Source organism: Cupressus sempervirens, chromosome 10, assembly GCF_028749045.1.
Source record: "Cupressus sempervirens isolate cs-2001-9-10 chromosome 10, ASM2874904v1, whole genome shotgun sequence".
Lineage (NCBI taxonomy): Eukaryota > Viridiplantae > Streptophyta > Pinopsida > Cupressales > Cupressaceae > Cupressus > Cupressus sempervirens.
In genome coordinates this window covers 387,563,351-387,635,439 of record NC_143127.1, presented here as the reverse complement: position 1 = coordinate 387,635,439, position 72,089 = coordinate 387,563,351, and the positions used below count along the sequence as shown (strand labels likewise).

Genomic DNA, 72,089 nt, shown 5'->3' with positions numbered 1-72,089 from the left:
CAATCAGATCCATGCTCAAGTCATACCTCAAAATTTGTCAATTGTTTAGTTAAGAAAGGGCTTGGCTGAAAGGTCAAAAGAGGAGAGTAAGTTAGAAAAATTATGCATGCCCAACAAAATAATTCAATTGATTTAATCATTGAAGATGATATGGTGATTACTTGGCTATCAAATTTATATTAGATTACCAATTTCTTTATTATTTCTAACACAATTATGAAGGTGATCAATAAAAAAGGGGAAATGGGAACAATAATTTGTAGGCATGAATAGCTTTAGTTATATAGATCTTGAATGGAAAGCTTTGGTCATCCTCGTGAAATTTAACACCATTTCTTCTATATGCAAGGAGACACACTTGCTTCCTTGTAAATATATGTTAGATTGAGCAAGTAAAGAGGAAGAGTTTAGTTCTAGAAAGAGGGAATACATCAAAAGATTTTTTCTAGTTATGCACAAAATGTAGAGTTTGCGAGCTCTGACTTTTTAATCAAAAAAATAAGGAGAGTTTCAATCTGTGCATTTAATTGTAAGCTTTCCATATTTGTGAATTCACAATCTTGCTTTGGTGATTTTGTTATCTAGCTATCATTATATCTATTATGGAATTTGTGAATTCCAAATATATTTATTTAGAAGGTATCATTGTTCATTCTCTTGATTATCATTTATAGGTATGTAGCGAATGATCTGTGGCATCTATTTTTGCTCCCTTAGTCTAATTTTATAATCAAATTTTTGTAATGACCATTCATAAATGTTAGTTTTTTTTGGTCAAAATTTATGATTACATTTGTGTCATGACTATGCACAAATGTTAGCTTTTCCTTTTGTGCTCTCTGGTCATTAGCATGTACCCACATAACTAAACTATGCTAGTGGATCTACACCTCTCAAATGCAATGAAGTGGTGATATCCACAACTTTCGATGGCATTGGTCTTTATCAATTAGGCTAGTAGAGTTAAAAATCAACTATTTTTAATAAAGGAAAATCTGCTTACCAAGTGGATCCATAAAATACCCTTGCATTTTCTTGTTCATGCTTTTAGTATTTCACAGAATTTCATTTTTGTTTAAAACAAGCTTTCATCCATCTTTGTGTCCTGTATTGAAAATTAGTACCATATCTCCTAGCAAAACTTTGTGCTTCGACCCACATCAAGGACCTTGACCCACATTTTTGGGCAACTTTTGGGGAAAGTTTGCCAATAAATTGAACTTGAAACAAGCTTGGATCCATTGGTATACAAAGTCAAAATTATATATTTTCCATCCAGCGCAATAGAAAATGATTTTAAATATTTTAACTTCTTTTACCACTTTTAATTGAATTTGATTTGGAAATGTGTCATTGTTACATACTCAAATATCTTTGTTCCACCATTGTAACCAATAAACCAGGATGTCATATCAATCAATTGCATTCATTACCACTAAATTCACTAAGGAATCAATCCAACCTTATCATAATTTAGGCAATCCCCAAATCCACATTCTTTCAAAGAAAAAAAAAACTAGCATTGCCATGGAAAGAAGCATAATGGTAGTCATTCTCAATTGGAAAGCTAATTGTGGCAAAAATATTGGGAAAAGAACCACGTGTGGTAAATTTTTCCCTTTAGGTTCAATTGTGAATTTTATTGTGAAATATCACTTAATAGTCAATGAAAAATATGTAAAGAAGAACATCATGAATATTACTTAATCATCTCAAACCTCCTAATGGAATTTCTAGATTTATTTCCATGTACTGACCAATTTGTTTAGTCTAAATGGTCTTCTAGGATACCCTTTGCTCTTGTGTGTAAACTTGAATCATTATAGCTCTTTTTTCTTGTCCTTGTGTTTTGGTTGATTTTCATACTTCTTGGAGAAGAGAAGAATGAAAGTGCTTTTTCATTTAGTTCATTTTACATGAATTTCAAATTTATGACCCTTTAGGGAATATATTTGATATTTGGGTTCTTAAAATAGAATTTAAGATTTATTTTAGGGAAGTAAAACATACTTCAAGCATCTTGGTATTCTTTTCAGATCCTTCTTAGCCCTTTCGGATTTTATTTATATTAAATGGGATTTTGAGTTGATCTTTGGTCAAGGTTGGCTTAAATCTAGTTTATTGTTGAGTTGAAATTTCATTCCTCACATAAAGGGGACTCATAATGTTATTTGATTATTCTATTTGGGGAATAGATGAGAGATATTTAAAGCTATAGAAGAGCTCTAATGAAGTTCGAGAGCTTGGAGAAGCTTGGGAGTTTATTGTAACATCCCAATCTTTGTGAGCATCAGTTTTCAGTGGTTTATCCTATCAGTAGGTTCTCATATGCTAATAATGATGTTTAGAGGGCCCTATTTTGGAGATATATCTAGTATCACAATTGGTAGTTTTAATCCCTAATTCCTTGGAATATATTGAGACATTGTTATTTAGGGTATTCTGGCACCATTTTAATATATTTATCATTTGTAGTAAGTGTTTTCAAAAGGGCCAACCTTACTATTTATAGTAGACACCCTAGTTAGCAAAAAATGTAGTAGGCTACCTCCTAATTAAGTTAGAAATGATTTACGATGATTAATGATGGAGTTGAAATATTATTATTATTATTGAAGTTAGAATTTAATAATAAGGTATTATTAAGTGTGTATCATTAATAAATTCAGTGGAATTTATTTTAAATGGGGGATTCCCATGTCCATAGTGATTAATTATTAAGTTCATATCATAAATGAATTAATTCTATATGTCCATTATTATATTTCATGTCTATCTATTGTGATATTAGCTTGGTTGCAAGCTCAAGATTAAGATATTGATTCATTGATTAAACAATATGCATTCACATTCATCAACTTAACCCCAGTTGAGGAGATTTTAGAAAATTGAGTAAGGTTCCCATAAGGGAGATTAGAAATGGTATCAAAGCACCATTCCTATCATCTTGTTACTAAGTTTAAGTAAGGAAAAAATAAATCAAACTTCAAAGTCTATAATATCATAAGGAATGATAGGTTTACACATTTTTTTTTAAGAATAAGAGTCAGACCACATTTACGATAGCTACTGGCATACATTATGAGAATAGATTGTATGTGGTCTTTTATATTGTAAACCTACAACATAGGGAACTCATCAAACACACTAGATAAGCTTTTAATGGCAAGTGTCATGCTGGTCTACATCATTTACAACTCTAAGATACTAACATAAGCACATCTAGATAAATGATTTTCTAATTAATAACATACCATTATAATCATATATATTTCCAAACATTTTTTTGAATTAATAGTAGCCAAAATAAGGGGCTTGGCCCATAACAGAAGACTGGTCAACTACTAGTGGATTACCATCAAAACAAAACTAACCCCTATTGCTGCTAGAAACAAAAACAAGATTTGCTACCATAATTAGGAGAGTATCAAAAGGCTTAAAAAAGATGCCTATAATCAAACATAAGAGTCTAAAGAAAAATATTAACAAAGGCCTAACAACCTTGCAAACTAGTAAGTCTAGTAACCAGTAGATTAACAACATTAAAAAGAAAAAAAAAGGGGTGGAGCCCTTAATATTTCTTGGCCTCTTTCCTCCCCAGGAGGATGTTTGCCTAGTCTTCCACTAGGAAGTCAAATAACATCTTAGAATCCTCCTTAGGCAGGTCCCCATCAACATCCTTGAGTAGGCATAGAGTGGTAGCCGCTGCATTGTGTCACTTTAACCATGAACTTAGTTAGTAGGCACATTCACTCTTCCAGTGCAAGAATTCTCTCCCACATCTCATTGCCAGCCTTATGTTGAGTACCCAGATGGCCTCTAGTAGCAGTCTTTGTGGTATCATGCACAAATAGGGGTTAGTAGCATTATTAGAAACAACCTTAATAGGGGAGGAGATCATTATGGGAGAAGGCATCTTGTCCACCATATTAAGGAACTAATCCTTTGTTAGGTCCACAGACCCCAGCTCAACCATTGCTAAGACATGAGACACATCCTTATTCTCCTTACCCTCATGTTAATCTAACCTAGAGGAGTCTGAATGCTCCTCCTCCACCTCCTCTACACCTCCCAACCCAAATTTCACCACTTTTTCTTACATCCTTCATTTGGGGCAGCCCAACTCCTCCAAATTAGACTCCTCCTACGAGGCTTTCTCCTTCAACTTCCTCTTAGCATGGGATTTTTCTAACCTCCCTGATCTCCTCCTACCCCCTCTCCCCTCCCCCTCTGACTCCACCACTACCTTTTCCTTCCCTTTATCCTACCTCCCTCTCTTCCCCAAGTGGGAGGGATTCATTGGGGACCCACTAGGTGAAGATTGTGGGGTAGGGGCTCTAGGACCCATAAACCTAAGGGGAACAATTTGGGGTCAAGGGTTTGGATGGACAAGAAGGTCAATTTCCACAATCTTGGGGGGGATAGGGTGAGGTGAAAATAGTACAAAATAAAAATTAAAGCTTGGTGTAGAATGGTGAAATTAACCCCCTTTTTCATTTTTTCTTTCACATCAACAATAGAATCCTCGAAATCATGGAGCAAGAAGAAATGAAGTGAAATGAAATCACAGTGGCAAAAATGATTAAGGAGAGGAAAATGATAGTAGTAGAAGACTCCATACCTTCCTTCTAGGGTAAGATATTTCATCAAAACTAGATAAACCTCATTCCATGGGTTAGGAAGCTTCTCGTGCATAAAACCACCTCTATGCCAAATTGGTTCCCCACCCTCCATGTAGAAATGTTGTAGGCTCACATCATCAGTCACCCTTGTCACCTTATGCCATTTCCTACTCCTCATGGGCAAGCCTGTCACCTAAGAAATCATGTCTTCCGAAATATAAAATGAGATACCATTTATGGTAACTCAAAGCTTCTCCCAGGAGTTAATGAATTGCATAGAGAAATTCTCATCATTCCCATTAAATGCTTCCATAAATGAGACAAAACCACCCACCTTCATAATATACTATACTAGGGGCTTCCTCATGTTTTCATCGATCATGATCAATTCAATACACATTACATCACCACCCATCTCTAAAATTTTAACCTCTCCTCGCTTTCCCTTCAGATCCTAGACACAATTTCTAAGAAGGACTTCACTCTTAAGTAGAAAAACCCACAAGTAGAGATGATAATCAAAATCAATAATAATAATGAAAATAGCTAACTTGGTAAGAAAGATCATGTGTCGGCCACCATGATCTATCTCCCAATTGTTTCTATCATTCCCAACACATATCAAATATTTTAAAAAATATTTCCTTTCTCTACATGACATACAATGACTCATTTAGGGAAATAAATAAAAAATCCCCCATTTCAAACTTCCAATTTTTGGGCCATGCATAATTAATACTACTTGTACTTAATTCTTTACACCTTGCCACTTGTACTTCAAGGACATGTCCTCATTGCTAGCTCAACAACATTATACAAAATATCTAGCTAGGTCTCATCATTTCTCACTTCATGGCTCACTAACTCCCTTACCAACTTTGGTAATGTGTTCAAATCCCTCCAACATCTAAGCCCCTTCGCCTTTAATCTGATCGTCACCATTTCATTGGCCACACTATTTTTCTCCTAAAATATGTGATTCAAATCAAACCTATTAAGAGTAGTTAATAGGTAATTGATATCATTAGTCACACATTTTATGGCCCATCCCTCCCTCATATTACCCTTGATAATCTCAATAATTATTTTAGAATCTCCTTCAATTTGCACATCTCTCCAACCCACACTTATGACAAATTTCAATCCCCAATACAGAGCCATCACCTCCACTGTATTATTATAAACTTTCCCTAACTCACCAATATATGACAACATTATCCTTCCCTTGTTGTCTCTAACTATCCCTCCCCCTATTGAGCCCTCCTTTCTAGCTACACCATCAAAATTGAGTTTGACCCAATTTGTAGATGGGGATTTCCACTGGGTTCTTTTTCTAGCTAAAAGATTAGAATTATCGATTTTCATTATCCCTTCCACCATTGACCATCACTTCGCCACCCTAACCTCAAGGGTAAAGGGGGAAATGCTAGTTTTCTCCACTTGGTGCAACTAATATTCTTGACTATCAATTTATAGATCCTTTCCACCATGAGAGCCTCTTCTCTCTCCTCATTTCTGAACACCCTATTATTATGCTCTTTCCAAATACCCCAACAAACATGGGGGGGAATGATCTTTCACAGAAAGGTAAGGAGAGGGTCAGTGAAGGGGTCCTGCCAATTCATTATCTATTGCCCCAAGTCCACATTAAACACCTAGCTCACCTCTAGCATCTGAAGATTTTTCTCCCACATCTTTGATGCATACCTGCAATGCAAGAATAAGTGGTTGATGTTTTATTCCTCCATCTTACACATATGACATATATTTGGTAATTAAAATCCCCACTTCATCAAGTTGTCTATAGTGAGAATTTTCCCATGAATGTTGGTCCACCAAAAAATATTGATCTTCAGGATTAAGTAATTAAACTAAACATTCCTCTAGTCATTACCTTCAAGGGTTTTGTCGACAAAAAATTTCTAGGAAGATTTAACCAAAAAATCCCTTGTCGAGGTAGCCTTCCAAATGAATTCATCAATCCTGTCTCTTCTCAAGATTCTATACTTCTCTAGGAAGGAATTAAGCTCATCGATTAGCTCTCTTCCAGCCACTACATTCTCTTGTAACTTTGCCTTTTTCCACCTTCTTCCCTGACAAATAAAATCAGCTACCATTCCACCCCCTTAGTCTTGTAGGTGATATTGGAGAGATCCAAACTTAGTTTTTGTTAAAGGTTTATCTATAAACCATGGATCCTCCCAAAAATTAATCTAGTTACCATTCCCCACAAGCCATCTAACACCCTCTTTCAAAAGGGTTCTATTCCACACAATATTTCCCTAGATTTTGGAGCCCATAAGAAGATTGTTTCTCTAGGTGTAGTGAGAGAACATTAGATTTCCAAGGTACTTTGCTCTCATAATATTGCACCAATTAGCTTCTCCTTTCATTAAATTTGACCCCATCTTTATGAGAAGCACATTGTTTAGATCAGTTATCTTCCTTACCCCTAGAGCACCTTTCTATTTTGGTTTACAAAACATTTCCCAACTGACCAAACTTATTCTAATATTCTCTTTCCCTCTGGACCAAAGGAAGCTACATTGAATTTTATCTAGTTTATTCACCATACACTGAGTAATTTTAAATTAGGATAGGAAGTACACTGATAATCCTTGGAGGGATGAAATCGATAGTTGTAACTTGCCTGAACTACTTAGAGTTTCACCTTTTCATCCAATCAAGTTTTTCTCCATTCTTTCTAGAATCCCATTCCAAAATTTGTTACTTACATCTTTCATGGTTAATGGGAGACCCAGGTAAATATCTAGTAACTCAAAAATGTTGTAGTCTAAAATATTAACAATCTTCCACTATAGGTCAAGGGGGTATTAAAGAAGAACAACTTGTTTTTGTTGAAATTGATCTTTTGATGTACATTCATTGCATAAATCTCTTGAACCAACTTCCAAGCTCTAGCTTCACTTACTGAGGAGTCCCCACTAAGAATGGTGTCATCTATAAATTTTTGAATCACTTCAAGAGGTAGGGTGGAGGTAGGTTTAATGCCTTTGATTATCTCCCCCTCCAAATTTCTCATAAACACTCTACCTAGGACTTCTGCAACCATGATAAATAGGTAGGGATAAATGGGACCACCTTGCATAAGTCCTCCCTCCCCACCAAAATTTCCCCATGATGACCCATTAACTATCATAGAATAGTTGTTAGTTTCTACCATTTACTTCACTAATCTAATAATCTTATGACTAAGGCCTATCCTTTCTATAGTTTTATACAAGAAGGTCCAATTAATCCTATCATAAACTTTAGAGATGTCAAGTTTCAAGGCCATGCCCGGATTACCACTTTTCTCCATAGAGTGCAAGACTTCATGCTTTGTTATAGTAGCATCTAGGATTTTTTTCCTTGGGACAAACATGCTCTATGTTTTTCCTATGAACTTATGTAATAACATCTTCAATCTGTTGACCAAGATTTTGGAGAATATCTTGTAAGTGGTGTTACATAGATTGATCAACCTGAAGTTAGAAAGGACCTTCAGGTCTTTCACCTTGGGAATCAATACAATGAAGGTCTTGTTGAGCCATTTAAGAAGTTTCCTAGTTCTGAAAAAAATCACAGGCCACCCAAAAGAGGTCCAACTTGATAACTTCCCAGAAGTGCTAAAAGAAGGCTAGCAAGAACCCATCGAGTCCCTAGGATTTGTAAGCTTTCATAGAGAAAACAACTCTATGGACTTCCTCCTCTATAATCATTTACATTAACTCCTCATTATCTTCATCTGATATCATAGAGGGAATTGAATCAATCAACCATTGCCTATCCTCCTCTCTAAAGTCCCTTTGCTCTTCCAAGTAAAAGTTTCTGAAGCAAGCCATCAAACAACTCCCTATCTCCTTAGGCTTACATAACTTTACATTAGTATCATCTTTGATGTTATCAATTGTATTTTTTTTTTATGAATTGAGGTAGATCTATGAAAAATTATAGTATTTCTGTCATCCACTTTGAGCCATAACACCTTGGATCTCTGCTTCTAGTAAGTCTCCTTTGTTATCATCATTTCCTTCCACACTTTTTTGTATTTATCGTCCTCTTGAATAATGTTATCCGTGGGTATACCTTGCCCCATAGCTTTCTAGATCTCAAGTAATTTCCCTTCTAGCTCAACCTTAGTCTTGAAGATATTGCCAAAATATTTTTTCTTCCAGGGCTTCACATTTTTTCTTACATTCTCCAGCTTAACAGAGAGTCTATACATTTTTGTTCCTTCAATTTTAATCCCCCGCCACTCAACCACCCTAGAGCTAAAGTCAGGATGGGATAGCCACATTATTTCATATCTAAAAGGTTTTGGGCCCCCAAGAAGAACTTCCTCCTAACTAAAAAGGATAGGGGTAAGAGAGGAGGAAGTTAATCCTTCCCATCCATTTGGGACCAAAAGTCTATCCAGTTTGACTTGAATGAGGTCAAAAATCTTCCTATTATTCAACCATGCAAACTTCACTCCATGCATCTCCATATTCAATAAATCATTATTATCTATAGAATCAGCCAGGTCTTTCATACTATCATTAAAATCTATCAAACCTCCAATTTTCTTGGAAGGGAAAAGAGGGGAGTTAAAATCTCCCATACAAGGTGTTCTTATTTTGGGAGAGGAAAATAGATAGCTCCTCCCATAAGTTATGTCTTCCACTTCTGGTATTAGGAGTGTACACATTAACAATAGTCAAAGTCATGTCTCCTTTCTTATGTTCAATTATAAGATAGAACTTAGAACTATAAATTAAAATTCCATTACTAGCATCCAGGTTCCAGAAGGTAGCCACTCCTCCTGATGCACCTTCCACTTCACTATAGAAAAAATTCGCTCCTCGCCAAACATAATTTACTGTATTCTTCAAACTAGTCATAGTCATCTTAACCTCCTAGATGAGTAGGATATTATTTCTCAGGTTTGCCAACTTTTGTTTGAGGGAAAACTACTTATGAAGGCTGTTTAACCCCCTCATGTTCCATAATAGAATAATCATGTTCTACCTTTTGACGGTGATTCCAAAGTGGTCTACCTACCACTTGCCACCTCTGTTGCCATTTGTTTCACTTTCTTACTTTGTTTTCCTAACTTCCCTACATCCAACTTCTATTACACAACCATCTTAGGATTCCTTGAAACTCTTGTCTATCATCTTTGAGTTTTCCACTTCCCTTCCAAATCATGTAGCTGGGCCAGAGAATCCACCATCTTGTTTGATTGTTCGTCCTCATTCCAACAAAGGACCCTAGTGACCTCATCCTTGTTCGAGTTGTTCTCTTCACTAACCCTCGAAGCTTTATCTATATTACCTCTGCAAACCTCCTCAATCACCAAGTTCCTTGAAGTGGTACTAAGGATCTCCTCAATTCCTTGAAGAAAGGGAAAAGAAATTTCTTCTTCCTCCAAAACTCCCAATTATCCTTCTTGTGTGCAAAGTGTTTCCGAATCCCAAACCAAATTAGACTTCCCCACCAATTCTTCCATCCTATCGCTTGCCATCTTTGTATGAGGGTTTACTTCTTGCTCCTTCCCAATAAGGGAAGTCAACGCCTTCTCCATTTTTCCTTGAGAGACCTTCACTTCAAGCTCTTTCCTAGGAGGGGGAGTCACCACCTTGCCATCACCAAGAGAGCTAGAACCTTCCACCCCTAGCTCCTGAGGAGGATCCCTCTTATCAATAACACCCTTAATGATCCCCTTAGCCAACCTATCGGGCTTCTTACAATCTACAATAAAATGCCCAAATGATGAGAATTTCTAGCAAAACAACCCTACATTCTCATAAATTATGGGTTGAATCTTCTTTCCCCACTTTGAGCTTAGTGTAATAGAATCAGGTAAGTTAGTTCCCACCACTACATTTACACTAAACCTTGCAAAGGCTAACCAGGAGCTCTACAAAGTTACCATATCCATAACTACAAAGTGCCCAAAGGAGTCCCCAATTGATTTCAGGACCCTCTCATCCCAAAACTCTAGTGCAAGGCCTTGTAACTTGACCCAGAGCCATCTTATTTAGCTCTTTTTCTAGGTCTAACATTGGATGACACTTTACTGCCACTAGGATATGCTTTCCATATGAATAAGAACCAACTATTACCATTTTCATATTTTTTTTTGCTTTAAATTTAAAGCAGAACAGGCCTCCTAACATGGCCAAAACCATCACACTCCCTTTCAACTTCTATTTTTGACTAACCCACTTCCTGACCATCTCAATCGAAGGGCAGAAGGAAGTAAATCTACCAATGAGGTAGAGCTTTATATTAGCTAACACACTATCAACCAAACTATCTAGTACCACTATTTCCACTCTCTCCTCACCATTCATCACTTTAGGGGCTTCCAATAGGGTATTAGCCACTTTCTATTCAAGAACAACTTCCTTCTAGCCTAGAGCCCTAGAATGACTCGCTTGAATCTCCTAGCCCACCAACTGAGCACTCTAATGGCTCATTTGAATCTCCTAGCACAGAAATAGGGCCATTGACTCTACCAACACCCCCCAATAGGATGGGCAACATCAACATTCCCTTGGGTAACCCCATTCACAGTCAGAACAACATGTAGGTTAGGGTAGGGATTTGAGACTAGGTCCAACCCCTTGGGAGCATCCACACTCATCCAAATTCAAAAAATAGTTGAGCGAGAAACAAAAGTTTCCCACTAATAATACTCTATATCTTTTGTGATTGATATTTTTGCATCAATAGAGAAAGTTAACTTTCTCACTTTAGAAGTTGTGCTTACTGTAATCTCTTAATGTAAAAGAAGACAATTTACTATAAAAGTTAAATGCATACATGTTAATGTATGAATCCATATATTTCTTCTACATCTATAGGGTGAAGTACCCAAAAAGATTACTTGTTAGGTGATGATCAATACAATTTGTGTCATAGTAACTAAGGGATTATGTAACTCTGCACATGCTTGTTACTGTGTGAAAAGAAAGTGTCCAAAAAAGTGCAAGACTAGATGAACTACTATTAACATACAAAGGCCAAAATGATTGGAAATGTGAGAAAAGAGGAGTCAAATTGTAATGCATTGATGCACAAGATTGTCATACATGTGTGATGGAATGACAATGTTTGTAAGTCAACTAGTGGGAATGATTAAACAAACCAACAATAAAAAAATAAAATATGAATCAATTAAAAAAATAATACTCAAAGTACATAGCTAAAGATATCTCCTATTACATTTTGAACTAGAAATATACAATAAATTGATCAAAATAGAGAGTGGAGAACTTTAAAACACTAGATACAAGATTATTCTGGGAAATCCCTCCAACCTGGGGGGATAAACCAAAACACATTGAAATAATAACTTCTATTAATGAAAGATCAGAGCAACTGATTTACAATATTACCAAACACTAGACTTAATTGAAAACAATAATTAGTCACCAATATGAATACCATCAAGACATATATATGCTTGTCTTGATCCTTCATCATCTTCCTAATGAAGGGTAAGGCAGTTGCAACAAAGAATGACCTTTCAAATTTACAAATGAAATATAGAGACATTCACAAATAGATAACTCTAGACACTATAACATCAAATCCACTAGATAGCCATTAAATGGAAAGTGTTATTGTGGGATACATCCTTCACAACTCTAATATATGACTAACATTAATGCATCTAGATAAATTATTTCTAATTAATAGCATACCATTTAATCATATATATTCCTAAACATGGTTACTAACAATACTTTGTATTTTTCTATGATTCATATGGATGCATCAGTGGAAAAAGCTCACTTTATCACTTCACAATTTTTGCTAATTATATTCTCTATAAAAAGTTACTATGTGATTTGAATGCATATATATTAAAATATGAATCCATATATTTCTTCTACAGCTATAGGATGGAGTACAAAAGAAATAACTTATAGGGCCATGATAGATGCAAGTTGTATCATAGTAAGTAAAGGAATATGAAACTCTACAAGTGCTTGTTGGTGTGGGAAAGAAAGTGTCCAAAAAAGTGTAGGATCAGGTGAACTACTATTCAAAATTAGAATCCAAAATGATTGGAAATGTGAAAAGAGGAACCATTGTAATGCATTGATGCATGAGGCTGCCATGCATATGTGATGGAAAAATTAATGTATATAAGTCACCAATTTGGGATGATTAAACACCCAGATATATATATATATATATATATATATATATATATATATATATATATATATATATATATATATATATATATATATATATATATATATATATATATATATATATATATATATATATATATATATATATGAATCAATTAAAAAAAAGTGCATAGCTAAAGATGCCTCCTATTTGATATGGATAAAGCTTGTAGGAAATTTATAGAAATGTTGTTCCACTACCTTGGTACCTCCTTGGCAAGATGTAAAAATCCATCCTTATTACATCTATAAGAGAGTGTGATGCTTGGGGATCTTAGATTAAGGCTCATGCAGATGTTTCAATCCTTATATAGACTTCAACTCTTGTAAATTTGCATGGTCTAGCTACAACACCATCCTAGAACCCATCACATCAACGGTGGATGTCATACAACTAAGCTACTAGCCTTTTACAAATATTGTCTCTAAATATTCTAGATTCCCACTATTAAAATCCCTCATTAGGAGTTCATTTATAGGTATTGTGTGTGGAATCTGGATACAAACACTTAAAGATACATACTTGGTCACTAGGTTTTTGAATTAGTCAAGTGATCTACATATGGCCAATCTAAAAAGTTAACCATTTTAGGCCAAACTATGACACCTGATGAAGAAGTTTTCAGTGCATAATTTAAAAAGCTTATTTATGTCCTTTTTGAGGTAGTCTAAAGAGCTTAGAAGTGTTCCTATTATGGAAGATGAGTAAGGGTCAGGGCCTTATAACTATAGGTTAAGTTCCTAGGAGCTTGGTGAACCCAAAGTGATGAAAAAGCATCCACATACCTAGGCAATCTTGCATACCCCAAAAATAGTGACCATTTAACTTTTCGTGTTTTTACTCTAATTTAGCATATGTTTTTAGGTTGTATTTTGTCAATTTCTAGTTTCTAGCTTACTGGTTGTGACAGTTTCCTTGTTATGGATCACATGCTGACTTGACCATTAGAATTCTTGTGGAAGTTCACTATACAACAATGGTACTTCATGTGTTAGATTGGGGCTATTTCCCTTCTCTGAATTTGTCATTTTTATCTTTAAACAATGTTGTCTTGTGTGGAACCACCACTAAGAATGTGATGTTTAGTTTGTTGTGTCCTTAGATATCCCTAAGGCCTACATCATGGATCTTTTGTTCATTACATGCTAAACTAGCTTACCCATTCACATGGAGATTTTAGACATTTTTATAATATTAGTTGGGGCCCACATGACTAGCCTTTCTTCTTTTTATATTGTGTATTTCAAGTGAGAAGCTGGGCTTTATTTTCTATGGGTCTAACTAGCAGTTACCCATGAAATATGTTTACTTTGTTTGCTATCCCTCGTGGGATTATGGGTGGCACCTTTGATGGCTATTAGTAGATTACTTTTTTTGGGTGGATGCCTGCTATAAAAATAAACATATTAAGATTGCAAGAGGTTAAGGGGGGTCAAGGGAGTAAAGGAACTCAAACACTTTATTGGATCAATTGTAATCTTTCTTGATCAATTAATTATAATTTAAATGTTATTTCCACATTTTATTTGTAGTCTATTTTCTAAGAAGTTGCTATGGTTGGCTGCCATGCACTAAAAAGGAGGAAAAAGGTGACACATGTTCACTATCCATAAGAAAAAGAGAAGGCTCTTTCTATAGGGTGTACCATTTTTTCACACTTTTTTGACATATCCTCAGAGAGATAATTGGCTATGTACTGATAAGGAACTAATTTCTATAGAAGGCATCTTCATACAAAAGTTCAATGATTTGGTCTAGTGAGGATCAACTAGTACGTCAATTATATTTGCATCTAAATACTTTGAAAAGACCTGATGCTTATTAGATTTTAGTTGATATATTTCTGGAACTATATAAATGCTTCATCTTTCTTATGCTCAATGAGACTAATCTTGACTGATACTTGCCAACAAAACTATCACTATTGTTTAATTGTGTCTTTTCTTGCTGAAGGCTCTTCTTATATGGCCAAGTCTCTAAATACACTCATCTTTTAATTCATGCCTTCTTGAGACCATCATGTCTTTTATAATTGATATTAGTCTTCAAGATATCCTTTGTGATAGATAGACCAATTAGATTAAGGGGCATATGATATCTCATAAAGTCTACCACGAGAATGCATACCCTCATCTCTACATGGTTGTTTATGTCCTTTCAACATATTAATTCTTTGTATATGTCAATGCCACATAAAAATTCCACATCTTTGTAGTGTTCAAATAGGACTATATAAAAAAGCTCCTTTTTGTGTAGTGATTTGAAGACGGGACGTTGATCTCGAACATGTCTTCACAAATGGAGTTTCTAAATTTGATGAAAATCTAGGCTCCATCAAGTTGGATTTACTAATTCTAGTTTTCAATACTGAAGTAATTAAACACATTACTTTTATACCTCTTGCCAGTTATTTATTGTGAATATGATTATTAAATGTTTCTAGCACCTACTCACCTTGACTTTCATATAATACATGTTTGAAGGCAACATTAGATCCTAAAGTCAAGAAAATGGTACAAGGAATTGTCACAACTTCTCTAGCATTGTGTGGATTGCACATCCAATTTTTGTGGCAAGACACTGAATTTTTAACTAGATTTTTTTTTAAGAGCATCCGCCCTATATTACACTATTCAAAGATGATTTAAGAAGTATGGAACTCATAACTGAGTACTATGATGTAAGGGGAATCTATCAATATAGGCCCATTAGCTTGAACTAGAATGAATTTCTTAGTTGCATGATTGTTGCCATTGGAAGGTCAGTGGTCAAAATATTTACTTCCAGTGCATACCACCTCTCTTGTTTACTTATCCTAAATAAATGACAACTATCTATTTATAAAAATAAAATTTTAAAAGTAAGCAGCTCAAAAAATTAGCTTATAAATATATTTTGTATGGATGAAATATTTTTCAATTTTTATACTAATGAAATATTTTCAATCTTGTAGATATGAATGAAATCTCATACATGTCACCAGCCCTACAAAGAGTGGGCCCTTCGTCTCAGTTCGCATTGTGACCACAAAAGTTACAGCTACATTGTTTTCTTTATAGCCAAATACATGTAAGAAAAGTTTATTTCTAGATTTCCCTCTGTTGTCATGTTGTTCCACTAATGTTTTTCACTCCATTTTACAGACTCTTATAATGAGTATGAGGCACAACAATTTACTATGTTATTCTCTACTATGACGGCCTTTCCCTCATTTAATGGTTTAAAACACGGGTTTTAAATTTGTTTATTTATTGCTTTCCAAAATGGAGGTAATTGCAACAACAAAATACATTTGGAATATTGTCTCTAGTTGGTGGCTACGTGATTTTCAAAAAATATAATATAGATCATTCTTTCTTGCAATAAGAGAGATACCATACAATAGAGGAAAATAATATAGATCATTCTTTCTTCTTCCAACTCTAGTAATTTTAAGATAACAAAGAGCGGAATTTAATTTTCCAACTTTATAATATCATCTAGTATAGCATAAAACATGAAGTTTTTCAAAAGATATATTTGAAAAATAAGACTAAAGGGATTTGGATTGGTCTTAGATCTTTCTACCATAGAGCTTCTACATAATTCAAGAATAAAACAAGCATCCATTGTTAAAATCAATGACAAGTATTTCCCATTCAAATTTATTGGTTCATCATAGCATTATCTAGTTTGAGGTTCTATCTTCTTAAACTTTGCAATCAAAGTGGGCACATCTATGGAAAGCCTAGATCAAACTCTATAGACTACTTCAAATTTATGTTGGTCCATCTTGGGCACATCTATGGCAAGCCTAGATGAAACTCTATGGACCGCTTCAAATTTATGTACATCCTTATTTTACAACTAAGGATTAATATTGTGATGATAAGGCCCAAGAGATACAACATTAGGCATGTAATCATCTAGTTTGGAAATCTTTATAGCTTTAGGCACTCTATAAATGCACAAATTTTCTGACACTCCATAGTTTTTCTAAGCCATTAATTGTCCTGCATACCTTTTTAAACCATGACTCAATTGATGCATCATATTGGCTTCCATGAGTACAAATGTCTTCTTGAGCCATCTATCCTATACATCAAACATATGGTGCATATGTTAGAGAAAGAAAAGTAAATTTGGCATTTCAATTTGAAACTCAATCAAAATCTAATGACAACAAGAAGGATTACAGAGTTGAAAGTATTATCTTAAAAATTGACTGTTATTTTTTATTGATTATATTAAATTATGTTTTTCTCTTCACATTTCTAACAAGCGCATCCATGACCAATGTACCCATTTGATGGGGGAGATAATATAATTAGCAATTGCATGAACAATGTTTAATGACTTCATTGATACCAAGATATGCTTTGTGTAATATATTTGAGGGAAGATAAAAGTAGAAAGAAAGGAACACTACCCTTATATTTTGATAGATGTTTATTAATTGTTATTTGATTATTTAATCCAAGGAAAGGATGATTAGGAATTGGATTTATTGTTGATGGAAGATGCCTCTAATGTATTGTCAATGTTATGAAATGAAACTTGGATCAGATAGACCTAATAGATTGAAGCATTTTGGTAGACACTTTGCATCACATGCAGTATATGGTATTGATGGAATTGGACATTCTAGTGGAAAAAATATACAGTTTTAGAAATAAAAAAACTTAGTTAATGAACTATAAGACATATATGGGGATTTCCTTAAGTCTCTAGCCTTTAGAAGCTCAACTTGAACAATACACAAACGGATTTCAGCTAGAAATAAGAAAATATGTTTGATGATGATTGGAATGATCTTCAATCCACATTTAATATCATATGATAAGAATGGATGATCAAGGGCAATATCATGATCTTCATATTCATGAGGTTGAAGAATGTTTGTACTATACAATAGTATTGGTTCAATTTAGTCAAGGGCAATATCATGATCTTCATGTTCATGAGGTTGAAGAATGTTTGTACTATACAAAAGTACTAGTTCAATTTAATCTATACTTTTAATTACAAAAAATTGTCTAAAAGTATTTCTCTTGAGGTTGAAGAATGTCTGCACTATTCAACAAAATTGTCCATGGTAAGTTGTCCCATCCCAGAATACAATATTCAATAAAGTTGCGACTTAATAATGCAAATGATGAACTTATAATAGAAACAATAATTTTCACAAATATTAAAGCAAATGCAATTTAAAAAAAGAACCATACAACAAAGTTATCCCATCATCATAGAAAGTTAGGTATACTCTATTGACTGATACACCTCTATTCATTAGTTTTCTATTTCTTAAAATTTAAATCTTACAATGCATAAGAATTAGACTTTATCTAAATATGCTAATTAGTAGTTAAAAGTTCAATAATTACTATACTCAAGAGTGATTTAGGCTTCTATTACATGCTTAGTTTCTAGTATAAAGCTTTATCCCCACATTTGAGGTGGTGAGAGACCAAAAGAATTTTAGAACATTTATCTTGAACAATATTGTATACTCATTTTGGAACATTTTTTATTTGAAAAGAGATATATGGTCCCACATATATATTGCACATGATACCAACTTTTGTTTTTGCATATTCATGCCAAACAAAAAATATACAATGTATCATTCCCACACCTAAAGCTACATAAATCAAAAGATCAATAAAATAATAAGTGGGTGTATTTATCACTAGTAGTTGCAAAACAACCAATTGATTACTAAATCTGAATGTATGAGAAGCAAGCTCGATATATTTCTACTAAAGTAGAGCCAGCTAGATCCTTTTAAAAATGTAGAATTAAGAACAAGTACTTAATCTCTTACTTTTTCTCCCTTTCTCTGACTTTTTACTGTAAATTTATGTCCCTTCATTTCAGGTTTCACTCTTCGTTCCACATCAAATTTCACAACAAACTGGAGCCTCAAGTTACAACCTTCGTTGTAGAAAAAACCCCATTAAATAAGGCAATATGTATCATAGTTGATACTTCTTAGCCTTAAGGAGAGCTAACAAATACTGATGGATCAAGGATAGGATCAAGTATATCAACAACACACTTTAGACTAGGCCCAAAATTTTGCCATGGTAAGGTACAAGCAAGTGATTATATTTATATAGGAAAACATATAGCCTTGTTTCCATATTTTGAAAGATCAACAAAATGATGGTCTAGAAATCTCTACAATTGATTGTACTATAGTACTATTAGCGTGTTAGAGTTTGCAAAGCTAAAGATTCTTTTCAAGACATGTTCCATGCTCCTTAACATTTATCACCATAAACAAGAGTAGAGTGTGAGATTCAATTGCTTCCCAAATCTCCATAACTTCGGTTTATCTAGGGAATCACTTGTTGGTAGCAATGTAAGTGTAAAAAAAAAGCACCAATTCTTACAAAAAGAGGACATATGCACTAATACTTCCAAGCTCCTCAATGTTTGTCACCATAAATAGGGGTAGAGCATGAGATTAAATTGCTTCCCAAATCTCCATAACTTAGGTTTATCTAGGGAATCACTTGTTGGTAGCAATGTAAGTGTAAAAAAAATAACATGAGTTCTTACAAAAAGAGGACATGTGCACTAATACTTTACATATATCACCTGGTGCCATGGTATAGAGGATGGACAACTCTTGGGGAATGGGCATAGATTATAGAGTCTTGATCAAGATCACCATAAAAAATAGGGGTTCACTCCCACAAATGTATTTTTGAAATAATTTAAACATCCAAAAGTATTTTCTTAAGTTGGATCTCAAATCTAGGTATCATCACATTTATATGGAGGATACATGGAAGATGGTTTTTCGAACAAAAAAAAGTTTATAAGAACTTGGTGGTTGGAGACTAATAAGATCATTGAATCCAGATCATACTTTGGATAAGCTTAAGTATAGATTTTTCATTGGCACCATGCTTTGAACAATAAAGAAATTAATAAAGGAATAGTTGGATGTTTATCATGTTTAATATGTATGCAATAAACTATTCTTGTTGAATACCCTTACTGTCCAATAACATCTTCTATTTGGGTCTCAATATATCAAGATTATTTTCTTGAAGTCTTCAGCTTCTAATAATATAAATGGATAAGTACCATTTGGGAATATCTAATCACTTAGTCTCGTTATATCAAACAATTTCAAAACTTCATCTTGTTGTCGATGCTTTACTTGATGTAGGATAAGAAAATTGTGAACTGTGACTATTTCTTACTTATAATACAATGTACCTCCTATAGATACTCTTGTTGAAATGTTCAAAATGGGAAGAGTACTTCTGAGAGGTGCAGGGTGGGGGTGGTGAATTATAAGTATCACACTTTTAACCTATTTCAATCCTTTAAACATATAACTAAAAAGTAAACTGTATGCATGTATACATATAAATGAACATAAAGTAAACACATGCAAAAACACATAACACCAGATTTGGTAACCTAGAAACCCTCTAGGAATAAGAAGGTAAAATTAGGTTGGTGATGATACCCACAAAAATCACGGTAGCAGTAAATGTTTGACCACTTTTGATAGTCTGCCCTATGAAAGGCTTGCCCTATTAAATGCTTGACACTATGTTAATAGTGACCTGGTTAGAGGATTTATAAGCACTTTACATGAAGTGTACCCTATTAAAGGATTTAATTAGCTCTTCAAAGGATCTACAAAATAGCTATTAGGCTAACCTATCAACATAGGATTTCCCCTTATCTTAATATAATGTCTAGAAAGTATTATGAATCTTTGACTTGATTTCTTACAATCTTCAATTGCTGATTTCAGGCACTTGATTTGCTCATTTTGATCTTGATCCTCTGTGATATGATATCTAGTCATGTTTCTTATGCTATTCTAATCAACTAGATATGTAATTGTTGCTTAGTTCCTCTAAGTCCTTCACACTTCATACTGAATTTCATTATAGTCTCCCCATGCACTATTCTCATCCACACACACAATGAAGTTTTTGATCTCCTTTTAAATATTGTGAAAACTTAGGGTTAGGTATGGATCTACAATCCATATTGAATCTTAAGTTCCTTCTCATTCCTTGCATTTACCTCATTGGTTTCATGTCTTCTCCATTTTTCTAATTGGCTGCATGCTGATTGCATAGGAAATGTAAAAGATTCATCCTTATCCTTTTTCTCATTCGAAATCCTTGTATGTGAGCTCCAAAAATGGTTTACATCTGAGTTTGTGAGGGCAAAAAATCATATGTTTATTCTATGTTATTAAACACATATTGGACTACTAGTACATGGCACTTATACTATCCTAGTTTGCTTGACACCTATTACACTTAGTCTTTCTTGGCACATGTATAACTCCAGCTCACTCAACATATGAAACATTCTGACTTCCTCGAAATCAATTGTGACTCATCACCTATATATCACTCAACACTTAGATATTGCTTGGCACCTAAAGTCACCTGACACTTGTTGGAAATCTAACTTGGCACACACTGTGGCTCGACATACATAGTGTACTCGACTTCAATGTAGAAAGTGGTTAAGTGTATTGACACTCAAATGTCAAAACCATCTAAGACCAAAAATCTCCCCCTTTGACATGAGTGTCAAAAACACTTAACTAAACATCACTAATCTGTCCTTATGAGTACCTTATCCACAAAATTTCAAAAAAAATTCAAAAATTGTTCAAAATGCCTTATAACTCCTCCTAAGTTCATTGTGCCTTATTCATTCTTGAAACCAAAAATTTTGTCTTGAATGTGCTTGATACTCTTTTGCCTTTCCTTTGTGTTTGTAATCTATACCTGTGTTCTGAATGTGCCTAATACTCTTTTTCCTTTCCTTTGTGTTTGTAATCTATACTTGTGTTCTGATTTGATCTATCAGATCTCTGCATTTTTTATTAGATCTGGAATAGAGCTATCTTCCATATGTTTGTCAAAAAAAATTTTCTCCCCCCCCTTTTTTTGGCTTATTACTTATGTCCCCCCTATTTTGGCTATCTACAAACTTTCCCCTTTTTTTTTCTTTCTTATTCTCAAAACGAATGAAGAAATGTAAACAAAATTTATAGTATTCTCCCCATTTTTTATTATCTCCCCTAAAACATATATCTCCCCCTTTTTGACACTTATGTCAAATGGTTCTAAGGAGTAATAGCATACTTAGCCAAAAAATTACTATTTACATCCATTATTGCTTCAGAGCTGCATCCCAATTCTCCAAAGCACTCTCAAGTGACTTGTGCTAGATCGTAGTCTCTGCAACAAGGTGTACAAGTCCATCAAGTGTAGAAAGATTAGGATCTTTATTTAGAACTATTTCAGCATATACTTGCTCCTTGTGAAGGAATTCTAAATGTGGAGTGATGGAGGATTGGATTTGCATTAATTTAGCCTTTATATTGGCTTCCTCTGCTATTAGTATAGCTAACTCCCTTTGAGTGTGAAGCATTTGTGCAAAATGCTTCTCACTCTGAGTAGGATCTCTAGGTAGTTGCATGCTAGAAATTTTAAAGTTTCTTTCCAAGCTCATTATTCTATATTTTTTTCTTTTGTGAAATTGGAAAAATCACACAGCTTCCTATACAATGAGAAAATGTTCTCAAGTACAACTTTGACCTTATCTATTTTCTTGGCCAGCTCTGCTTGTTCAAGTGCTATTCCACTTGATATCTTCTCATTTAATTTTCCTTGAAATTTTCTCTCTCACAATTCCATGAGTTTAGCATTAGTATCCTGGTCTTCATTAGTCACTTGGTCAACTATATCTAATAGTTTCTCTATTATTGGCTTTGTTTCATCTGGTGACTGCAAGTTGAAGGCATCTATAAAGATGTCCTTAATCTCATGTAGTGCTTGCTTGTGTTTGAACTCTTTCCTTAGTATTTCATGCCTCATCCTTTTGTCTAATGCAATTTTCATTTCATTCATTTGTGCCATTGTGATGGTCTTGGAGTCATAGTAGGGTTTTACAACATCTTCATCTAATTCAGGGTCTCCATAGTGAAGTACCCTAGCCACTCTTGTTGAGCTCAAGCCTGGAGTTGAAAATTGCAAGGGAATGGCTTCAGTGCTCGACTTTTGAATGGTCTTTGTAGGAATGCTAGTCTTTGGTAGTTCTACCAATGTTTGTATGGCAACCTACTCCTTTTCTTTTGAGGTATCCCCTTTCTCATTTGATTTCCCTTCTATTGCACTTGACATCTGAATAGTATCACTTGTTGTACTTGGTGGAGGTGGTGGTGGAAGCATCAAAATCTTAGTGCAAGTAGTTGTATATGTGAAAGGTGGTTCCTTTGGATTCACCTTTTCTTGTTTTGGTTCTACTACTATTCTTTGTAGTTCATCTACACTCACCAATACAGGACCTGTGCATAACTATGCCTGTAAATTAGATTGATGAAGGATCTTGGAGAGATCCTCTATAGTAAAGGGATTGATGTTCTGAGCTAACTTGTTAGGCACATCCTTAATGATTACTGTGTCTATAGGTGTGATGGTTCTATGAGGAGGGCTAGGAGGTGGCATTTGTGGGTCTTGCACACTCTGTTCCTCTTCTTGTTATTGTTCAACTATTGCCATTTATTCTCCCTTAGCTAATTCCTCTTCTTCTTTTTCCTCATTCTCTTCTTCTCCTCTTTCTTTTCTTCTTCCTTCTTCTCTATTGCTTCCTTCACTTCCTCCTACTTTTCTTCCTCTCCTTTCTTCTCTTCTATTTTCTTTTCCTCTATCTTTTCTTTGGCACTAGTTTCTGCCTTATTTGCCTCTTCATCTTTGTCATCAGTTATCTTATAAATTTTTTCCCAAAATTGTTTGGATTTATTTACTACATCCTCTATCTTGTTTTGCAGGATGCTAAAGGCTCTATACTTAGGTGCAAATTTTCCACCATGTTTCTTGTTTGCCTTTGTTATTTAACCCTTTATCATGTTATGCTTTACTTGAGCCAAGGTGGATTTTCTAATCTCCTTTTCCATTTTAAGACAATAATGCCATTTATTCTCAATTATCTCATACAACTCCTTAGGCATGGTATTGTCAAGTTCTAGAGGTGTGTTTTTAAATTCTACCATCATGGCATACAAAAATTCCTATACTTTATTCTGCTCTTCTGTACTAAGCTTTTTGAAATTAAGAGACTTTAAATCATTCAAATCTGCATTTTTAATCTTATCACAAATTTTATCAATTGCATCCTTAGGAGGATGGCTTACCAATTTAAATTGGTTGATGTCCTCTGATTTTGTTCTTTCTTCATCATCAGTATCTGGCTATGCCACATACTTTCTTCTCTTCTTTGGCTCTTCAAAAGGCTATTCACTAACTTTCCTTTTCTCTTTTGTTTCCTCTTTGTCCTTTTGAGTGGATGCCCTTTTAGTGGTCCTTTTTGCTGGAGTTCACTTAGTTTGAGCTGGCTTAGTGACCTTCTTAGGCTTGGGCTGAGCTGTAGGCTATGTTTTTACCTTTCTTTTTTTTTTCTCGGCTGGTGTAGATGCTTCCTTGGCTTCTTCTTCCTTGGCACCTTCCTCCTTGTCTTCTCCTAAGCCTTTGGTCAACTCTATTGGACCTTTCCTTTTCTCTTCTTCTTCTTCTTCTTCACTTTCACCTTCTTCTTCTTCTACTACTTATTCTTCTTCTTCTTCACCTAATTCACCTTCAATGCTTGCTCCAAATTTCTTCTTTATCTTCTTTACCAACTTATATTTCTTCTTGATAATAGTGATTGTTTTTAATTCAGTCTCAACTTTGGATTTGACAACATCATATGTTCTAAAGTGAGGTGTTGCCTTATCTATTTCTTCTACTAGCAATGTTGTGATTGCTACTGAGGCTTCATCTATATCAATTTCATATCCTAATGGCCTTAGCCATCTTACTCTTGGTATTGCTAGCTAAATAAAGGTGTAGTCAATGTCAACCAAGAAGCATATGTCATTGACATGTTTCTCATGAAATTGGTATTCACATTCTCTGCTTCATGGATTTCTTGAAGTCTTCAAAATAACTTGTCATTTGTGCTTTAAAATTGTCACCCATTTGATCAATGAACTCGTTGATTTGTGTAATTGCAGTTTTGTTGGGGTTCCAATTTACCTTTTGTATAGAAGGAGATTCTTCCATAACATGGAAGAATATACACATAAGAACTGAGCCAAATTTATGTTGTGCACCTTTTGATCTCCTTATTGCTCCTAGGTTTTCATTAATTTTCTACAACATAAGTTATGACAGATCATATGTGTGATCTTTCTTCACCAGTTTGTAGGTTACATCAACTACTATACATGGCACACTATTTAATCTTTTGAATTGATATAATTTGTGAGATATTATTCTCACAACAAAATCTAGAAGAGGATCAATTATGGTGTCAATAGTCATACCCCTCTTATTCCATTTGGCACCAGTATTCTTCTCAGTGACCTCCCTTCTATCACTTTTCAAGGTCTTTGGCCAATCTAGGGTTGGGAATCCTATAACCCTATGCAATATCCTCTTTTTAATCTTAATTGGTCTTGTCTCCATCCATAAACACCCATCATGAATTCTACTTAAAACAATCTATATCCATTTAGCTTTGAATCCTATAGGGTAGACCAGGGCATTGGTCAAATCCTTTTCCTCAACTATCTCAAATTCATTTTTCAAAATCTTGTTCTCACATAGTTTTTCGTAAGCTTGGAATATTTCAAAATCACCTATGGCACCAATTTTGCAGTTGTAACATTTTCTTACATTTTGCACCATGACTGCTTTAGGTGGAATAATGGATAATGCACCAGATGGATCATTTCTATAGGCAACTTCTGGGATTGGCCTAAATTTTGGTTGTTTGACCTCGTTGCTAACTAATTGGACCTCATGACTCTCTTTTCCTTTGGGGTTTCTTGAGCTAGAAGCCATTATACCAAACTAGGGTTTAAATGCACTAAAATTTTTAACTCTGTGTAGCTTGGCACCTGATAAATACCTTTAACTCGACGAGTTCATGCTGAATTTATATTGGAATCGATGCAAATGGCTATTAGGTTTATACTTGATCACTTCTTTTCTCTTCTTTTCTTTGCTCCATGTTTGAATGGTGTGAAAATGAGCAAAATTCAACCTTATACCTGTCAAAACACAACTATCAACTTGGCACTTGAAGGTTTTACCATGACTCAACTTCTATTGTATTTCATTTACTCAGCTTCCACTAGTTCTCTACTTCACTTCGCTTCAACTATCAACTCGATCACTATTAGAAACTTGACATCCAAGGGTAACTCGATAGCTTCCTCAAAGTTTTGACTTGGCATCTTTGCTCATGCAGATTCTTCCTTGCAATACTCCTTTGTTCTTTGGAACTGATGTATGATATAACATTGTATATTAGTCCCATACACCTTTCTTTTGCTTAGTTGGATGAAGTGTGATCACTTGACCTCTTGAGTGAAGTGATCCCTCCATTTGATGTGCTACATTCATCTTTCTTTTTCCAAGTCTTGTTCATTTCCCCTCTTATTTGTTCAATATCAAGCTTCTCTTTTGTCTTGGGTGCTTTTGACTTTGTTGGATAGTTCCTGCTGATATGTCTAGTCTTAAAGAAACTAAAACATGTGGTTTGGTTTAGCCACCTACTGTAATTCCCTCTAAAATGTATCCTTATGTAATTTTTAGGAATGTATCCATACTCCTGACAATGGAGATAGCTATACTTGGTGTTGTAATCCTAGTTTTAGTGATGACCATGGTTGTTTCCTCTTGTAGGTTGATTAGGTGTCCAAATAGGCTTTGATCTACACTCAAATTCTCTATGTCCATTTTTTTTGCAGTTGTAGTAGTGACCTTCAAATCTTAGTGTCCTCATAGTCTTGGTTCTACATTCATGTGCTTGATGTCCGTGCTTTTTGCACTTGTGACAACAGCTTGCATTTGTAGGCTTATCATGCTGATGACTATTCTTGCTCCTACATACATTGGAGGTATGTCCCTTTTTACAACAGAAATGACAAGTAGGTTTAGTGTTCTTACCTTTCGTCTATAGTCTTGAAGTATCATTACTAGCCCTTGGTGATTTCAATAGTTGCTCAAAGCACTTGATAGAATCATTGGGTTTGTTGAATCTTTCTACTATCTCTTTCTCTCTTTTTAATTCATTCTGTAGTGGCTCATTTTGTATTTTCAAGGTGGAAATCTCAATGTCCTTCATGTTTAGCTCATGGTGAGCATTCATCATTTAACTCAAGGTGTCCAATTGCATGTTTTATATTCTTTCAAACTCAATTGTCTTCTCTTCCAATCTATTGGTAAGATTTCTCTTGTCTTCTTCTATCATGGCCTTGTCTTCAATGGCTTTCTTCATTCGTTCAGTCACTTCACGAAGCATTATGGCTTGTGATTCTTGTTCAAGCTTAAGTATTTTGATTTCTTTAGCTTGTGCCCTATTTTTCTCCATCAGTTCTACTATTACTGCATCAAATTCCTTGGAATCTCCATTGGAAAACACTTGTGTGGTATCAATCTCTTTGTAGTGTATGTCATTTTCAGCTATGGCTATATCCTTCCTTCTTTTTAAGGACTTTCTCAATTCTTCTCTAGCTTCTTCCAATTTGTGTACAACGAGGTGCACATCGATCACCTCATTGTCTATGATCTTCCCAAGTTTGACGACTTCCATCTTTAGATCTTTTCTCTAGGCTATTATGCTTCTCCTTGTGAGAACCTTAGGTCTGATACCAATTGTTGAAATGTTCAAAATGGGAAGAGTACTTTTGAGAGAGGGTGGGGGGGGGGGGGTGGTGAATCATAAGTATCACACTTTTTACCTTTTTCAATCCTTTAAACATATAATTGAAAAGTAAACTAAATGCATGTATACATATAAATGAACATAAAGTAAACACATGCAATAACACATAACACCAGATTTGCTAACCAGAAACCCTCCAGGAATAAGAAAGTAAAACTGGGGTGGGGATGATACCTACAAAAATCAATACAACACTAAATGTTTGACCACTTCTGATGGCTACCCTGTTAAAGGCTTTACATTGTGTCAATAGTGATCTAGTTAGAGGATTTACAAGAACTTTACATGAAGTGTTACCCTATTAAAAGATTTAATCACCTCTTCAAAGGATCTACAAAATAGCTATTAGGCTAACCTATCAATATAGGATTTTCACTTATCTTAATACAATGGCTAGAAAGTATTAGGAATCTTTGACCTGATTGCTTACAATCTTCAATTGCTAATTTCAAGCACTTGATCTACTCATTCTACTCTTGATCCTTTGTGATCTGATATCTGATTGTGTTCCTTATGCTAGTCTAATCAATTGGATATGTAATTGCTACTTAGTTCCTCTAAGTCATTCACACTTCATACTGAATTTCACTATAGTCTCCCCATGCACTATTCTCATCCACACACATAATGAAGTTTTCGATCTCCTTTTAAAGATTGTGAAGACTTAGGGTTAGGTATGGATCTACAATCCATATTGAATCTTAAGTTCCCAATCATTCCTTGCATTTACCTCATTGGTTGCATGCCTTCTCCATTTTTCTGATTGGCTACATGTTGATTGCATGGGAAATGTAAAAGATTCATCCTTATCCTTTTTCTCTTTCAAAATCCTTCTATGTCAGCTCCAAAAATAGTTTACATTTGAGTTTCTGAGGGCACAAACTCATATGATAATTCTGTGTTAGTCGACAGATATTGGACTATTGGTGCTCAACACTTATACTATCCTCATTTTCTTGGCACTTATTGCACTCTATCTTGCTCGACACATGTATAACTTTAGCTCACTCAACATATGAAACATTTTGACTTGCTCGGCATCAACTATGACTCGACACCTATGTATCACTTGACACTTATATACTGTTCAACACCTAAAATCATTCAACACCTATTGGAAATTTGACTCGGCACACATTGTGGCTTGGCATACATAGTATACTCAGCTTCAATGTAGAAAGTGGTTAAGTGTATTGACACTCAAATGTCAAAACCATCTAAGACCAACAACTCCTTTAGGCTTCTACACAAGGCTTGAATAATTCCAGTCAAAGAAAGCATACCTGTCTTCACCTACACATTTGTTTTCAAAGGTAATAAAATCATTTAAAAAAATAATACCTCATGTGTTGGTGTAAAGTTAAAACCAAGAATGTTATGTGCACTTGGCCATCAAGTATGATAAAATGATGTTAGTGCTTGAATCGCTAAATAACAAAAGATTTGAACTGTTGACATATGCATGACCATTGTATACACATATAGAAAAGGCATCTAATGCTTCCTTATGGAAAGGAAATGTAATTGAGGTCTACTACCTTTCCTATAGCTTCACCCAACATGACTAGCTTATATGGCATGCCAATGCCTACCCATTACGAAACGGTCGAAGTAAATTTCCTCTATCATTGAAAACTCAAATTGCAAGAGCCTTTAGCTTTCTAGACTTATATCAAATAAGCTAAAAAATATTGCATCAAGAAGGCATCATAGGGCTAACACTTCCTAACCAAGAAAAAAGAAGTATAACCATTCCACAAATAGTTGACCCATGGTCAAAATCCACTGTATACTTGAAAAAATTAGCTTAGCATTAATTTTATTGCAAAGGTTGTATAGGAAACTATGAAAAACCACATTTTCAAGGAATCAATTTTAAACCATCAAAAGTAAAGCCTACATGATAAAATATATTACAAAGTCATTGTCTCAGACTATTCACAAACTAAAAATTTGCAACATTAGTAAACACAAGCCCAAATCTATTCAAAATGTCAAAAAAGGGGAAACAGATATACCAACATGATAAAGGAAAAGATATGTATCTAAGAACAACATCCTTACCACATCTACTTCCATATCTAATAAAACATATTTTAGCTACTCAAAAAGAAAATTCTTTCACACTAGATGAAGATACATCAGATATATCAGCCCAATGAAGACACCTGACCTATGGATTCAGTGATCCAATGAGAGTTTGAATTTTGGTGATTGTCACAATAATGATTCCATTTATGCTGAAACCTTGCTATCATGGAAGATCTTCATGTGCATCCTCATGGTAGTTGATTTTTTAAAGGGCCTCCCTAAGAGTATCAAACTTGACACCCATAAAGTTTCATTGCTCTAAATGATTCATCTATGGTTGGTGATATGGTGCCAATAGCTATGCTCCGTCTAACTAGGTTTGCATAATAGAAGCTCCCCTACTCACTTGTACAAACATCCCAAGTGCTAGATGAAAGGTCTGCCCTTACCATCACTTTCTAGATCACTGCAATGACACACTGAAACAACAATCACTATTAAACCACACTCCCAAATTTGTTCTAATATAGTGAAAGAAAAGCATATTTGGGAAGCCACACATAGAAAATGGGTTGCTGCTTCATTCTACTCTTATAGATCTGATATCATTGATTTCATTTTGAGTTTGATACTACATTCATCCTTTGCTCATTCTTGGAAATGGCTCCCTCATCACTCGCGATAAGCAACACAATTACTAGATAATGGTTTGCCCTTCAGATTTCTTTCCAGGAAACCACAATGACAACCACTATCAAACCAAACATGCTATAGAATAGAAACCACTACCAAGCCTCTTTTGAAATTGTGCTAGTCCAAGAAGATGATCTAAGAGAGAGTCCATGGGTAGACATTTGTTGGGGGATTCACCTACTAAATTTTTTCTTAAAAAAATGATGTTTGGTTGAAATTTCCACAAATTCTTGAAAGTTTTTGACCAACCCATTGGTCATGACCATGGCATCCTAGTCAAGGGATGGGCCAAAATTAGTCAAAATTTCAACAAATTCTTCAAAGTTTTTAACCAAGAATTGGTGGAAATTTTGACCAATTCTTCATAGTTTTCTACCAAGAATTGATGGAAATTTTGACCAATTCTTGAAAGCTTTCAACCAAGAATTGGTGGAATTTTTGACCAATTCCTAAAAGTTTTCTAACAAGAATCAGTCAAAATTTTGACCAATTTTTGAAGGTTTTTGACCAAACATTGGTGGAAATTTTGACCAATTCTTGAAAGTTTTCCACCAACAATTGGTCGAAATTTTAACCATTTCTTGAAATTTTTTGACCAATATTTGGTCAAAATGTTGACCAACAATGACAAATCAGAGCTAGTAGAGAGAAAAACTCTTCAACAATTGTTTTCATTGAAAGTTTGACCAACTTGCAAGTTGGTCAAAATTTCAATGAGAAAAATAGTGACGAACTACTTGCTCAAAATTTTAACCAACGTGGATTAAAATTTTGACCAAAATTCATCGAAAATTGAGTCCAAATTTACTAGTGCATGATGATGAATATAAATAGGATTAGTAATATACAATCATGATTAGGGTTAGGTTAAGGTTTAGGTATTACATAATGGTTAGGATAAAGGTTAGGTTTGGTATATGACTAGGCTTGTAAGATAAATATTTTAAAGGTTAGGGTCAAATTATTGGTAGAGTTTATTTATGGCTAGGATTTAATTATAATCAATCTTTAATTAGGTTTAAGGATAATGTAGTGTTATGGTTAGGGCTAGGATTCATCTAGTTTAGGATTAGGGATATGATTTTGTAAGGTTTAGGCTTAGTGATAACAAGGTTTAGGCTTAGGGCTAACAAGGTTTATAAGAAATATTTGATTTATGAAAAATGATTTAGTATAAAGTATGGTGTTGATATTAATATTCTATAATAAAGTTAGGGTTTATGGTTAGGGTTAAGTTTGAATTATGATTAGGTTTAGAGTTAAATTTAGTTAAGATTAATAATATGGTTAGGATTAAAGGGCTAGTCTCAGGCTCATGGATAAGTTTAGGGTTAGGATTATGATTAGGGTTAGGGTTTAATATTTGGTTTATGTTCAAGTTTAGTATTATAATTATTCTTAGGGTTATGATTCAAGGCATAATGTCCCACTAATGAAACCTCAACAAATAGGTTAGAACATGTATTAATTTAATATTTTTAAATAATAATAATAACAAGTGTATAAATTCCATAAGAACTTGGTGCATTAAAACTCTCCACATTTGGCTGTTAAGCTGAATAAACCTATTTTCCCTCCTTCTTGCCTATTGTGAAGTAGGTGCATACTGACATTATTACTCATAAAGAATCCCCTATTTTAAGAACATGGATTCTCCCTCATTGCAAAGCTAGGCACAAAAAAGAGGATCTCCCTAAATAGAAGGAAGAGATGGTTAAGGTTCTTAAGTTTTACTACGGGTTTGTTCTAGTCTAGTGATTTTGCTTGGACTCTTGAGCACTCCACCCAATTTCATATCACCAATTCCCTTCAAAACATTCATTTCAATCCCTCCCCAAAAATAAATTCGAGCTATCGTAGAGATCCCCATGTTTCTCAAGAAAACATGCCTATTCTTTTTCATAGAAGGGAGGATCACTATTTGGACCTAGAAACCCTTTTCTTACACTTTGATGCATAACACCCTGGCAAGAAACCCAAAAGAAATTAACCTATTATGTCACTAAGTTTGCCAAAAATTTTGTTTTTAAATATTAAAAAAATAAGAGATAACATATCATAAGCAATAACTCACATACATACATAAGAATACATTAACAATTACATCTCTTATGGGTTCCATGGCATTGAATCACATACAAAAGTTATATTAAGATTAAATCTGATACATAACAAAGTCCATGTCATAGAATAACCAAAAGTATGAAATCAAATGAATTAATATGAAAGTAGATAAGATTCCATAGGGCATAACCAAAATTCACAATCATCCTCTATACAAGTTACATGATATGAAATGTTAAAAGAATATACATCATGATAAAATACAATATCTCACAGGATCTCCAATAATCAAAGTACAATAAATCAACATATGACTATAGAACATAATCACAAGATTAGAAGAATAGAATATCTTCACAAGTACATCCAACAATGATGTCCAACTATCAAATCTCAATGGTATAAGAAACACTACCACTTGACATCGTGGAACCTAAACGGACCACTCCCACCATGTTCAGGAAATAATCTCAGGTCCCAAACAGATAACAATCCAAAAGTTGAAACAAGAATCTAGGTCAAATAATCCTGATAGAAATCTATCTCAAAGGTACTAAGTACATAAGTAACTTCTAATGCAAGACACAAAAAGGAGACGTAGGAAACCTAATATGCATGTTGGCAAGTGTCATCACATAAGTCAACTCTATGGCTAGGCTAGCAACCTCTTTGGACTCTGACCCCCTAGTGACTTTATGTGGCATCAATATCCTTTCTTACATACAAGGCATACTAATTAGGCAAGGTCTCAATCAAGAATCCTCTCTACTCCCATCCTAAGATGTACTAGTACTTGAGGCATGAGCGAGGTAAAACATTGACTCTTGTTAATTCATTTAAACCTATTTAATGAAATGTTATCACTTATTAATACAACTTACAATGGGTTACCCAGACAACCTCTTTAAGCCTTTGACCTCCATTGTAAGCCACTTCCAAACATACACATAGATAACTAAACCTAAGGTAATAAGAAGTATATCACATAAAACCACAATATTCACCTCAGTCTCATACAAGCAACTGGAAAGTCCCACTAGATAACTCACAATATTCACCTAAGTCCTATATAAGCAATTGGAAAGCACCAATAGATAAATCACAACATTCACCTCAGTCATATACAAGCAACTAGAAAGCACCAATAGATAACTAATTGAAAATCTCATAGGCTACATGAAGAAAATCACAATACATGAGCTTACAAAAAGAACTCAATCTCATAACACAAACACATGGATATAGCACATTGGTTGGGTGATCCCACAATTATGGGTGCCACTTTTGTAGCACGAACAAATTCAAAAATTTGATACAAATTTTCAAATTCTTATTTAGATATGTTTGTGCAAACTTATCTATAGTGTTTGTGGGAACATCCCTTGTATATAGGTTCGTTTTGTTCATGTAAACATTATAAATTTATGATTTTTGCTTCAAATTCATTGCTTTCCATTTTCATTTTCATTTTTATGGCATGGTGAAATTGTTTTGGACATTGGAGTGAATGTGTCAGAATGCTTAGCGAATTACACCGTTTTCCTCTAATTTTTTTGTCATTGTGCTATTTTGGGTATGTTTATATGTGATTATTTCAATGTTTTTATGTTTCCAAAGAATATATTAATGTTAATTTAATATATTTATTTCTTATTAACGTTAGTTAGTTATATTAACTTTTTGGTTTATAATTTTTTATTGGTTAATTATATATTAGTGTTATTAGAAAAATATTAGAAATACATTAGAAAATATTAAAAAAACATTAGTCTAGAATATTAGAAAAATATTATTATAACATAGATACAAATTTTAAAAATATTTATGTTATTTGATAAATGTAGGAAAACTATTAAAAAATATTAGAAAAACATAGTCCAAAATATTAGAAACTTTTTTTAGAAAAACATTAGAAAATATTAAAAAAATGTTAATCTAGAATATTACAGAAATATTAGTATAACATTATGAAATAAATTTATAAAAATATTAGTGTTATTAGAAAAATATTAGAAAATATTAGAAAAATATTAGAAAATGTTAGAAAATATTAAAAAAATTAGTCTAGAATATTATAAAATATTAGAAAATATAAAAAACATTAATCTAGAATATTAGAAAAATATTAATATAATGTATTAAATTTTTTTTTTTTTTAAATATTAGTGTTATTAGAAAAATATTAGAAAATATTAGAAAAATAATAGAAATATTTTAAAAATATTAGAAAATATTTTTAAAAAAATTAGTCTATAATATTAGAAATAATTAGAAAAACATTAGAATATATTAAAACAACATTAATCTAGAATATTAGTAAAATGTATTATGAATCAAATTTAGAAAATATTAGTGTTAATTTAATATGTTTTAATCCTAACTCTAGCTCTAATTCTAATTCTAACCCTAGTTCTAACTCCATCTCTAACCATAACCCTAACCCTAGTTATATTTTTGATACATAGGGGATATTAGTTCACTGAGTGATGGACACTATTAGACAACATTAGGGCCCCATGGTTTCGTAGGCATAGACTACACCAATGACAGTTGCCACACAACATAGGTCACAACAATCTGTACTAGGCTCACTACATAGATGGCTCAGACATATGAGTCGGAGATGTCAGAATCATAGCTGAGGGCCTTGATGATTTTGTCGAGTAGTTATGAGGGCTATCTAAGATTGATACTAGTCAAAGCATGGGATTATCATCATTTATGGACATATTATTCTAGCCCAACACTAATTCTACACCATTGCCTAGCTAGTTATAGAAGTTATTCCATACGAGGAAGAAGAGGATGATAAAGATAAAGAAGATAACTTTCCCTTGAGTCAAAGGACTCATTTGGCCAGGGCTATAGAGTTAGAATGTAGAAGAAGCTCCACTATTACACCACCATCCATTCCCACACAACCTATTTAGTCTACAACTTTTGAGGATGAGTTGCAGCAATGGACTGATGAACATGAGGATGAAGGGGCTAATGTTTTTCATATGTCAGATTTTGATTTCATTTCAATAGGCATTGAGTTGGTAGGCGATAAAATAAGGAATACTCCAACAAGCCAACCTCCATAAGATGATTGGAATCAGTTGTCGCCTCAGCCACAAGGACCCAAAATAGCTCCACCATCACCAAATCAAGATTTATTTTGTGTGGATAAAGGTTTAGCCACTCCTCTCCCTCTAGGTAATGAAGAATTGGTACAACATGAACAAGAAGAAGAGCCACAAGAAATAGCCACTAATGAAGTGTCAAAGAAAGGGAAAATATGTGAGGAGCCTCAATAGACTTCCCATGATAAAGAGGTGAGGACTATGGACTTGACAGATACAGAGATGCCTGATGTGGATCTCTCACAAAAGGAGAAGACTCTGGAGAGGAGTAATGAAGGAAAAGGCCTAGCAGAACAAACTCCTTCTTCTTCTAAAGGTAAATATTCAATTATAAATACTTTAAGATGGTTGAGGAAAGAAGTGATGATTAGAAACAAAAGGTCACAATATTCTACCAAGAAAGAGGGAATGAGAGAATTAATTGAAGCTCTCAAAAAGCCTAAGTTACCTATAGGTGATGCACAAATACTAGCCTTTGCAAGAAGTGATCAGAATCAAGATTTGTTTGCACATGTTGCTATCCCTCCTCTGCATCTAGATATTGAGGATTTGAACCCAAAAGATTATCAACTTAGGAAGTTCATGCTTGGAAAACCTACTATGGATACTACCAAATTAATGGTCACAACAGGAATCAAAGAGGTGTTTAGGCACTTAGAATAGCATGAGACTAAATTGATAAACCTTTAGAAGAAAAATGAAATCCTAAGAGGATATTTGAATGAAGTAGTTGGTCTGTTGGATCCTAAAAATCCTGAGGAGATTCTATATGCAACACTTGAGAAAAGGGATAAGGAAACTACACATCTAGAACCATTTTTGAAAGCTTGTCAACAATGGTGGGAAAGTCTTGAAGAGAAACATGTGCAAATTGTACAAGGAAATGCCAAACTACTACACCATATGAAGAATAATGCAGATAAGTTGGTAGCTATATTGAACTAGGATTTTGGGTTAATGGATGAAGTACCTGCAAGAGTTACAATCAATAAAGGGTTAAAGGTATTGGATGTTGATGGATGTATATATAGTGGATGAGTTAGATAAAATAGATGATTAGATAGAGAAGATCATGGATGGTAATAAAGTAATGGAAGCATTAAATGTGGATATTCATAAGCTCAAGAATCAAACCCAAGAGAAAATTTTGGAGGCAGAGAGGCATTACAATAATGCTTGCTTAGACATTTTTGAAGACAATTCAAGGGGTAAATTGATGACTATATAAGAAATTGTTGAATAGTTTTAGAAGAATTTTGAAGAAACTTCCATTGAAGATGATATTATATAGGCATTTAAGATTGAAGAGGCATTGCCAGATTTGGATGTGAAATTGGGAGATTTCGTAGAGATTCACATCAAGGTAGGAAACTATCAACAGATGGTAAATGATAAATATGAAGCTTTAGATTTGCTGGATATGACCCAAGTCATGGAGATTATTGAGAAATTCAAGAGAAAATACCTAGACATAGCTCTAGTGTAAAGGGTAACAAAACCCAAAAGCTAGAATTTTAGTTTTGATACAAGGAAATTTTGCATTTTTGGACCTACTTTTGAGGTACACAAGCTTTCAAGCTTCTAAGGTGTGCTAGGTGAGCTGCTTCTGAGGTGCACTTCTTCCAAGGTGCATTGTATTTTTAATTGAAGAAGTCATAGGTGAACTAACATTTAACTGCCAGTTCAAAATTTAGAGCTTTACATGCATTGAAAATGTATTTTAATGGCAATTTAACGCCTACAAACATCCAATGAAGGTTGAGCTTCTAATTTTGGCACCTCTAGACACTCCTACATCATCTAATGGATTTCTTCTTCTTATTTTCTCATACTTTCTTTTTTTTAAGACATCTAAAGACTCATCCATCTATTAAATGAAATAAATAAGGATGGAGTCTTACTTAGCACTAGTTAGAGAGTCGATTTGTACATAAATAGATTTGTTATATTAGTTTAGAAGCATATGTTTGCATAAAGAGATCTCTCACTCTAAACATAAATTGAGGAGAATATTTCTTATAAATTCAAGAATGTAATATGTATTTTGGGTCATTATTTTGATGCAATAAAATATTATATTGGTGCTCTCATTCAGAGTGTAGTTATTCTTGCCTAAGTGTGCTATGTTTTGTGAATATATGTTCATGGAGTGTAATGGAGCCAATAGTTTTATTGCATTATTTTGACTAAGAAATCTTTTAATTTTGGTTTTTTCTATGGTTTTACAAATTTTTCTAACGTACTTAGTTGGAGAAGAGATTACCTTATTGTTCTTGCATAACTTTTTGTCTTGCATGAGCTCACTTTTTGTGGCCTTGCGATCTAATGTAAAGTGAAACATCTTATGGTTACTAAATTCCCATTGATGATTGCATTAGTGGAATTAAGGAAGCACTACTCGTATTTTTCATTGGTTACCTAACCATCTTTTCAAAGTCTTAACTTGTAGGTGTGTTATTTCCGTAGCTTATGTCCATTAGGAATTTTTTTTTCAAGTCATTTTCTTAAAATTCTTGTTACCCTATCTTCGTTATTTGATTTTTTAACCCTTGGTTAAATTAGGAATTCATATAGTTGCATTGTTAGATTGCATTCATAAAAAAAAATGGAAAAATACTAAAACATACTTCTTTTTGTGTGGTTTTTCTTTTGAGATAGCAAGTAGATTCAAAATCCTATACAAAATCAATCAAAATTAGAAAAGGCCTCTTTGCAAACACTCACATTTATCTTCTACTTAGTATATTCTAGTAGGTCACAAGATCAACTAGAACCTTGGAGTTGATCCCATATTAGCTTTTTCAAGAGAGGAATTTGAAAGGATTCTTGCCGCTAAGCATCATGCACAATGATAGCTCAACACCAAGGATTGACTCAAAATGATATGTATATCACAATTTAAGCATCCAGAAGCTTTTTCCAAGCATTGGGAATCCTTCTATAGAATAAGCATCATAAAAAGCTTCAAGTTGGAAAGGGTATACACATTTCAAAATAATTTTTTTTATAATTTTAAATTTTATAATTGACATAACAATAGTAAGAGAAAAATATGGAGATAACCAAAATTTGAATAGTCGATATTGTAGATGTTTAGGATCAAGTTCTTATTTTGAAAAGTGAGACTATCCACAACACACTACTACATTTAACCTCATTTTTTGACCAAAATTTTTGACCATCAACTAAATAAATTTAGGGTGGTCGAAATGTAAAGGCAATTTTTTTTTTTTTTTTACATATAAGACCTGTGTTGGTCAAAATTTTGACCAACACAGGGCTTATACATCCACAAAGGAAAAAACATTTGTCATTTTAGGTCTTTCCCATGCCTATTTTCATTTAAAGTTTTCCCTAAATTTTTTGCATGGTTTTTGCAAAGGGTAGGGCTGGTCTTCAAAGTGAATTTGCCCCCTTCTATGGCTACAAGAAAACGTGGGCTGGACTTGAAAGCGAATCTACACCCTGCACCCTAGTCAAGCTTCTTTTGGAAAATGTGGGCTCTCTTTCCTATCTACTCAATCCTCATCGTGAAGTTCATGGAATTTGAGCAGGGTTAGTGCACTATTTGCCAGGTATTTCATTATCTTCATACCCATAGTTAGAATATAGAATATATAGTTCCACATTCTTTCCCTTTCTATAGAATTGCACTTAATTGGAGATTTAATTGTAGTGTTTTTCTAAGATCAAGTTTTTAAGTCAATTGTATCTTAAAAATATGAGAGCTTTTTAAAATAGTTTGTAACAATTTGTTCATATTATTTCTATAATAGATCATAGAATATAATAGATCTTACACAATTGAATTTAGAAGTGTATTATTATTACAATTAGATCTCTCCAGTGAACCATCATCCGAAAAAGGATGTGTTGGATATTTATTTTATTAAACATGGATTAAGTAACTACACGCCCAAACATAATCAATATACCTAATTTTTTTCAAAAGAATCTTGCAATTAGTTCCATCTTTTCTTGTTAAGATCCAAAACTTACTGCAGTAATCTCCTAAATCAGAAAAATAATTCAAGTCTATTAAGGAATTACCTATTAATTGGAAAGTTTTTGAATAACTAAAAGTTCACTTGAAGATCACTGCAAAAAACTTAGGAAAATTCTTTGCTAAGATGTAGGTTAGAGAAAGACGTGTGCTTGAATTACTTCTGGACAAGATGCATATAGCTTATTTGTGTAAGGAGTCAATACATCTCTGTGATTGATATTTGATTTCTTGATTCCATTGCATCTTAAACAAGGATGATTATAAGGGATTGTGATGGTCTAGGCGACTCTTTTTGCTTTCCATTGTGGTGGGTGTTTCTACTACCTATTGGCACGACAATATCCTAACCCCAAAAGCACCTGGATTGGTAATACATACCCAAACTTCAAGAAGGAAAGCCTCTGGACTACATATGTCTCCTCCATGTATTGGTCTATAAAAACCTTGACCACTATTGGGTATGGAGATCTCCATGCTAAGAACACTAGAGAAATGGTTTTCACTATAGCATACATGTTCTTCAATCTTGGGTTACAAGCCTACTTGATAGGAAATATGACCAATCTTGGTGTCCATGGCACTAGAAGAACATTTAACTTTGTAAGTATATGTAGTAATAGTATTAATTAGGATGCATATTAATAACCTAGTATATTGGTTTTCTATGTAATTGTTGATTGAGTGCTATGTTAGATGGGGTATAGAGAGATGCAACGAATGTTGCCTCAGATTTATGTGATAGAATCAGACTGCCATATACACTAAAAGAAAAAATTCTTTGACATATGAGGCTCAAGTTCAAAACGAAAGCTTTGCAGTAGAAAACTATAGTAGGTCTTCCCAGGGCAATTTATTGTGCCATAGCTCAACATTTGTTTTACTCAACAATGCAAAAAGTCTATCTCTTTCATGCAGTTTTAGATGATTTCATTAGTCAGATGGTAAATTAATCAAGTCTTGCTAAAAATTTGTTAGTGTGGGTTTAGAGATTTCGACAATCTATGTTTATATTATTTAATTATTTTAGAATTTAGTTTGTGTAATTTTTTATATCAACATTTCATATTACGTTTTATGATCTATTAATCAGAATGTTAAGAGAATGAAAGAATATGTAAGATTATAAGATTGTAAGGTTTACAAATAACAATCATTTGCTTTGTCTCATAAATGGATTAATGATTACCTCTTATACCAATTTAATTTGAACTATTCTCTATAGGGGAAGAGATCTAATAGCCATCTAGGTTAATTTCAAGCACTTAGATCTCCTAAGCTGTGTTGGGTGTTCGTTTTGCATGAGGTCAACAACAAGAATCCATAATGTAATTCCTCTCTTGAAAAGTAAATCTTTTTAAGGATCTGCTCCAAGGTTCAGTGTTTCTCTTGCGACGTACCAAAATCCACTTAGTAGAAGATAAATGTGAATGTTCACAAGGAGGCCTTTGCTGGTTCCAAAAACTCTTTTACCTTGGAATCAAGCAAAATCTGCTTGCTGTCTCAAAAATATCACACCAAAAGAGCAATATTTTTGTATTTTCTATTTTTCAATGAATGCAAATCTAATAATGCAACTACTATGAGGTCCTATATTAATAGGGTGTTAGCAAAGCAAATAACGAAATCGAAAGAAAATAACATGAAATTAAATAACTTGAAATTGAAATTCTTAAATGGACATAAGCTATAAAACACAACACGCTGCGAGTTAAACCTTCAAAGAAATTGGTAGGAAACCAATGAAAATAGGAGCAGTGCTTCCTAGAATCCACTGATGTAATCGTCGGTGAGAATCTTTAACAAATCAAATGATGTTTCACTCTTCATCAAATTGCGAGGCCACAAAAAGTGCACTCATGCGAGACAAAAAGCTATGTAGACACAATCGGGTGATCTCTTCTCAAGCTCGTTATGTCAACGGAATTCATATACCTGTAGCAAACATCAGAACTAAAAGATCGCACAACCAGAAACAACACAATAAACCTTTGGTTCAATCAAAATCTCATGAATAAATTCACAAAACAATGACACATTTAGGCAAGAATAACTACACTGCGAATGCTAGCACCAAAAGCATAACTTTATTGCATAATAACGACAGCCCTTTTTACATTTTACAATGGGGTATTTATAAGAAACTGTCTCCTCAATTTGTGTTGAGAGTGAGAGATATCTTAATGCAATAAAATGATTTTAAAACATTAAAACAAACTAAATATATACAAATTGGTAATCTAACTAGTGCTTTGAGGGACTTCATCCATATTTTATTCATTAATTGGATGCATGAGCCCTTTAAATGTCAAAAAAAATGAAAGCATGAGAGAGAAAGTAGGAGGAAGCCATCAGTCAAAGTAGAAGTGCATGGAGACACCAAAAATAGAAGCTAGCCCTTAACTTGATGTGTGTCGGAGTTAACTTGCCATCAAAATGCATTTCCAATGTATGGAAAGTGCTATTTTTGGAACTGGCAGTTAACTATCAGTGCACCTTTGAATTGTGGAGCTACAGACCTATGGAGCTGCAGACCTCGACTGAGTCAAAAATATCAAAATTTTTCTAAGTGTCAAAATTGAAATTCTGTCATCTGGGTTTTTCTCATCTTCATCCTAAAGATATGTTTGGATGTTTGCCCTTAAATTTTTCTAGAATCTCAGTAATCTTAGCAGCATTAGGAAGATCCAAAGCCTCATACTTATCTTTGACCTTTTGTCTGTAGTTGTCCACCTCAATTCGAGTTTCTACAATATCCTCGAGTTTGGTATCCAGCTCTAACAATGCTTCTTCTATCCTGAAGGCTTGTTTAATGTCTTCATCACTGGATGCTTCCTCTAAAGTCTTTTTCAAGTTTTCTACAACTACCTCAACTGGTAAAAGCTTCTCTCAATCTTCATCTTAAAAAAATCCAAGCATGCATCACTATATAACTTTTTTGCTTCCAAAATTTGCTCTCGAGCTTGGTCCTTGAGCCTATGTATCTCATCATGCAATGTTTCCATCACTTTATTTCCCTCTACAATCTTTTCTATCCAATCATCTATCATGTCTAGCTCTCCTCCAATACATACATCAATTAGAATGTAGTACCTTTGTCCTTTTATGGCGTATAGAATTTGAAAATCCTTGCTCTAAACCCATACCTCATCCATAATGCTGAAGGCCTGCCTCAAAATTGCCACGATCTTATCAACGTTGTCTTGTGTAGCATGTAATAATTTCAGACTTCCTATAATTACAGTGACACGCCTATCCTCAACGTTGTCTCACCAATCTTGACAAGCTCTCAAGAATGGACTGAGACGTACACCTTCCCCTTCTTTAAGAATGGTAGTCAAAGTCTCCTCAGGGCATTCAGAATCAAGAGGACCAATAACTTTAGCTAGATATCCTTTCAAGATCTCAACTTGCCTTCGAAGTGCTCTGATTTCAATCTCATCATGTTCCATATGGTTAAGAACCTCTTTGACTCCCATAGTCATCATCTGTTGAGAAGTATCCCATGTAGGTTTCCCTAACATGATATACATTACTTCATAGTCTTGAAGGCTGATAGCTTCTTCATCTGTACCTTTCAGGGGATGAGCCACTTGTGCAAATATGTCCTAATTTTGAGTAGTGGTAATGAACGCAAATGGTGTTGCATCCTGTAATGGAGAGTTAGGCTTGTTCAAAATCTCTGCAATTTTTTTGTGATTTTTGGACTCAACTTTCAAACAAAAATTCTTCTCCTAACTCGAATTGTAAGTCCGAGAGTCAAAAAAAGTAGGGGGTCCCCATTTCTCACTAGGAATGGAGTGTGTGTTGTGGAGACCACAACAAATAGCCCCAAAAAAAGGAAGAAATGACCAAGGCATTTCTTCATCAACAAACATTCTTTCAATGTGTGTCAAACACCAACCTAGCTTTGAACATCCCAAACATCTTTTGGATGACTTCTTAGTTAAAATCTCAAAACTTGAAACCTTGCAACTCAATGTGTGCATTGTGTATTCATTCCTTTTGATGTTTTAGGTTGCAGTGAATCAAAGTCCTTTGTCAACTCAAAATAATCTTACACCCCTCCCAGTTCATTCATTCAAAATTTCCACGAAGGCTCTTTGTCAATCGATTGGTTGACCAAATAAGAGAATTAGTTTGAGGGCTCTTAGCGAGATTTCACGTTCTTTTAATTTCAGACTTTTTTACATAATTGCTCCATACCATTTAAAATGTTACTTTTTTGATGAAACAATACTTTTGACTACAAGGTGCTTTCTTTTGTAACGCATCTCTAGCCATTTTAGATCAATAGAATCTTTCTGCCTTAACACCATCCCTTTTAAAAAAAAAAAAATAAGTTTTTGTATTTTGACTACGCTTAGATTCTATAGCCAGAACACCGGTGTCATTTCTTGGATTCGATCTCCTATGAACATCCTTTGCGTTCCTCTTTTAGAACTTTTAAGAAAATCTTACGCCAAACAATGATCTTAGGAACCTTTTGAGGAGACCCCTCCTGTTTGAACTAGTCAAAATTTGGATCATTTCTTGTCATCTTTGACTTGAAATTGAACAACACCTAACACCATCAAATCTTTAAATTTGCAAGTGTTGAGAGCTTGTTAGTCTAGGCTTCTGATATCCAAACTGAAAGTCCCTTTAATTCCATAAGATATATATGTTGCTTGATTGGTATAAAATACACAATCATCCAAATGTTTTGACAAAGAAATACCTCCTCCTAAAATTAGGACCAAAGAGTGGCTAGTGAAAGCTCAAGAAAATTCCCAAGTACCTTATCCCTTAGGACTGACCTGACTTTAAAAGAAAACACAGACTGAAAGCAAACACACAACTTAGAAAAAAGGAAACACACTTGTAGAAGTAAACACCATTGTAGAAATGAAAATTTAATCTACGTGCAGAAATGAAACCTAACTAATGTTTTTTTTTTTTTTCTTTTAGGCTTCAAAATAATGGTTCAGAAATTTCCCATTTATGGGCAAAGGTAGAAACTCCCCCTATAAGGAACTTAGCCTAAATGTGTTTTCTTCAAGAATTTTTGCAATCTGATATGGGCCTGACCACAAGCGTTGAAACTTGGTATGGCTTCTTGGCTTTTCTTTCGCCTTATCCCAAAGTAGGACTAGGTTAGAAATCCTGAAGGATTTTATTGTGGCCCTCTTGTTGAACCATCTCTTAACAACGACTTGATGTTAAGCCATGTGTTATAATGCAGTTTTTTGTTTCTCATCCATTTCCAGAATATTCATCAATCAAATTTGTACTCTGTCAATGTCATCAGCATACCCACTCATGAATTTTAAAACAAGAATCTTGAGGTTGAGTGGGAATACCAGTTCTTGCCTATAAACAAGTAGATAGGGAGAAGTATCCAAGGCCTTTTTCACTCTGACCCAATTTGTCCACAAGGCATATTTCAATTGTGTATGCCAATCCCTAGGGTTCTCCTTCAGCAGTCATTTTATCACAGTGATCAAATTTTTGTTTGTAGACTCCACTACCTCATTTCCTTGCGGGTAGTAATTTGAAGAGAATCTGATGATGAATTTGTTTTCAAATGCCCATTGTGTCAAAAATGCAGATGCAAATGCAAATCCATTGTCGCATACAAGTGCAAACGGCATTCCAAATCTGGTAACAATATGTTCTTCCAAAAAGTCTGTCACCACCTTAGCAGTGCAATTTCTAAAAGTCTTAGCCTCCATCCATCATGTGCAGTAATCTGTAGCTGTCAAGATGAATACATGTCCAATCGATGACAGTGGATTTACTTGACCAGTGAAACCTAGTCCCCACTTTGCAAAAGGGCACACCTCGTATACCGGTTGTTGTGGCATTGCTGGGTGCCTCTCTTTGGTAGCACTAGTTTGGCATGTATGATAGGAACATACATGTTCAAAAGTATCCTTGAATATTGAGGGCCAAAAATAACTTGATCTTAAAACCATGTGAGCTGTTGCTTCTGCTGAACTGTGTCCCATACCATACTTATCATGAAAATGTTCCAGGACATCCTTAGCTTCTTCACATCCTAAGAATTTCAAATAAATCCCTTTGTAGTTTCTTTTATACAACTTTTTACCAAGTAACTTGTAAGACTCACATTTCAACTTAAGTCTCCTACGTTGCGAACTGTTCATCCACTTCGAGCATTGATCTTGGAGGAGATAATAGACAATATCTTGGTACCACACATCTGTCACCACACCTTGATTGATATCAACTTGTGATACAACCATCTTCTTTTGATCATCTTCATCAATTTTGTCATCAAATTTGAATTCCTTTTGATTTCCTTCTTGGTTGTCAGTGATCATTTTGGATAATCCTTGGCCTCTGACTAATTGCATAGGTTGAATCTCTAGATCGAATTCTTGAAGTATTGCCATCCACTTTCCTCTTCTTTCCCCGAGTTCATTTTGCATCAAAAGTGTCTTTACTGCTGGGTCAGGTACACTTGCATACACCTTACTTCTGAGTATGTAGTGACGGAACTTCTTTACTGCCTTGATTAATGCAAAGGACTATTTATCAAGATTTGAATATTTCAACTTAGCATTCTTTAGAGGACAACTCATGAAAGAAATGGGTCGTTCATCCTCCTTCTCTCTTTTTTGCATCAAGATCCCTGCGCAAGAATGTTCAAAAGCAAAGGAATAGACCTTGAAGGGTAATCCGTAATCTGGACTTACCAAAATCGGCATTGTGGAAATGGAAACCTTGATATCTTGGAAGGATTTCTTTATCTCTGGTACCCATACTATTTTAGCCCCTTTTTTGAGTAAATCATTGAGGGGGTAGACTATCTCTGTGAAACCACTTATGAATTTGCGTACAAAGTTTATCTTTCCAAAGAAAGATTTCAATTCCTTCCAACTATGAGGAGGCACTAAATTCAAAATAGACTCAACTCTATCTGGATCAATGAAAATTCCAACTTTAGAAATGACATGCCCTAGGAGCTTTCCTTTAGTAACACCGAACGAACATTTCTTGGGATTGAGCGATATGCCGTACCTATGACATCTATTGAATACCTACCTTAGATCAGTAATATGAGTAGTTCGATCCTTCAAAATGACAGTCAAGTCATCCATGTAGATGAATATACACCTATTTATCAATCCTTTGAAAGCTTCATCCATTGCTCATTGAAATGTAGCTCCTGCATTAATGAACCCGAAAGGCATCCTTCTATAGGCAAACATTCCCCACTTGGTTGTGAAAGCAGTCTTTAGCCTATCTTCTTCATCAACCATCACCTGGTTATATCCTAAGTAACCATCCAAGAATGACATCATCTTTGAACCATTAACAATTTGCAATACTTCATCTAACGAGGGTAGAGGGTAGTTATCCTTCTAAGATGCCAAGTTCAAGTTATGAAAGTCAATACAAAGGCGAATCTCTTCGGTCTTTTTCCATACAAGGACCAAATTTGCTACCTAGATGGAATGAAAGATAGGAAATATGATCTTAGCATCCAATAGTTTTTTGACTTCTTTCATAATTAGTGGTTCGATTATTGGATTTATCGGTGGTTGTCTTTGTCCAAAAATTTTAGCATCTAGTTTCAACGGGATGTCATTTGTGATAATCACAGGATCATAAGTCTTTAATTCTTCATAGCTCCAAGCAGTAACATCTTTATTCTTAGTGAGAAACTTGAGCATGTCATCCCATTCCTTTTGATTGTATGCTTTTCCTATTTGCAGCATTTTTGGTTCTTCATCAGTACCTAAATTGTACGAGTCACATTCTTCGATTCCTTTCTCTTGAGTTTCCCTTCTATTGAGTGCTGATTCATGATGGTCGAAGATGCATTCAAGTTCAACCATCCCTTTCAGAATGCTATTGGTTTTCAAATTAAGGATTCCATCATCATCCTCAAGCTCATCATCTTCAAGCTTGTCTTCAGGTGTATCATTAATCTCTTGTCCTTGGAAATGGCAACTGCACATAATAAACTCGAGTATATGTTGATCATCGTGGAAGACCTGAAAGTTTGTGATATTGTCAGGAATGGCAGGAATGGCAACTAATTCAACTGAGAATCTTTTCAACTTTGTTCTTTCTACTAGTTGTGAAGTGCTGGCTGAAATAGCAAGGGTGTCTGCTATCACATTCTTTCTTCTTGGAATGGATTTGATGTTTAGAGCTTCAAAGTCATCCATTATATCCCATACCATTTTCCTATAAGTGATTAATCTTCTGTCATTGCATGAGTATATGGATTTTACTTGTCTTATCACCAGTTGAGAATCCCCTTCAATTATAAGAGCAGTGACTCCTTTTTCCAATGCAAAGAGAAGTCCTTGAATCAAGGCTTCATATTCTACACAATTATTAGTACATCTAAACTACAATCGATATGTGGCATAGAAAGACCTACCTTTTGTGTTGATTAGTTCAATACCTACACTGGCTCCTGATTTGCATCTGGAACCATCAAAGCAGAGTGTCCAAACTACATTTTCCTTGGGTTTTTTGACTTTGTGCTTATTCATCCTTAACTTTTCTTTTACTTGAGCCTTGAATGACTGTTTCTTGGGTACCCATTGTAACTTTTCTCATGTAGGGTTTGATGAATCTCCTTCATACCCCATGGATAGAGGAAGAGTGTATTTTTCTTGCTTCTCCTGAATTTCCCCTATTAGCTTAGTGATTTGTTCAACTTTAGGTTTAGGATGAATGACTACTGAGGTCCATCCTTTACCTTTAACATATTGTCTTCTTCTCTGAATTTTAATCATCCCAGGAGGAGGAGAAGATAAACCTCCACCATCTAAAGAGGTATCACTGTATGATACATTTAAATCTTCACTTTCCTCTTCAGTTTGCTCAATAAGGTTGGATGAATTCACTGAACTTTGTCTCTAGATAATTTCATCACTTGAGGTCTTTGTACTTTTTTTTCCCATTATTTGTGTCAAAACTTTTGCTACTGCTTCTTGGCATGCTGAACATTCGAACTTTGAATGACTAACTTTGTGCAACCAACAAAATCCTGGAAGGAGGAGGATATTGGGGTCAACTTCCTCTCCCAAACACTATAGATTAGTCACCATACTTTCTATGAATTGTGTCACGGTCTCACTTTTAAGTATCGACACCTTAGGTTCTTCATTTTGGTCTTGAGATGTCTTGTTTGGAACCATGTTCAATGCCATCAATTTGTATGAACCCAAATCAGATTATAAGAATGCTACCTAATTCAGAGCGTTGTAATCCGTGATCATTGTTTTTAGTTTGGGCTCAGCATCTATCTCTATTTGATTGTTCAAACCTTTCCATGGTAACCATAATTGAGTGAAATCTATAGAGAACCATCCTCTAAGAAATTTTGTCCATTCTCTTCTCAAGAGTAATCCGTATGTTTCTGGGATGTCAACCACATGTATCTCAACAATATCTTGGATCTGAGGATCAACTGTTAGCTATATCCACACATCTTTCAATACTCCAATGACTTTTACCTCTGTTTTATCCAACTGTATTACCACTCGGTTAGAGGGTTGAGGATTAACTCCTAGCCTTTGAGCTATTGATAATGGAATCACATTACATGAAGCTCCTAAATCAATAAGACAATTGTGAAGATTCTTTCCATATATCCTTATGCTTAGCAAAAATGGGGGTACCTCGACTTTGTCCGTAAACATAGTAGGCATCGCTTCTGCAACATTTACTTGTTGTGGCACCATCTTTTGAGGGACATTATTCATATTATGGGAAACTTTTGTCTTATCCAGTGTCTTCATGAGTGCTTCTCTTTGCTGTGGACAATTCTAAAACATGTCGAATATGGACATATTGGCTTTTTTTTTCTTTAGGTCTTCAACCACATTATATTTTTTAGTAGACCAAGCAGGGTTCTTTAGTATTGTCGATATGTTTACTTGATTTTGATATTGTAGTCCTCCTTGGGCTTGCCTTACCGGTGGTGGATTGTTGCTTTCTCTAGGATCAGGTGGGGTTGGTTGCAAACTAGGAGGAATTCCATCGGTCAAGGGATCCTTTTTGTTTCTGAGATTATATGTGTTTCGATTATCATTTCAAAAGGCAAACATCTGATTGTGTTGAAGATCAGATTCTTGACTAAAAGGGAATGATAATTCTTCATTTTCTTGTTGCTCCACTTGTACATTCTATGTAGAATCATAAGATTCTAATAGAATTGCTTTGAATTGAACAGGAGGAGGATTATCATTCATTGGTGGGTTTTGATTCACATCCTGATTACCATTGTAGTATGCAACATCGTTGCTAGGCATATTTTGGCTATCATTATATTGATTAATGTCGGCATACTTAATGATTTTGTTATCAGTAGGAATGCTTCCATTATTTGGTCTAGTGTTCCATTATCAATTTTTTCTTTGGAAGCCATTGTTGCGATCAGGAGGATTGAAGTTGTTTCCTCCCCCATTGTTTCCTGTGTTGTTGTTACCATTACTGTTGAAGTTCCTGTTGTAATTCTGACCAAAATTGTTGTTGTAGGGGCCAACATTGTTTCTCTAGAAGTTGTTACTTTGTCCTTGAGACAATCTAAGATGATTCAATTCGTTGTTCATTTGTGACATGGTTTTCTTCATCTGACCAACTTTCGAAAGGAGATTGTTATCTGCTTCCACAGGAACCGTTGCCTTTTCTTCAAAGAAGGCTATTTTTGGGGGCTCATACCTTGGATATGTTATCGCTTGAGTTTGTGGAGCGAGTACCTGTTGTAATGGAACTAGGTTCATAGGTATGAACTGACTAGGTACATTGGATGCTCCCATAGGAACCGTTGGCATAGTAGGAACTGTTTGTGTAGGAAGCATCATTCCCCCTCCATTAGGATTAGCTTGCTTTGTGAACATGATTGCTTCTGCAAAGACTTTGTCCAATGTGTCAATATTTACTACAGGAAGTCTTCTCAAAAAAATTGCAGTAAGATGATCCATGGCATTGAAATAAACATGGATGGTAGCTTCAACCAGAATTGTGTATGGTGTTTCCAACTTGCGGTAGGCCATATGAAAATGATGATTGAAGCATGAAACTATTTCATCTGGGTCCCTTTTTATTGATATGAATTGTTGATGAATCACTGTTGGATTGATGAATGTTTTGAATTGTTCCAAAAATGATTTTTTGAAAGTGTCCCAGTCTCCAATACATCCTGGTGGTAGGTTCACGTACCAATTGAAGGAAATTTCCTCCAAAGACTAGGAGAATAAATGAAGAACCACATCTTTATTGGCAATTTGCATTCCGTTGCAAATTTTCTTAAAAATATTGACATGATCTTCGACGGTTCTTGTTTCTACATAAATAAACCTTGGACAAAATTTCTCGAGATTCTTAGGGAGGTCATGGAGGGCACCTCTCAAGCTAAGGGGTGAATCAACTACATTTGTAAAAAAGGCCTTCAAAGGATTTTTTGGACCTAAAGGCAGCTGGAATGGTGATGGGAGTGTTGGAATATGTAGAGGTCCACCTGGTGGTTGAATGGGTGGTGGAGTAGAAGAAGATGATGAAATGTCAAATGGAAGTGGCTAAATTCGGGGTATTCCCATGTCACTACATGGCTTACAAAAATGAGTAAGCTCTAGAAATTCTTGGGCACTTGGTGAAGATCTTAATGCTCACTGGAATGGGGATCTAGGATCAATATCTTCTAGCTTGTATCAATTCTAGGAAAAGCGTACCTCTACAGAAGTACACTTCCTCACTTCTTTTGAATTTTGTGGACCACAGAGTTCTGTGGAGCTATGGACCTATAGATCTGCGGATCTGCGGACCTAAATTTCTAAAAATTTCAGAAGTGATTTTTGAACTTTTTATGTAATATAGATTATTGCAAGGGTGCAAAATTTTTGAAGCTTGATCAAATCTTTCTTGTTTCCAATAGTATGTTCTTTGTAGGCCCTCCTTCTAGCGCCACTTCTATCGGGCCTTTTTATTTGCACGAGGTCAATGACAAGAATCCATAATGTAATTCCTCTCTTAAAAATTAAATCTTTTTAAGGATCTGCTCCAAGGTTCAGTGTTTGTCTTGCGATGTACCAAAATCTGTTCAGTAGAAGATAAATGTGAATGTTCATGAGGAGGCCTTTGTTGGTTCCAAAAACTCTTTTACCTTGGAATCAAGAAAAATCTTCTTGCTATCTCAAAAATATCACATCAAAAGAACAATATTTTTGTATTATCTATTTTTCAATGAATGCAACTCTAACAATGCAACTACTATGAGGTCCTATTTTAACAGGGGGGTTAGCAAAGAAAATAACGAAATTGAAAGAAAATAACATGAAATTAAATAACTTGAAATTGAAATTCCTAAATGGACATAAGCTACAGAACACAACACGCTGTGAGTTAAACCTTCAAAGAAATTGGTTAGAAACCAATGAAAATAGTAGCAGCGCTAACTAGAATCCACTGATGTAATCGTTGGTGAGAATCTTTAACAAATCGAATGATGTTTCACTCTTCATCAAATCGCAAGGCCATGGAAAGTGCGCTAATGCAAGACAAAAAGCTATGTAGACACAATTGGGTGATCTCTTCTCAAGCTCGTTATGTCAATAGAATCCATATATCTGTAGCAAACACCAGAACTAAAAGATTGCACAACTAGAAACAATGCAATAAACCTTTGGCTCAATCAAAATCTCATGAGTAAATCCACAAAACAATGACACATTCAGGCAAGAATAACTACACTCTGAATGCTAGCACCAAAAGCATAACTTTATTGCATAATAATGGCAGCCCTTTTTACATTTTACAATAGGGTATTTATAAGAAATCGTCTCCTCAATTTGTGTTGAGAGTGAGAGATATCTTAATGTAATAAAATGCTTTTAAAACATTAAAACAAAATAAATATATACAAACTGGTAATCTAACTGGTGCTTAGAGGGAGTCCATCCATATTTTATTCACTAATTGGATGCATGAGCCCTTTACATGTCAAAAAAAATGAAAGCATGAGAGAGAAAGTAGGAGGAAGCTATCAGTCAAAGTAGAAGTGCATGGAGACACCAAAAATAGAAGCTGGCCCTTCACTTGATGTGTGTCAGAGTTAACTTGCCATCAAAATGCATTTCCAATGCATAAAAAGTGCTATTTTTGGAACTGACAGTCAACGATTAGCGCACCTTTGAATTGCGGAGCTACGGAGCTGCAGACCTACAGAGCTATGAACCTCGACTGAGTCAAAAATCTCAAAATTTTTCTAAGTGTCAAAATTGAGATTCTATCATCTGGGTTTCTCTCATCTTCATCCTAAAGATATGTTTGGATGTTTGCCCTTGAATTTTTCTATAATCTTAGTAATCTTAGCAGCATCGAGAAGATCCAAAGCCTCATACTTATCTTTGACCTTCTATCTATAGTTGTCCACCTCAATTCGAGTTTCTACAAAATCCTTAAGTTTGGTATCCAACTGTAACAATGCTTCTTCTTTCCTGAAGGCTTGTCTAATGTCGTCATCACTGGATGCTTCCTCTAAAGTCTTTCTAAAGTTTTCTACAACTACCTCAACTAGTAAAAGCTTCTCTCATTCTTCATCTTCAAAAATATCCAAGCATGCATCACTATATAACTTTTCTGCTTCCAAAATTTTCTCTTGAGCTTGGTCCTTGAGCCTATGTATCTCATCATGCAATGTTTTCATCACTTTATTTCCCTCTGCAATCTTTTCTATCCAATCATCTATCATGCCTAGCTCTTCTCCGGTATATACATCAATCAAAATGCGGTACTTTTGTCCTTTTATGGCCTGTAGAATTTGCAAATCCTTGCTCCAAACCCATACCTCATCCATAATGCTGAAGTCCTACCTCAAAATTGCCACGATCTTATCAACATTGTCTTGTGTAGCATGTAATACTTTCAGACTTCCTATAATTATAGTAACACCCCTATCCTCAAGGTTGTCTCGCCAATCCTGACAAGCTCTCAAGAATGAACTAAGATGTACACCTTTCCCTTCTTTAAGAATGGTAGTCAAAGTCTCCTTAGGGCGTTCAGAATCAAGAGGACCAATAACTTCAGCTAGATATCCTTTCAAGATCTCAACTTGCCTTCGAAGTGCTCTAATTTCAATCTCATCACGTTCCATATGGTTAAGAACCTCTTTGACTCCCATAGTCATCATCTGTTAAGAAGTATCCCATTTAGGTTTTCCTAACATAATATCCTTTACGTCATAGTTCTAAAGGCTAACAGCTTCTTCATCTGTACCTTTCAAGGGATGAGCCACTTGTGCAAATAAGTCTTGATTCTAAGTAGTGGTAATGAATGCAAATGGTGTTGCATCCTGTAATGGAGAGTAAAGCTTGTTCAAAATCTCTACAATGTCACAAATATCATCCTTTGAAGCAAGGAATTGATGCTTAGCACTTCTCATTATTTCCTTCCGGAACCATCTCAGGATATGTCCTTCTATAACCTTGGCTCTAGATGATGAAGGGATGTGTTCAACTACCTTCTTCCCTCTGTCACTTTTGCTTGGAGTTTCCTATTGTGAGGGTTCTTCTTCTGTAGTCTTAGTTTCTATAGATCCCATAGTTTGATCCTCAACTTCCTGGGAAGGCTATTGTATACATTCCATTACCTGTGCCTCTTTTGATGGCTCATTAGTAGTCCTTGGTTCTGGTTCTCCTTGTAATGATGATTCTTTCTGAACATGTTCCTCTGAACTCGAAGGTGGAGGTGTCACTGAAACCTTATCTACCATCATAGCTTGAGGTGAAGATGGGGGCGTTGGATGAGGACCTTGTGTCTCAGGTGGCATCTGTGTCCAATCTTGCTATTGAAATTCACCTGTAGGAGTATCTCTAATCTTATCTCCAACTAATTCTGTACCCACTAGCATGAAATCAAAATCTAGAATGGAGAGAATATCATCACCTAGCTCTCTTTTCTCATTCACCCATCATTGTACTTCATCTTTTGAAGAAGAGAGCTCTACCATTTCAGCTTGGGTGGGTGGTGGGGTATTTGTGACATTCTTCTTTCTTTCCAATTCTGTGGCTTTGGCAAGTCGAGTTCTTCCTTGTAAAGGCACTTGTTCTTCCTCCCCATTTGACTCAGTCTCATCTGAATTTGATTCTTCCTCGGGAATGGTTTCAGGAATAGATGGATTAGGCACTAATCTTTTGTGAACTCTCTGCCTCTTGTTCATTATAACCTTAACCCTCCTTTGCTTCTGTGGAACCATAGGAGAAGCCAGTTCTTCATGCATCGGATGAATGGATGTCTCTGGAATCTCTCCTTCTTCTTGTTGGCTTGACAAAATAGGAGGCAATGGAAAATCAACCTAGATGTGAGAAATTCCAGGGTCTCAGGGTCTTGGGAAGTAGATTCATGTTGCTACAAAGGGGCTTGTTCTTCAACATGCTCTATCTGGATCCTCTGAGGAGAGACTATCTTCCTCTTTTCTTTCTTGTTCTCTGAAGAATGGTAGTATCCCACTAGACGATCAAGCTGGTAGACTATTTCTGGCCTGATAGGAGACTGGAGTGCAAAGATGGGAATTGTGACCCTCCTCCCCTTTACCCATTCTAGGTGAGCATGTGCATGGAATATCACTGTGTCCGAAATCGGATCAAGTGGAAAGGGTTTCTTGATCCAACTCTTTGTCATTCTGATGACATGTCTTGCTCGATGATCAATATCATCTCCTTCCTCCCTATCAACTTTTTCATTCAAAATGGACCTCTCACCAACCTTATTTGTATTGAATAAGGGATCCAGTAGCTCCTGTGAATCTTGTAGCCTTATCTTATCTGGGATGGTCAAATGGAGAGCCTTCTCTACTAAATGCAAAGTCATTCTATAATAGTCCCTGATACAGACATAATAGTCATTTGTGGCATTCATCCAATGATCTTCAATGGTGTCCTTGTGGTAGAACTCTTTTCCTGCCAGATTTTCCACTTTACCAACATTGTCAAAGAATGGCCGAGGAGAGTTATATTCTTTGAGAGGATAGTTCTCCCATTCCCACTCGAAAGTAGGGATATCCTTCTTTCTCTTTACCTGGTATGCTCCTATTACAAATGGCCAATTCCAACAAGGCCTTCATTGTTTCTTGATCCTCTCATAAGCTGACTCAATCTGCTAAGAAATTTCCATTAGAACCAACTTGTCACTTGGGTACCTTGGGAGCTTCTTTGGATGGATAGATGCACCACCAACCCGAATGTATGTGAATGTCTGGAATTGGATAAAATATGCATTGAGAGCTGTGATCTGTGCTTTGGCCTCATCAGACAATCTCTTTCCATAATTGCCTTTGATGAATCAAATGATAGCAAAGATAAATGCATCATTCACAATCCTGTACTCTTTGCTTTGTGTTGAGAGCTTCTTCTTAACTAGCTAAGGATAAACTATATACGGCCATGCATTAGGGTCCTACATACTACCCTTTTTGTACAACTTGAGATAGTCGGTGGCTCTTGGTGCAAGTAGATATACCACATAATAAGTCATATAAAACTTCTTCTTGTCCTTTAATATTCGCAACTAATCACACACGTTCTCACTAAGTGTGGTGGCCCAATCCAGTGGCATCTTTGCATGTCTGATGGTTTCAATGAAGTTAACCATGAATGGAGCAAGATGACCTGCTGCAGGCAATCCCATAACTTTGCTTAGGAGAATTCTTGAATATCTAATGTCATCCTTCATGTATCCTCAAGCCATATCTACTTTACTGATTGTCTTTCCCCGAGATGGCTTATCAATGAAGTATGAGGAATATATGATGTCGATGGCCTCCTGGTGATGATCCTTATGCCACCTCTCAACTGCTTCATATGAAAGCCTGATAAACTGATTAGCTCTAGGTAAGTGAAAAACTCTCTCGATATTATCAGGTCGTAGATCTAAAACCACTTCCCCAGTGATGCTCTTTACCACCCTTTCCTCAAGAACAAAATGTTGAGATAAGGTCATAATCAATTGAGCTGACTGAATGGTCCTAGGATGTGATGCTGCATTTACCAATCTAGACTGGATTAAGGAAGATCTCAAAGAAGATCTTTCAGTTAGGTTGTTACAAACCCTCAAAAATTCTCCCAAGTCGGTGTGTCCAAGTTCTGTGTCTTTGATCTCAAAGTGTTCATTGTGCAATCGTGACTTCGGAGTTATGCCTTGGAACTTGTACACAACTCGCTTTGCTGTTGATCTAGATGTGGACGTTATTTGATTATATTATCTGTACATCAAAAAGAAAAAGAATGATTAATTACTGGATACATATAAAATATTTTAAAAATGATATTCTAGAACTTATTTTATTTGTTGTGATTATTTTTTTCTTTTTTTTCTTTATATATATATATATTTTTGGGTTTTTAACTATATATATATAAAACAAAATAAATAATAATAATAAAAACATGGGGTTTGAAACGAGGAGGCACACACATCCAAGAGGGGCACAGAAGTGGTCGCGTGTGCCCCAGAAAGGGCACCGCGGTGGCTGCCGCACGCACATCCAAAAGGGTGTCGTGGCGCTAGTTGGGTGCTACCCAGAAGGCACGCATAGCAGTGCACTACCACACATCCAAAAGGGTGCGGTGGCAGTGGTCGTCACGCAGCCTAGAAGGTGTGCACCATGGCATGCCACCGTGCACCCAAAAGGGTGCGGTGACAACAGTTGCAGCGCAGCCCAGAAGGCGCGTGCAACAGCACGCCATCTCGCACCCAAAAGGGTGTGGCGACAGAAGCTGCCGCATGGCCCAGAAGGGCACCATGGCAGTGTGATGTGCGTGCACATCCAAAAGGGCCTCTTCTGGTCGAGCACATGCAAGCGCTAGGTCTACGTGGAAGGTGGAGGGGGGAAGGTTTCCATACCTTTCCCTCCGCAGCTCTACTTATTCAACATCAAATAACAAAAAAAAAAACAAACGGGGGGGGGGGGGGGGGGGTTTACAACTTCCCTTCCTCCTTTCTTTGCATGCGCATGTGCCTCGATATGCGCATGCGCAAGATTCTTTTTTTTTTTCAATTTTTTGATTTTTTTCTAATTTCCAATTTTTTGAATTTTTATTTGTGATTTTTGGACTCAACTTTCAAACAAAAATTCTTCTCCTGACTCAAATTGTAAGTCTGAGAGTCAAAAAAAGTAGGGGGTCCCCATTCCTCACTAGGAATGCGGTGTGTGTTGTGGAGTCCACAAGAAGCTGTAAGTTGAATTGTGTTGATTTTTCCAATGTAGCTTTGTAGGTGATTCAAGAGTTTAAAGCTAAGGTTTTATGTTTGGGATCTCTTAGAAGCAATGGAGTGCGAAGTCATTGAAAAGTGTCATTTTAAAACACTCGTCCACATTCCAATAGCCCCTCACCAAAAAAAAGTACTTTTGGCACAACTGGACCAATCAGTAACCAAGAAAGATAAAAAATGATCAACTATTAGTATGTGTGTGATCGACTATTAGTACATGTATTATCAACTATTATTATATATGTTATCATTTTTTGGAACTTTTTAAAAGTGACAATTAGGAAGTATCTATCACAAAACCCTCCTCATGATCAATGACCCTGTGGTGGCTACTAGATGTCTTCCCCTATTTTGTTTCTGAGATTTGAAATGAATTTTATATCGTTACTATTCTCAATTTCTTGTATCTTTTTCACTTATGGGTATTTGCGTACTAGTCATATTGAAGTTATGTAAAGTTGTAAGCATTTATCTCCATGTGCATTCCTCTTTATAGGTGACAGAGATGGTGGTAGAGTACATTCCTCCTTGAGAAGATGTAATTCTCTAGAATGACATCCCATCTAAGCTATATATAGCTATTTTTGGAGCAACGGTAAGTTACATTCTTGCAATCTTGCATTCCTTTTCTATATCTATCATGATTCCTTCTTTGACACTATTTGGTAAGCATCTAAATTCTAAACTAGGATAGATATTGCATTTCAAGATATAATTTTAATAGAGGATGGTCCAACTCTAGAAAAGGCAAGTTTTAAACTAGATCACAAATAAGAGTTTAGTGGATATTTGTATGAATGTAAATTGTCTTCTAAGATCTTGAGTGTAGGCTCTAGAGTGTTCCTCAAAGTAATTGAACCCAAAATTAGAAGAGGGTTACACATTTATTTTAGTATTTTTGGTAAAACTTGTAAGCTCTTTTCAATGAGAACAAGGTTTTAATGAAATCTTCTTTCATTTGATTATCTGATGTCATTTCTTATATAAGATAATACACTTTATTGGCTCCAAGTTCTTCAATCGGTTGAATCAAGAGATATAGTTGGAGAGATCAAAATCCTGTTCAATATTCCACAGCCATTTACAATCAGAACAAGAAAGCTTTCTCAACTTCTAAGACTTAATAAGAACATTTTGATCTATCTGATACATTTAAATATTTCAGATGGAAGGATTATTATCAACAATGTTCTTGAGGTCTCCAAACATCTAAGGCTTTGGCACATATTGTTTTTTCCTTTTCTGCAATTTAGTTTATTCAATGAAAACATTTTTTTTAAACATGAAGCTGCATTCTTTAGGCATATTGAGGGAAGCAATAACAAACCCTTTCTTACAAGATGGTGAAGATAATTTTTACATTCTCTCATTTTCAACAGCATCTGAAGTAGCTTAAAGGAACAAATTTAGAGAATTTGCCATTCGAAATACAGGTTGCTTATACAGAAAGTGATGCAAAGTCTCCATTTCCAATAGGCCTTAACTATACAACTTCAAAAGGGAATGCTCAATTCATGGAAGAACTTTTGAAAAGAGGATCCAAATCTAAAGATGTAGATTATAGTGGCTTCACTTCTTTGGTTAGTCAATGTATTTATTACTCTTATTATCAATGGGCCAATTTTTTTGATCTTATGAATTGATATTTTGGAAAAAATCATATTAACAGGTTGAATCCCCTCGTATAAGCTTTCTTCCTATAAAATTCTTATTAAGGAATAGAGTAGCCTTAGAGTAAAAAACCTAAACTAAATTCCATAAAGTATAATAGTCCCCCTGATCAGCAGCCATACTAATCATTTGCATTGTAACTAATTTTTTCCAAAATAAGCATATTGAAAAACTAGATGATTTTCACCATTCATTGTTTGGCATGTTTGAATGAGAGATGAGCATGAATTTTGCAATAGGGGATCTAAAAATTAACTCAATCTCCAACTCTTTTCATCCTCAATTAGTTGCAAGTCCACCCAAAAGAGTAACAATACACTTATCTCATCCAAGCACTCAGAAATCAGATATATTACGTGGAAAATTGATTGTTTTGCCTTCATCATTGGAGGAACTATTGCAAATAGCAGGTAAATTCTAGCAATTTTGCATTAAATTTTGATTTCTTAGATGTGTTCATTTAATTTTGAGAAAATTCAAAGTTCTTTTCCAAAATATTATCTCTTCAACAATATGCCTCGTGTACTTGGTAGCGTGGCAAACATTCAAATGCAGAGCAGTCGTTGTATTGAACCCAGATCCACTAGTACATTTGACCCCATTTTTAGACCAAAATTTTTGACCATCTATTAAAATATTTTAGATTGGTCAGAATATGGAAGGAAATTTTTTTTAAAAAAAAAATTCCTACTCGTGTTGGTCAAAATTTTGACCAATGCTTAGTCCATACTCATGCAACGATGAGAAAATTATAAACATAATCAAATCTCAGCCTGCGCTTTTGGTCACAAGTGTGGAAAGAGTGTTGGAGCCAAAGATTCAACTGCTAAGAGATTTTGGCATTTGGAGGAAAAATCTAAGTGAAATTGTATTTGGGTTGCCTCGGATCTTAACAGCAAAGCTAGAAGTCCTTCACTCCAACATTGGGCTTCTCAAGACTATATTTCTAAAAGATGATTTTTTGATTAGAGAAATTAGGAACTACTAATTTCTTCATGGAAAATGCTTGCAGAAAACTTTGGGAGGGTTTTGGTTTTCATGGAACATAGCTCACTATGTTCTTGTCGATAGATCCTCGTGTTTTGAGGTGCAATTCTCTGACCCCAAAGAAACTTGATCTCATTCAAAATATTAGCATTTGCAAGGAAGGAAAAATGTACAAATATGTTGTGAGCATGATGGCCATAACTCCTATTAAAGTGTTATAAGCCAGGATAGACAATCTTCAACTTTGCAGCCTCTCGTAGGTAGTTAGGGTTTTCCCTTTGATTATCACAATGCCAGAGGAAAGCGTTAAGAAAAAATTTGACTTTATGCTCAATCACATGAAAATCTCTATGGACTTTGTGGCAAAGAATTCACACCTATTTTCAATGAGTTTGGACAAGTTAATCAGGCCCAAGCTTTTAGTTTTGCAAACTATAGAAGCAATAAATGGAGCAGGGCAAGTTAATTGAATTAGCTTTTTTCAATGTTGATGCTATCTGAGGCCAAGTTTGTTGCCCAGATCATTCAAGTGCATTCTAAATTCAGTGCTCTATGGACTGTTTATAAAAATGCAATGTCTCAAAAGCTCGTAGACGAATAGAATATAAGTTTCTTAGCAATTCATGTGTTTAGATTTGTCAAGCCTGTATGATCAGGCTAGTCCATCCAATGTGAAATGATGACGATACTAACCTTGTTCTTTCTAAGAGCACCAATAGGTGGAAAACATCTTGCTCCACAAACTATTATCCACAAATTGGGATTGTAATTGCACTAGTAATAAAGGTATGCTTCTGCCATTCTACCCAAAAATTCCATTATAACAACAGATATTGTGTTTTTCACAATTCATCTAAGTTCTTTTGGATTCACAGACTACTATCCCTAGATTGGAATTGTAATTACACTACTAATCTATGCTCATTCTTTTGAATTTCCTACTTCTGCCGATAAAGTAGGACTATAACTGCACTACTAATTGAGGTATGCTTCTACCATACTACCAAAAATTTCTATTATAATTCAAGTTATTGTGCTTTTCACAACTTGTATGGACTCTTTTGGATTATGAACTACTGCCCATGAATTGGGATTTTAACTGCAATACTAATCAAATTATGCTTCTTCCATTGTACCAAAAAATTCTATTATAATACTAGTTATTGCATTTTTCATAATTTTTCCTATTGAAGCAGTAAGGAACATATGCTACTTGCATTTGATTTTGCAAAATGTTATTTCTGACCACCTAAATAGGGAAACCATTTGATCATCATGGGACATCCCATAGAACAAAACCTTATGCTAGTTGTACTTGGTTTTCTTGATTCCACTCTTAAGTAAAGTAACTCACTTTGTAGTAAGTAGATGATAAGAAAAGTTGTCACAAGGTTCACTCTCCTACTTAGTTTTTTTGTATCCTTATTTACTAGCAAATACATTGAATAATGCTTCTAGATTGAATAGTGTCTGCAATTTTGTTTATACTATCTTTTTTTTTCTCTTCCACTTGATGATGGATCACAGAGTGTAATCTAAAAAATTACTACTGTATGTTACAAACATAGTTTAATTTAGAACCATTATTCAATATAAGCATGAACTTTAGAAATCTAATGAAATTAAGAAAATGCATTGGTATACTCTTTTGCCTTGACTCCTCGATCGGCTTAGTATATAATAAGGTAATGTGCAAAATAATTTAAATAATCCTTGGGAAATGTTGTGTTAGGGTGTATCAATAACAACAGTGTGCATCTAGCTTGGAGTCATAGATTGTAGCCAAGGATAACTCATGTACCTAATGTTGTGCCCACTACCCAATTGATATTGCCCCTAAACTCATCACTTTACTTTCCATTAAACTGAATATTTAATATAAAATAATTGTATAACCTAAAGCATAATGGATTTAACCCTTGGTCACTAGGAAATGGGGATGGAGATAAGATGAGTATGCCATTTTTTTGGTATGAAGACCCCATACAGCTGATTCTTGATTATTCTTATTTTAATGTTCTTTCTTGGGATCTTTCAAATTTTTTCTCGAAAATAAATTTTTTAACTTAAGTTGGAGTATGCAATTCATTTACAAAGATAACTTCTATTAAATATTATTAATTTTGATGCATATATGAGATAATTCTAGTTTAGATATTACATTAATATGAATTAATAATCATTAAATAGTAAGAATATATGATAACAACTACTCTAACGAGTATTATAATTAAATATCAATAAGTTTTCATGGTAACATATAAATTCATATGAGCATCACACATCTCTATACCAAAGTGTCTCAATAGCATTAATAATTTTTCCAAGGGAAATTTCTACTATAATCATATCAATAATTTGTTAGAAATATTTTCTAAACATAAATCTCAAGGATGGTTGTCTTTGTATTCTGAGAACACGAGAAAATTCTCTATTCATCCATCTTTGTGTAGAAGTAAAATTTCTAAGGCCCAGGATAAATTGGCAATGCCTTTGCTGGATAGAATTTGGTTTATAATAGAAATTTCTAGTTATCACTGGATTTAATAACTCTTCCATGATATGTTTCAGGACAAGCTATAGAATCTTGTCAGTACCTCATCAGGCTACATTGAATCACCTCCTCGCAAAGCAAAGAAGCAAGTGGAGGCATTGCAAGATCAATAGGTATTGATATGTTTAGATTGTGATTTTCTATGTAAATATATTCATGCAAAGGGATTTATGATTTTTGTGTTGCCAATAAAGGGTAAACATAAGGAGATAGAGACCAATTTTTTTGAAGAAAAAGCTACATTGGAGGCCAAGTATCAAAAGCTTTATGAACCTTTTTACAAGAAGGTATCTATGTTTAGTGTTTTTTCTGGGTGTTCAAAATTGAAAGCTTCATATAATCTCTTGATCTCTTGCTTTTCTAAGCAATTACTGAATTTTTAGGCACTATTGTATATTTTTATCTTTATTAGAAAGCTTGGTCCAATAGATTTAAACTTGCTTACTCATAGTAGTTTGCACGCATGTAGTTGATATATACAATGAGAGATTTTACTTGATGCTACTAGCTTCTTGCTATGTACATTAAACCATTTAAAACTTAAATAGGTTTATTCTAATGGATTGGAACCTGAAAATTTGTATATATTTATTTAGATAATTGGTTGATATTAAGCGACCACAAAGGTTGATAATTTAAGTCAGGTACTTCGTACTCATTATATAGATTGTACCAGATGTTGTTGTCTACTTCTACTTTATTCTTATTAGTTACATTTTTAGGGTCAAACAACACATGATTCATCATAGATCAACTTTCCTAGAACACAATATCTAGCATCCCCTGTGCAGCATTTCCTTGTCATATTCTTGATTGTCATTCTACTCTAGGATTCCTATATGATCTAATCTGTTGTATCTTTGATTTTATGAGATTCTATTTTTTCATTATTATTGCATCTTCTGTTCGCATGATTCATAATAGAGATTTTCCTAAATAAAAATATCGTGTTTCACTTGTGCAGTTTCCTCAAAATTCTCTAGAATTTATTTTTATCCTATGATTCCCACGTAATCTTATCTATTTTTTTTTAAATTAGATAAATAGGTTTACAGAGACCCTGAAACCCAAGAGTTAAAAAATTAACAAGGCTGATAATAAGTGTGAAAATCCCAACCAAAAAAGTTCTAGTTCAAAGGCTAAAAATAAGCACAAGGCCTAGCCGATAGACAAAAACCAAAGAAAAAACTAGGAATAGAAACAACAAGAAACGACTAGGGCAAAAGCCCTTACAAAAAGCTAAAAAAGGCACAAATAGGAACAAAAGAACAGGCATAGGATTAGTCCTCATTCTTTCTCTCTAGGTCTTGCATGACCTGAGCTGCCTCATAGGCCATCTTGTTCTCCTCAGCCTGTTGCTAGTGCACCCTTTGATTCTTGTCGTCTTGACCATTTTTGATGTTTTCCTTTGCAGTGTCGACCCCCATTCTGGCTTATTCCCTATGTTTACCATCCTCATCATCCTTCATAACTCTATCTTTGATCTAGCCCGTTAAAGATATGATGTTGCTATTAATGGAGCTTAGCATTGAAATCATCTGATTCGAGAGATTATGATTGTAGATTTTGAGGGTGTTAATCCTTCTCTCTACCAGACTAAGCCTCTCACCAAAAGCCATCTCTTTTATTAGAGTCCGCTCCATTCTTGTTATCCTCCATATGACCCACCTGCTCTTTGACCTCCTCCAGCTCATGGAAAAGCCACTTGATTGATCTGAAGTTATCAATCATGCTATTGCGGGCATTGTTCAAGAGATTCAACCTGATTTCCCTAGCTTTGTTTGAAATAGCCACAATCGTCGAGTCTATGAGCTCTTCTAGCCTCGTCTCTTCTTGGTTATCCACAAGGACCTCCGGGATCCTAGCCTCTCTAAAAATGCCCATTTTTGAGGTCTTATCTTTAAATTTTTTCCAAGATTTCCTCCTATTATTTACCTATACCTCCCCACCCTTGGTCTCAGAATCCAAATTTTGTTCCTCAGGTTGTGCATGAATATGGATAGCTGAAAGAGGTAGTCAAGACATGTCTCATTCTTGCTGCATTATCTCATCCTCTAGACCCTCCCTCTTGCATTTCTTCCCTCCCTGATCATGCTTAATTTCCTCCTACATCTCCATTTCCTCCTCTTTCATTTCCACATCCTCCTCCTCATCATTGTCATCCTTCACATCTTTCACAGGATGCTTCTACCCATGATCCCTAGGACTTTTTCTGATGGGTGTGATGGAGGAAGGCGAGTTCTTGACCTAATGGGTGGAATTTTTTTATTAGCGAAAGAAATCATGTCATCCTCAGAGCTAAAGCTCTGAATTCCATCTGAGTCTGAAGAGAAGCTGGAGCTTCTAGAGGTCACATTCTTAGTCTAAAGGGGAGCCTTGCTTATAGTCTGAGCCTTAAAATGCTCATAAATAAGCAACAGGAGCCCCTCATGCAAACCTTATCTATTTTGTTTCATAATGTCTTTCCTTCTTATAACTTGGATTTTATCCCCAACTAAATATGTTGTGCATTCCAACAAATATTGTGACATGCGAGTCTTCTTCGTTTACACTATAGGTGAGTTTTTAGTGTTGACCATAAAATATCTCAAAATAAGAACAAAAAAATGGAAGAATAGATGATGTCTAATCAAGTGCAAATAGGATAATATCATAATAGAAAATGTTTTTTGGTTCTATGACATGACATCCTTAAAGCATAGATGGAACTTTTACAATCCTTTAGGAGCAACTTGATCTATAATAGACTATATTTTATTTAGATCTTTCTCTTGGATAATTATATGTCGGTAAGAAATTAAAGAGACAAAATAACTACTTCAATTTACAATTCTCAGTACAAAATTTTGTAAAAGATGTTTAGCTCTTAGGGTAAAAACTTTTTGATCCTACTCAACACTCCGTAATCTATATTCCTATAATGAAATATTCCATTGCAGTGATATGACATTGTGAATAGAGTAGTAGATGTTGAAGATGATAAAAAAGAGGAGGAAGATTCAAAGAAAGATGATGCTGGTATGTAATAACTGTTTTGAATTCAAGGTTCATTTGATCTGCGATATTTGGTGGGAAGTGCTTATTGTGATATCTTTGTCATTATGGTACAAAAGGGCATTCTTGAATTTTGGCTGACTGCCATGAAGAAAAATGATGTTTTGTTAATGCAAGTAGGATGTTGCTCCTTTTCCTTTTATCCAATACTCACTTTGGCTATACCAAGAAATATTACCTATCTTCAAAATGCAGTGAATTTACTAACTTTTTTTTAATAATAAATAGATTGCAGAATGTGATGAAGGTGCCTTCAAGTTTTTGGAGGATATACAATGTTCTCACCTTGATAGTGACAAGGGTGAGAAAGGTTTCAAGTTGGGGTTCTTTTTCAATGAGAATTCTTATTTTAAGAATTCTGTGGTAAGTACTCACATTTTAGTGCCCATGGAACACTTTCAATTTCTATTTTATCTTTCAATTTATTAATATATTCATTACCTTCCTAAGTTATCATATTTCCTTTGTGAAATGCAGTTAACAAAGATATATTACATGGAAGATGAAAATGAACCTATCTTGGATTGTTTAGTAGGGTAAGTCTAATGCAAATATCTTCTTTTGCTAATTAGATTATGTGAATTTCTTCATTCATGTAGTGATGTTATTTCACACACAGAACTAAAATTGATTGGTTACCTAGTAACAACCTAACTTGAAAGGTCATGAAGAAGAAGCCTAAGAAGGGAGTGAAGAATGCAAAACCAATGACAAATTGAGCAATGCCCAAGTTTCTTCAATTTCTTTGATCCACCCAAGGTTCCTAAAGATGATGATGTTGATGATGTGCTGTGAGTAATGATGAGCAAACTTTTTTTTACTGCTGCAGTGTTTAGTTCTCAAAGAATACACTTTTTGGCATCCTGTATTTGTGTTCTGATAAGTTTATGGGGTGGTTTATAGGTTGAGGAATTACAAGATATGATGGAGCAAGACTATGAGATTGGGTTTGTTCTTGATCTATTGCAAACTATTTGGGTTTATGTACCTTCTGGGTACCAGGTTTCATTGATTTTATGTGTTTTTTGTAGATCAATAATTAAGGAGAAACTCATCCCTCATGCAGTTTCTTGGTTCACTGGGGAAGCAGGTGAGGATGATGAATGCATATCTAAAGATGGTGATGATGCCAATGAAGATGATAATGGGAGTGAGGAAGAGGATGAAGATCACAAAGGGGAAGAAAATGGCCATAAAAGCACTTAGACAATTTTCTTGATTATGTCATGCTCATAAATTTATGCTTGTTCCTCAAATTTTGGCATGAAATTAAACATTTATTTATCTTTTTGCAGCAATGTAGCAATGTGGATTTAAAATCTAACCTAGATTCTAGGTAATCATTTGTTAAGGGTTTGGTAGTTTCCAAGTCTGGGTTGGTATTTATTATGGGGTTTACTTTTTAGAAGATTATGATTAGGAATAGGATTAATTTAGAGTCAATTTTTTGGTGGATGGGTTTAACAGCAGCCATTTGAGTACAAGCAATAGTACAGAGTCTACAAACATCAACAATAGGCAATTGAGTGCAAATGCAAATTTATTGGTGTTGATATTGAAGTATATTTCCATGTATGTTCATAGATAGTTCCTTCATATCATGCATTTTTGCCATCTTTCTTTAGATGAAATCTGTTGTTGAACAAAGAGATGACGTTATGTGTAGGAGTGTTGACTGGTTCTTTTTTATTCTAATGAAAATCATGTTTCAAAATTTTGTTAATTATAGGATTGGATTGTATTGAATTAAGTTAGCTTTCCTCCAAGCCTTAACATAGGATGAAATCAACATTGATATTTCTCCAAGTCTTAACAATATTTGCATTATAGCTATCTGAGTAGCAAATATCTCTCTTGTGAATAACTTGGCAAGACAAATGTTTTTCTTTTTCCAAATAATGGAAAAACATTGGGTTAGTGTTAAGTTTGGGGAAGAAAATTGCTCAAGGTTAGGTTAATGAAAAAATTAAAAAAACAACTAGTGCATAAATTATTGAAGTCCAAAAACAATAATTTTTTAACAAAAAAATTGTCAGAGGTTGCCAGAAAATCACAATTTTCCTGATTTACTCATAATTTTCCACTCTACAAATATTAGTAACAATACACATCTTGCAAGTTATTCCAATCTTAGCAACTACTAGCTATCATCAGTTTGATAGGCTGGGTGCAAACCCTTCTTTCATTCCTATTGCATTTAAAATTTGTTATGATCTACATCTTGTCGTAGTTGTGCTAATTGAATGTTGTTGTTGATAAAATTCAAGCATCAGTAAGAAAACTATTATAGTGCTTTCTATTTCACACATGGAAGGTATTTGGATGATATCATGTAGAATTTTGTTGTATCACAACCACACTAATAGCAAGTTGTAGGAATATTATGTGTACGTTTTTATGAGGAAACTCAAGGGATATAAGAAAATGCAATTTTATTTTTATTGTGGTTCCAAATTAATTAATTCTAAAATTTGTAATATAATTATCTTGAGTACAATTTTAAATTAATTCTACAATCAACAGTAAGTTGCAGCACAATTGCAACCCCCTACCCCAACTGTACAACATTCCCATGGCATTCATATATTCATATAGTATATCTGCTGACACTGATTATGGTTATTGTTTTCTTGGTTTGTGAGGTTTTGATGTATAAAGCTAGGTGGAATTTGATGAGAAATAGCTGGGATTTTTCCAGTCATGAATGACCAGGCACTAAACAATGTAGTTCATTGCTATACATGGATTTGATGTGTTGTTCTAATCGCAGGCTCTTCTATCTCTCCTTTTTGCATACACACAAATCAATGATAAAGAGAAACCAGGGGGCTACACAATGGAAGCTTTTGTTAAGTTGGGGGAATGGAATGGGAATTAAAAGTCATTAAATTTTGATTGATTGTGTTATAACTTATGCCGCCACCTAGTTTTACCCTTCATTCATTCATTTATGATTCAAGAGTGGATATATATTTTGTCTTTTGCTATGTCCTTGTGATCTATGTTTCTGCAGTGATCTTTTTCAGTGGAGAATGAAGAAAGGGAAAAGAAAAAGGAAGGGTCTTGTATACACTGTCTAGTACAAATGGCTTACATACAATACTTTAGTTGCCAGCAGGAGCAATAGGAGGCTAGGTCAGTCAGTAGTAGTGGTAGTAGTAGTAACAGTACTAACTATACCATGCTATACTATGCAGACGCAAACTATGATTCCACATTTTGCATGCATGTCTACCAAGCTAATGGCAACAACATCCAACAATAGTTCTCTATCATTTATGCTTTGATAGATGTCTATAACCCATTTCAAAGGTTCCATTTTGGCACAGACAAGAGATGTTGGAAAAGCACATATATTTAACTCATTTTCTCTGATATAAATATACACACACATATGTGCATGCATGTGTGTGTGTGTATATGTGCAGATATATTCAACAAATCAATATGCATATCCTACAATATTGGCTTGCCATTAGATGACATTTCATGGAGGCAATCAATAAAATAGTTCAAACACCTTACCTATGATTCCACATTTTGCATGCATGTCTACCAGGGTAGTTGCAACTTAAAAAAAAATATTCTCTCAATATATCTATTTTGTGCATATCCAAAAACCATGGCTTTTGATGACCACATTATATTCAGGTATCCTGTCAAATAGTTCACATGACTTATCTATGCTTCCATTTTCCAAGCATGTCTCCCAAGGAAAATTCTACTACTTCATCTACACCATCTAACAAAATCCTTTATGCTTTGATGGATGCCTATAGCTTATCCCAAAGCTCTCATTCAACAGTTATGAGATGATCAATCAAGAGGATATAGTTGAGAGCTTAGAGTGACACAATTTTTAGATGATCATATGAAATGAAATGGGTGTGTGAGTAGAAATATGGAGTTGGCAGGTATAAAGATTTCAGAACCCTTTCCAGCATCCTCCTTGTCTATGCCAAAACAAGAGTTTCAGAACACGGCATGAACATCTCTCAAATCATACACAAGGCATGTGATCTTTTTGATTTGATGGCTGAAATAAATTTTGTCTCAGGGCTTACAATTATTTTGGAATATAATAGATTTAACAAAAAGCCTCTAGACACATTCAAAGACAAATTCCACAACCTTTGGCAATATATTGGATGCTTGTGCTGAAGGGGGAGCACTGGAATAGATCAGCATCTGTTCTTAATGGGAGAATTGTCCAAATAGGGATAGATGCAGCTATAACTAGAAAGTCACTCATGCTATGTCAAGACAGCTAATGCCAAACCACAGTGACAATAATACCCAATGTACAGATGTAAAATGCTAATAATTCCTAGCACTGATTGTCTTTTTGATCACAGTAGAAATAGTAATGGAAGATATTAAATATATTTCCAAAAATGCAAATACCAATTCCACTATACCTTTGCAATGGACTCAAAAATAGCACAATTGAATCCTCTTCTCATAGTAAATACAGTTTGAGAAGACCATAAGAACTATTGTAATGGCCAGAAAGCTAGGTCTTTCAGGGCTAAATTGATAGAGGTCATTTTAATTTTTGGAAATTATGTAATAGTCCCGCTCACCAAATTCTTCAACATCAGAGGGAGTAGTTTTGTTCTTAGAAGTATGATGGCTAGCTCTACTTATTCTATCAAATTTCATGCAAGACTTGTACTAAGCTTTGTCTTTTGGGCATTGAAAGATATAGATGTTCATTACTTGAGCAAATGGAATGCAATTATAATCCTTGCTAAAGGCTACATAAATAATTTTTAATCAATGACTTCAAAAGCTACATTTAATTTCAGCATACAACAAGCTTATGTAATTATTAGTTATTACATTTTCTCTATTGTTTCTAATTGAAAAAAAGCAAAGAGAATAAGATGAGAAGATAGTAGATTGTGAAGAGAGCTACAAATATATTTGTTGTTTTATAATGAGCAGAACAAGCTGCAGAAGACATAAGGGAGTCAAAATACAAAAACAATAGAACAACTACAATATTAATATTGTATATATTGCAGTCAAAATTTTTAAGTAGTAGAACAACTACAATACTAATCTTGTATATATTATTTCAATTTAGTACTATTTTGGTGTTTGCAAGTGGGGTTTGGATCGATAGTTTGTAGCACCTCATTTTCCCACTGTAGGAAGCTACATTGTTGGTGATGGATATCAATGAGGAAGCCAGTTTGGTGCACAAGCGCACTTTCATGGAATTTCTAGACCAAGATGTAAATTTCTTCTTTGCTCTCCTCTCATTTCATCTCATCAGCCTTTTAAAAGATTTACCAGTCAAATGTACTATGGTTACAGAAGCCATTAATGCATGACATAGCCTTTTAACATGTTTGTGGCAACATTTTGCAGGTGGGGCAAGGTGTGTACATGGACAAGATTAGAGGCATGATCATTCAGGTTCGCCATCACCTACTTATAGACATGGTTGATCTAAGGAATTTCAGCCATGATTTAGGTCATAGGGTGATAAGGAGTCCCAATGAATACATTCAACCCTTATCTCATGCACTGGGGAAGGTGACAAGATGATGCAACTGGTTTTGGGGAATGATTTTTAATTTGTTTACATAAATTTTTGGGATATTTTACTATTTATTTATAATTTTATATATGATAAATTTTAGCTTAAAGTTTTTCTTCCTTTATTATACTATTTAAATTTAATATTGTTTCTTTGGAAGTTAAGTAGTTACCTTGCACTATCCTTAAGTGGCGGGTTATGTAGATTTTCGAGTCAGTTTCTTGTGCTAGAAGCATATGAACTCGACTTAATTGTGTCATGTATTGATGTTAAGCATATATAATAAACTAAGACTTAAATTTTCACTTTTGGACAATTTTATATTGTCTTTTAATAGATTTAAATTTATTTTTTGACAAATGTATAGACACCACAATGTATATGGGAGGTCCTTTGCTTATGAAAATGCATGCATCCACTATATGTAGATGCTTTTTTAATGTAAAACTGTAGGTGGATCTACATGCTAGTGGTTATTGTTTAATCATTTTTAGGTAGAAGGAAATACAATGCATATAATGAAGGCATTGGCTAGTTGCCCCAGAGCAGCACAAAG

The 72,089-nt window shown here is 34.7% G+C and overlaps 2 pseudogenes; both read left to right on the top strand.

The window, feature by feature from the left end:
- The first annotated feature begins 35,680 nt into the window (after positions 1-35,680).
- Positions 35,681-60,507, top strand: LOC149534288 (potassium channel KAT2-like; annotated as a pseudogene).
- A 160-nt stretch (positions 60,508-60,667) lies between these two features.
- Positions 60,668-67,191, top strand: LOC149534287 (nucleosome assembly protein 1;3-like; annotated as a pseudogene).
- Positions 67,192-72,089: the final 4,898 nt, after the last annotated feature.